General features: G+C 37.7%; 3 protein-coding genes and 1 long non-coding RNA gene across 4 annotated transcripts; all 4 read right to left on the minus strand.

Moving 5' to 3' along the window:
• Window positions 1–19,697: 19,697 nt before the first annotated feature.
• LOC140813078 (uncharacterized) lies at window positions 19,698–21,923 on the minus strand. Its single transcript, XM_073171503.1, has 2 exons — window positions 21,576–21,923; window positions 19,698–20,905 (listed from the first exon to the last, which is right to left on the minus strand). Exons 1-2 carry the CDS (start codon window positions 21,898–21,900, stop codon window positions 19,803–19,805), a joined length of 1,428 nt encoding a protein of 475 aa, XP_073027604.1. The 5' UTR covers window positions 21,901–21,923; the 3' UTR covers window positions 19,698–19,802.
• A 6,276-nt stretch (window positions 21,924–28,199) lies between these two features.
• LOC140812636 (uncharacterized) lies at window positions 28,200–29,681 on the minus strand. The gene is made up of 3 exons (XR_012113707.1): window positions 29,576–29,681; window positions 28,989–29,048; window positions 28,200–28,385 (listed from the first exon to the last, which is right to left on the minus strand). It is a non-coding gene; the product is annotated as an uncharacterized lncRNA (long non-coding RNA).
• A 460-nt stretch (window positions 29,682–30,141) lies between these two features.
• LOC140811198 (uncharacterized) lies at window positions 30,142–40,423 on the minus strand. The gene is made up of 7 exons (XM_073169067.1): window positions 40,262–40,423; window positions 40,006–40,144; window positions 39,795–39,847; window positions 39,554–39,646; window positions 39,296–39,454; window positions 30,547–30,714; window positions 30,142–30,450 (listed from the first exon to the last, which is right to left on the minus strand). The coding sequence occupies exons 1-7, from the start codon at window positions 40,421–40,423 to the stop codon at window positions 30,142–30,144; spliced, it is 1,083 nt and encodes a 360-aa protein (XP_073025168.1).
• Window positions 40,424–41,907: 1,484 nt separating this feature from the next.
• LOC140811199 (uncharacterized) lies at window positions 41,908–42,525 on the minus strand. The gene has a single exon (XM_073169068.1). It carries the CDS (start codon window positions 42,523–42,525, stop codon window positions 41,908–41,910), a length of 618 nt encoding a protein of 205 aa, XP_073025169.1.
• Between the last annotated feature and the right edge of the window lie 29,564 nt (window positions 42,526–72,089).

Genomic DNA, 72,089 nt, shown 5'->3' on the forward strand with positions numbered 1-72,089 from the left:
AGAGTCATTGTCTACTGTAGTATATATTTTCTTCTTCCCCGTTGGGAAGTGGTCTGATATCTGTGACTTCAGTTAGACACTGTATACTACAATTTGAGGGGCATGAGATTGATTTAGACTGTATTGTACTTGGTTTATCTGATTTTGATTGTATTGTCAGGATTGATATGTTGACTAAGTACAAAGCTACCGTAGATTGTTTTCACAAGATTATCAGATTCAGACCTGAAATGACAGAGGAATGGAAATTCTACGGTAAGGGTTCCAGATCTCAGATTCCCTTAGTGTCTGCTCTGACTATGAGTATATTTTTGCAGAAAGGAGCAGAAGGGTTCCTTATCTATTCTGTAGATCTACAGAAATCGAGCCCGGCATTGGCAGATTTGCCAGTAGTACGGGAATTTTCAGACTATTTCCTGACGAGATTCCAGGGTTACCTCCAGCTCGAGAGGTAGATTTTAGTATTAATCTCATTCCAGGTACCGTTCCTATTTCGAGAGTTCCGTATAGAATGGTACCGATAGAGCTGAAAGAATTGAAAGCACAACTAGAAGATCTTCTAGCCAAGGGATATATCAGACCTAGTGTATCTCTTTGGGGCGCTCCAGTGCTATTCGTGCGCAAGAAAGACGGTTCTATGAGATTGTTTATAGATTATAGGCAACTGAACAAGGCGACGGTAAAGAACAAGTACCCCTTGCCTCGCATTGATGATTTATTTGATCAGTTGCAGGGATCTTCTGTTTATTCCAAGATCGATCTGAGATCTGGATATCACCAGCTGAGAGTTCGAGATAGCGTGGTGACTTCGGGCGCAGAAGATGACTAGTTGTTTTTACTAGACTTGTACTACTTGTGTTGTAGTTTGTATTAAACACTAGTTTGTATGAATTTACTAGAACAAGATATGTATGTTATGTTTGTTGTAATTAAATAAAGAAAGATATTATGCTTAGTTTATATACATTCGATTTAATGTTAAAAAGCAAAATTTTAACCCTCATTTTTTAATAAAGATCCGATTAATCTCGAACAGAATTGAGTTAGAGCCCGGGTCCCCACAGAATTCAAATTTGATTTTTTTGTATTTTTCAATGCATGAGGGAATGGTGGTGACACTGTCTATTGAACCTCCTCTTCGCAAGTTATGGGTTCCACTTCCTTACCCTTTGGAGTTGATTTATCATCATCTTCACAAGGTTCAAGAATGGATTTTTCCACAACCTTACCACTTCGAAGGGTAATAACATATTTTACCTGATCCATCAGTTGAGTTCCACAAGTTCCAGTTTGTGAATGATGATCCTTGGGATTAGGCAGAGGTTGTGAAGGAAATTTACCTTTTTCATGAACATTAAGTGCAGATGCAATTTAGCAAGAGTATCTTTCAAATCTGTCATGGTTTGAGCAGTTTGAGTATTGATAGACTCTTGCTTTGCAATGAAAGAATTCAATGTATCTTCCAAATTTCTTTTAGGTGGAGGAACATAAGGTGCATAATTTTGAAAATTTTGTTGATTTTGGAAATGTGGTTGTGAAAATTGTGCAGCATTATCATTCCTCCAACTAAAATTTGGATGATTTCGCCAACCTGGATTGTAACTTTGAGAAAATGGTTCAAAATTTGGCCTTTTGAAATTGTTTAAAACATTGACTTGTTCATGGAGACATTCTTTAAAATAGGGCAGAGTGGGACAATCTTTGATAGAATGATCACTTGTATCACAGATGTGACATGCAATTTCTTGAATAGCTTTTAATTGACCATTTTTTTTCAATTCAAGTGCCTCAACTTTTCTTGCCAAAGAGGTAAATCTAGCTTGAAGATCATGTTCATCTTTGAGAGTGTACATACCTCCACCAGATGTAGGAGATTGTATCTTGTTTGATGGTTCAATTGTACCTATCGTGTCCCAATTTTGAGCATTTTCAGCTAATGAATCGAGATAATCAATTGCCTCGTTTTGATCTTTATCTTCAAATGTTCCATTACACTTAAATTCAACCATTTTCCTATCTTTAGGTGTTAAGCCTTCATAAAATTGAGAAACAACTCTCCAAATTTCAAAACCATGATGTGGACAAAGATTAAGCAATTCTTTGTATATATCCCAACACTCAATAAAAAGTCTCTCCTTGTTTTTGAGTGAAAGTGATGATTTGCCTTTTGAAAGAATTTGTTCAATGAGATGGAAAAAACTTTTTCAAAAATTGTTGCTGCAATTCATCCCAAGTTCGAATGGATCCCGATCTAAGATTTTGTAGCCAAGTTTTAGCTTTATCTTTTAAAGAAAAAGGAAAAAGCTTAAGTCGAATGGTGTTCATGCTACAATTTAGATCATTATATGTGTTGCACACTTCTTCAAACTCTCGTAAATACATGTATGGATTTTCAGAATCTAAGCCATGAAAATTGGGTAAAAGTTGGATAATATCAGGCTTAAAATTGAAATGAGATGCATTAGGGGGGAAAACTAGACATGAAGGTGCAATAGTACGTGTAGGATTCATGTGATCTCTAAGTGTTCTTCGTCTATCATGATCATGTTGAGATTGAATTTCATCTTCATTTTCTTGGATGGGTTCTTCCGCCATGTTTTGTAAAAATAAAGGGTTATTTCGAATGAGCCGACCACTAAGTGTACGCGACCAAATGTTCATGCAAATGCAAATGCAAAAGAATAAAAAACACACAAAAGCAATAAAAATTCAAATAAAGAAAAATAAACTATAAACAAAATTAAATAGACTTGAAATTAAATTATACTTCCCCGACAACGGCGCCAAAACTTGTTGCGACTTTGATTGTTGCACTCCCAAGAGCAGGTTGTCCACAAGTAGTATAATTCGGTGAGTCCGATATCGTATCCACAGGGAAGCTAAGGTAATTACAAGTCCACTACAATGTCTTTTTGTTTTGTTTTGTTTTTGTTTTTGTTTCTTTTTAATTTTAGTTGTTTGAATCTTTAATGGGTAAATTTTAATTGTTCAAATTTTAATTTAAGTAGTTGAGATTAAAGGATCCACTCTTGATATTTTAATAAAGTTAACATTAACGAAAAATATTGAAATCCACTTAATAAAATGGTTGCAATATATTAAATAATCATATTTATATTATGTTATATATTATTATCTTATAAGTATATAATATATACTAAAACTTATAAATGTGGTCAAGTATTTATTGTGCTATATATATTTGTAAACAGTAAATCAAGGTTCCCACTTTAAATGGCTGGTAAAACCAAACTAACATTTAAATGGTACCAAGAAATTAATATTATGATATATTTATGTATAGTAAATCAAGGTTCCCACTTTAAATGGTTGGTAAAACCAAACTAACATTTAAATGGCTCCAAGAATTTATTGTAACATATAGCAATAATAAATCAAAATCCCACTTATAAGTAGGGTATAAAAATACTTAAAGAAATAAATATAACATTAACAATAAATAATAATTAAATAATATAAAACATAGATTCTTACCTTTTAGTAACCTTATTATCATGCCAAGAGTTTCACCTTTTCATCTCAACTTTAGGAAGTTAGCTATTCATTATTCAAAGTGTAAAACTTTGAATATGAAATTATCATGCTAATTATATTTAATTGAAGAAATAAAGGAAAAATATAGAGAGAAATATTATGAACTCAAAGGTTTGTTCATAGAATGAGGGATATCTCAATACATTACAATGCACCCCTATTTATAGCCAAATTTGGGGAGACAACCACAAATAAAATATTATTTTTTTACACATAATTCTTCATTGGTGTTCTAAGATATTATATTATATTACACATCACTTATGAAAATCTTCTTCTCCGAATTTGCTTCTTCACATAAAAAGAAACATGTGGATAATTGCGTTGTCTAGTTGTGGTATTTTTTTCAAACCATTTGACCAAGCAATTTGAGAGATATGGTCAAAATACTAGAGCATGGTAAAACTGTCACTCCTTTGGTAACTTTATTTGTTGCTTAATTTGATCCCAATTGTGAGAGGATTTTTATCTCATGATTGCCATCAATATTGTAGATATTAACATCAACTTTCTACAGGTCCAAGAATCATCTTAATCTCATTTGCAACGCCAAGTTTAATCTTGTTTTATCGAACCTGTAAAAAATAGTAAAAAATTGTAATTACACAACAACTTATATTTTATACAATTTATTATAAAACATATAATATTTAAACATTTAATAAAACAAAAACTATATATTTATATTATAAAACATTTAATTAATGTAAAATTTTTATGTTTATCAACTATCCGTCAATCTATACACCATAGATAAAAATCACGCTATACATTCTGCCAAAAGTACAAAATCAACAAAAAATCATGGTATGACATAATCAACTCTGGCATTCAATACAATCTGACCCCTTTTCTGACATACCTCTCAGTCGTCTAGTCATATCTATACGTCATCCTGTATAATATAACATATGTATATTTGAACAATCGTTCAATCATAACCACATTCTGGTATATACATGGCAAGATTTCGGTAAATCTATCACAGGTCCATAGATTTGCACTCCTATTTCTATTCAGGAATCGATAATCTGTATAACCAATCTCCTGGTTTCTATCTTCTTGTCTTCATCTGTCAGCGATTTAGACATTTCAATACAAATTCTGACATAACTAATTTCGTTTGTTTACATCAAAACTGTCCGTTCAAATTATCACATATCTCATGTTATCAGAATAATACTGAATCTACTACTGTGTGCATCTGCCAATACCTGTCATTTCAAAATCGAAATATCTGGCACAACCAAATCAGCTAATTATATAAAATAAAACATTACCTACCTGGTATTCTGATTGACACACTGTTCTAGCTATCGAAATCAAGTTCTGAACAGTCTGATCAAACTTCTGAACTGCTGTAATTTTCAAAATCAGCTCTGAGTCGGCTTGAACTGTATATAATCCCAACGGTTCATAACAATCGGTATCAAATACGGATTCAGAATAACAGCAATATCGGATCGGACTCAAAATACCAATCATTTATACTGATATAATAAACTCATAAAACGCAATTTCTGACATTTCTGAAGTTCTGTCGTTTTCAATATTGTTTTCAGCCACTGATCATGGTGGTCTTAACTGCGCTACAATCACTCATACACTGCGAATATATCAAAATATCATAGATAAAACGAGCATAAAGTTATCAGAACACCTCTGAATACAGGATTTATCAGCCCATACACAGAACTAAAGTATTTCCCAGAGAAACACATAATCAGATGTAACTCTAACTCTCAGGCATTAAATCTTCTAACTGACATTTCAATTCTTTCAATTCAATCAATATCATTCTGTACAAAATTCTAAAATGAAACCCATACCTGATATCGAATCAAGGCTGAAATCACTTTCCCTGATATAAGACAAACCCGGAATTTCATCTGGAACGACTATAGCAACTCTCCTACTACTGGCAACTCATTCCTTGATAGACTCAACTTCAGTAATCAATTAATTACATAAGGAATTACTCCATTCTTTTCGATAATCATCGAATCATACCTAATACGGATATCAAGGAATTCAAAATCGAGAATCCTTACCGTACATTATTCATTCTTCGACCATTTCAGGTCCGAATCTTACCATATCCTGGCAAGAATCTACTACAACTCTGTACTTATTCAATATACCAACATCAATCATGCAGTCATAATCAGACACACAAGTACTACACAGTCTAACTCAATTACATTCTCATCTTACTGCAGTATACAATATGTCACAGAATTTTACTGATATCAACATTTCCCTCAAAAGATAAGGAAATCAATACCACAGTACATACAGACTCAACAGATACAACATATATCAATGCAACTCAGTCAGGGATAATCGTAGAGAATGCATTAGTATATATATATATATATATATATATATATATATATATATATATATATATATATATATATATATATATACATATACAATATAATCATAAAAGAACAGTACCTGCCACTATCTTGTCAAGTGTATCTTGGGTCTGTTCCTCGATCACTACACCCAGATTATTCTGCTCCCTGAAATCTTCGGGAACCTTTCAGTGGACATACTCTTGCGAAATGTCATGATTGTTTGCAGATACGGCAACTACCAAATACTCCTTTGCATTGCTCAGTGGGATGTCTCCCTCCACAGGTGCTGCAATACACTCCAGTATAACTCTGACTCGAACTACTGGAGCTAGAAAGACTGCTGCCTAATTTCTTAAATTGCTTCTTTCGAGCTTTCAAATAGTCTTTCTTTTCACCACTACTACTACCAGTCTCAGGTCCGAGAGCTGGTTGTTGTGGTCTCGATGCTAGAGGCGCAAACGAAGTTCTTTTCTGTCTTGTCAGACTGGCTTCGGCTCTCTTTGCCCTACTCAGAGCATCAACAAAACTATAGGGTCGGCCTGTATTTACTAATGTCAATATCTCAGGATTCAATCCCTTAACAAACTGATCAGTCACAGCTTCATCATTTCCAGCCACGTGAGGAGCAAAACGTAGCAAGGTAGAAAATTGAGCAACATATTCACAATTCTTAAATGAATCTGTTTCAAATCTTCAAATTCTGCCCTTTTATCATCTCGGTACGAACATGGGAAAAATCTTCGATAGAATTCAATTTTGAAGATCTTCCACGTAATCATTGTACCACGCTGCTCTAAAACTTCTTTGGTTGCAATCCACCAACTCTTTGCGACTTCCTTTAACTGATTCCCAATCAATTTAACTCTCCTTTCATCTGGGTACTCAAGTGAATCAAATAATATCTCTATATCATCCAACCAATTTTCACAATCAACAATCGTCTCGATACCCCTCAAGATCGGCGGTTGTAATGACTGAAACTTCTTCAACTGTGTTTCCATCAAAGTTTCTGACACATCCATCTGATCATTCGAAATACTACCTCGTTCCGGAATTCTTCGAGGAGGTATGTCTGATAATCATAAAAGTTAAAAATCACATGAGACAAATCCGTCTCAGTCCCTTCCTGATCAGCTTACCTCTGATCAAGAATGGGATCCGATTCATTTCCAAATAATACACATTACCAAATCAACTCAGATATTCAAGTAACATGTATTTCCAAAAAAAAAAAACAGTAAGCACATATTGCAACATTCGCATATACAATGTGATTCAACAATATAATAAATTACATGCTAGCAATCACATGCAAGGAAGGAAAATTCATTCTACCTCGTTCACTCGCTTCTATCTCAGTCTCAAAACCTACAGTTCAGGACCTATAGCTCTGATACCACCTGTTGTGGGGACCCGGACGCTAATCATTTCTTTAATCGTTTTTAATATCAAATGAAACAATTAAGTAATGTGGGACATAAATTATTTTTTTCAACATACATAGCGGAAACGTAATGTAAATCCATTTAATTTACATATTACAGTTAAAGTACCAGTCTAGTACTTAGTACATTCCTATTAAACTAGATTTCAATTACTATAGATCAAGTACTGAATCCTAGTCCATTTCTGAAGCCCGGATCTCCACGCTATCTAGTCGAGCCTCGTTCTCTTCTTGACCCTTATCCTGTCCCACCTGTTGTCATGCACACATACAAACAAGACAACAGGCGGATAATTCCGGTGAGAATTATATTCTTAGTATAAACCATGTATACATACAATCATAAAAACAATATAAAAGCATAAAACAGATATTCCTAACATGTATCAAAATCAGAAACATAAATCAAATATTCATTACATGTATTATAATCCTAAACATGAATCAATATCAAGAATAAATCATATTCTAAACATGTACCATAATCAGGAACATAATTCAATATCAAGCAATGAATCATTCTCCGTGATTCTCAGACTCAGACTCGACTCAGTCCTAATCTAGGGATCCCGGTCGGAATAAGAACATACACCCACCTACACTCCCGATCGGGGTGGTGGTATATTCTTATTCACGAACTTTGGCTCTTTCCATATCGAACACCAGTAATAGAAAAGACTCCAATTTTATTCACTCCGATATAGCCAAACGTCCGGTGTCTTGATTTATCTGTCACAGACTTTGGCAGTTTCACTAATACACTATCTTGCGACAAAGTGCAATGGGCCAGTGACGAGTCCTCACTATCCAGCCCTTCTGTCACAAGATCAAATGTCTACGACTAGGCACAACCGCCTATGACTCAAAACATACATTGTCTATAAATCCATAGACCAAAGATATCAATCGTATTCAATTGCAAATAACAATGCAATAAAATAAAGTATGTGATTTAGGGAAACTCGAGTCAAACCTCACTCGAGTTATGCAATCCCAACTCAACATTAATTTATACCTTTATCTTCTCGGTCTGACGAAGACGAAGTCCCGACTTCAACTCTGTCCATACCCAATATGATAATGACAATCGAATAGATACAATATCAGTATATAACTCAGTTCAAAACCTGTTCTGATCAATACTCAAATCAAAACATAATCTGATCAATGTCAATCGACATATGGTACCACAATACAATCTCAACCAATACCGAATCTGATCAATATCAATTTACGGATGTTTCGACGGCATAATAATACAATCTTTATAACTCCGTCAGTCCCAGCATCACAGATATAGTACCAGCACTCATAATCAATATCGATACGAATCATAATCTCAACGATAATAAATCTGATATTGATTCTCAATCAAATCGACTCCGAAAATCATAACAATTACATAAACAGTCTGTTCTTCATTCTGACTTCAAATATACGATGTCTACTGTATCAGAAACACCATACATGATTTCTATTCAATTCTGACAATATCATTTTTTTAAATGATATCTAAACGTAACAAAACTTACGTCCAGTTGAAGCTGTTGTCGCTAGGAACTCGGTGTTGTACTTAGATTTCAAATCAAACGGGCGGATCGTTCGCAATTCAAAATCAGAACTTGAGCCATTTCCTCGTTTCTTTTATCTCTTCTGAATTACAAGCTTGTGTATATGTATATATATACATACACGTTGCATACAAGGGGCAAGTGGCTTCATGCATGTTCTGCACGTCTCGCGCATATGCGCTACCAACAACGTCGCATATGCGCGAGACACAAAGTCTCGGCACGTCTTCGACACAACAGCTCGCGCATATGCGCGCCCCATCGTCGCGCATATGCACGAGACCTACTGTCTCGTGCAATGCAACTCGCGCAGATGCGCGCCTTCACGCAGCGCATGTGCGCCAACTTCTCTGCCCTGCTCGCGCATATGCACCCGTTCACGTCGCACATATGCGCGCCCTCACGCCACGCATATGTGCGGAGTCTTCTGCCAAAACCGCGCATGTGTGCGCACCAACTCGCGCATGTGCGTGTATGGCATCTCCTTCGCACATATTTCGCGTCTGTTCTCGTCTTTCCCGGTCTAGTTCCTTTCGCCCATAATTACATTAATTAATCAAGAAATCATTTCGGATTAACAGGATAAATTTCTCGGGCCTTACACTTATGGTTTTGTGGAATGTGTTGTGGACATTCTTGATAAGTTTACCTACACAAGTAAAGAAGTGAGAGGCCGCTTCTTGTTGATTATATTGGTAAATTCCTAGAGTACTTGTGAAAACCAGGATCCAACACAAGGCCCATATTAAAATCGGTGCTGCTAAGATTAAGGAGCAAGAAGTCATACATAGTGAGAGTATGTTTCCAAAACGTTGCATATTCAACCATAAGTTAAAGGCAAAGTCAACTCATGGCTATTCACATCGTAAAGTTAGTTTGTATTTTGTATTTTTTACTTTATGTAAATAAGTGGGGGATTGTAATTTATATGTATTTACATAATAAGTACTATATTCATTCACCTGCATTTGACCAATATATATATATATATATATATATATATATATATATATATATATATATAAAAGAAAGAAAGAAGTGAAACCAAAAAAAATGAGGGAAAAAGAAGAAATCGGTTCGAATCGGATCGTTGCTTTCAAACATTATAAAGTTTTAATTTTTTGGTGTCTTTTGGCAAGAGACGATTCAACCAATGGGTGGTTTTTTGGGAAAAGGACATCATTTCATTTGAGTTGTATCTCCTGAAGGCAACTTCTGGATTCCATATATTCCTCCACAAAGTTCTTCCAGAAGAAGAAGCGTGAATAATTCCCTCAAGCAAATTTCTTCTTTTCTTCTTGTTAATTTTTTAACTTGTGATTTTTGCTCCAAAAAATTTAAAGGAGCGTAACTTTCAATTTTTCAGATATATAGGTTTTGTATCCTGGAGGTTAATTCCTTGAGACCTGTGGGGACCCGGATGCTAATCACGTTCTAAATCATAATTATGACTAATTAATCAATTAGTATAAACAGGGTCTAAAATTTTTTTTCTAAAATACACAGCGGGAACGTAATGTAATTAAATTCAAATTACATATTAAAATAAAGATACAAATCTGAGGTTATCTACAATAATTCAACTAGGTTCAACTACAAGTCAGTGCTGAATCCTAAGTTGCTTCAAAGCCCGGATCTCCACGCTATCTAGTCCAGCCTCGTTCTCTTCTTGACTCTGAACCTGTCCCACATGTTGTCAAGTACACATACAGACCAGACAACAGCCGGATAACTCCGGTGAGAATAACTCCCAGTATAAATCAATGAAACATGCAATCATATAAACAAATATAAAACATGTAATCAGGTATCAACAATATGTAACACATCTGAAACATAATCAATAGCACACTGTCAACAATACTCGTAGCTACAAAATTCAGACTAGACTCAATCCTAGTCTAGGGATCCCGGTTCCAGACGTCGGTCTGCATATATCGACTAACAGTAATAGAAAAGACTCCAGTTCTATCCACGCCGATATAGTATCGATTAACAGTAATAGAAAAGACTCCAGTTCTATCCACACCGATACAGTATCGATTAACAGTAATAGACGAAGCCCTGATTCTATTCACATTGATATATTATCGATTACCAGTAATAGAGCAAGCCCTGATTCAATGTCCCTGATTCTATTCACATTGATATGATCTCGATTACCAGTAATAGAACAAAGTCCGATTCTATCCACATCGATATAACATCAATCAACAGTAATAAAAGAAGCTATACATCTATCCAAATCGATATAATATCAACCAACAGTAATAGAAGAAGCTATCAGTCTACCCACATCGATAATCAATCATCCAGTGACAGTCTTTGGCACAACCGCCAATACACCATCTTATGACATTGTGCAATGTGCCCGTGGCGATCCCACCACTAACGGCACTTCTGTCATAAGATAACTCTTCTAATACCTGTAATCTATAACTCAAGAAAACAAGTATATCAATCAATCAATGCAATAAAGTAAAGTATGTGATTTAGGGAAACTCAAGTCTAACCGACCCAAGTCGATCTCCCAATACCACATTGACTTATACCTTTGTCTTCATGATCTGATGAAGACGAAGTCTCAAATTTACGTCTGTCCATATCAATCTGAAATCACAATATTAAATAGGCTGTGTCAATCTACAGCTCAATTCAAAGCCTGTTCTGATCAATATCGAATCAAGACACAATCCAATCCATATCGACAATAACATGATATAATCACAATCAACACTGAGTCTGATCAATATCAATTAACTGATGTTTCGACGGTATAATAATACAATCCCAGTAACCCCGTCAATCCAAACATCACAGATATAATACAGAACTCATAATCAATATCAATACTAAATTCTATATCAATTCTGTACAATCCCGCAATCCCGGCAATACAATATCAGTACAAGCAATTCAACAACTCATCTAATCCCAATCTGGTTAATATCAATATATCCAGTGATACAATACAAATCAGATATTAATTCCAGTATCACAAAATCAACAATACCATGATTCTGATATCAATTCAGTATATTACAACCGAATAAACTCTGAAAATTCATAACAATTCCATACACAGTCCGTTCTTCAATCTGACTTCAGATATACGATGTCTACTGTGTCAAGAACATCATATCTAACTCCTATTCAATTTAGACAATATCATAAATTCCAAACATGTCTAAACGTAGCAAAACTTACGTCCAGTTGTAGTCTACGTTGATAGGAACTCGGTACTGAAGTCGGATTTAAAAACAGACGGACGGATTTCTCACGAAAGGCGTAAGGATTTTCTATAACCTTCCTCGGCCCTTTTCTTGATTTCTTCTCCTTTCTTCTGAAGCAAGAATCGTGTACATATATATATATATATATATATATATATATATATATATATACTCACCGTGCATGCAACTGAAACGTGTCACAATTGCACAAACCTTAAGCGGCGCTCGAGCGGTAATAAACTACCGCTCGGGCGCCGAACATACTGTTCGGTGCTTGACTTACAATCCATTGGCGCTCGAGCGGTAACTTTCTACCGCTCGGGCGCCACAAGTTCTGTCCGAATTTCTTCTTGTGATACATTGGTGCTCGGGCGGTGCTTTTCTACCGCTCGGGCGCCACATATTCTGTCCGAACTCTTGGCTCATAATGCAACGACGCCCGGCTTCTTCATTCAAGTCCGTATAACCTCAATCATGTCAATTATCAGCAAATTGTGTCCGATTATAATAACCATTGTCAAATCATTTCGGATTAACATGATAAATTTCTCGGGCCTTACATTTCTCCCCCTCTTAGATCTGAGTTCGTCCCCGAACTCGCAACAATCGATTCAGAAGAAATGTATACAGAGTTCAAAGCAGAACTCATCTCAATGAATCTGTTCTGAAATCTCAATCTCACCATACTGGCTATACAACATCTGTATATACCAAACCACAGCTCATAGCAAATCACTACTATCAGCTGTTATCAAATCTGTTTATCCCGGTCCAGGATATACTCAATCTTTATCTTCAAATACCAATCGTCATCATCCGACGTTGGTTTCTTAAATCTGTCCATTCTGAACTGTCTTAATAGCTATTGTCATACAGTAATTCAAACAGTGACAATAGTCATAATAATTAGTGCTAACATCCAGCACTAAAGCTGTACCAAAATCTTTTAATATCTGAATAACACATTCTGACTGCATGTCAATCTGTGAAACAATCTAAAAGAGAGTTCATGATATACTCTATTACGAATACAACTCAATCAAAATCACAATCTGACATAATTTACTTCTATATTCTAGTCACTCTGACTATGTTCTGACATCAATCTGTGTCATTTGGTTCTATTTGTACATCATTTTGTACAAACTAATAGATATAGATTGAACAATCTGTCAATCATAATCATCAAATATAAAAATCTGGAAAGTATTGGGATAATCTTATTATGAAATTCATCGAAATATACTCCCCCTATCGAATCAAAACTATACAAAATCCGTAATAAATCTTCTGATTTCTATCTTTCTGTCTTTTTTGTTAGCGATTCAGACATATCAGTACAATTTCTGCTAACATTTTTTGTACAAATTCTGTCACGACTGATCTAATCTGTCTATATCAACTCTCAACGGTTCATAAAATCTGTATCAATACTGATTCAGAATAACCATAATCTATACTAATCTAGTAAATATATAGGATTGTAAGTTCTAACAATACTATCGATTCTGACAAATCAATCAGATCTTCATGCCATACTGATCAACTGCTATATATCATCTGCAAATATAATATGCTCCCCAAACAATACAATCTGTATAAAATACTGATCTAGAAGCGAAATTCTCAAGCAGTTTAAAACACAATCATATCAGATAATCTGTCAACTCATATAATATCAATCTCTGACAATTCTGACATTTCCGATTGTCTGATCTTTCTGATATCGGTATCTGATCAGTCACTGATCACAATATCAACTGTCTCAAAATCAATCAGTATACTAGCATCAGATATCATCTATTCTGAATACAATCTGATTCAACAAAATACATATCTGAACAATTTCTGTATACAAGAATCATAATTCTCAGAATATTTAATATGATCTTTCAAATATTCTTTCAATTCATTTTGTATCATTCTGTATAGTTAATACCATTCTGTACTAAATCTACTATACAAACAATACCTGATCTCCATTCAATTCTGAACTTTATCTTTCTGATATAACACCATTCTGAAATCTTATCTAGGCAAACATCAGTCAACTTGTATAATACTGACCAATCTATCAATACTAAACTCGATTTCAGTGGATCTACTGAATATATAAGGATGCAATCTGCTCCTTTCTGTACTAATCGAGTCATATACAATACAGATATCAAAGGAATTCTAAATCTAGAATCCTTATCGTGGTATCTCCACTGATCAGTTATCTTTGGTCTGAATCTTACCATTTCTAGAAAAATTCTACAATATGTCTGTACTTGTTCAGCATATTCATATCAATAATGCAATCAAATCCTAAAACACAAGTACATCAGAATCTAGCTCGATCTCATTCTTATCTTACTGTAGTATATAATATGTCAGTGAAATCTCTGATATCAACATTTTCCTCAAGCTAGGAAATCAATACTACAGTACAACCAACCCAACAGATATAGCATATCTCCATGCAACTCAGTCAAAGATATTCTTAACAAATGCATTAGTATATATCAATACATATGCAATAGAATCATCAATAATAGTACCTGTTACTATATCTGGGTCTGTTCCACAATCAGTGTCATCAGATGATTCTGTTCCCTAAAATCTTCGGGAATCTCTTTGAGGACAAACTCTCGCAAAGTGTCCCGACTGTTTACAGACATTGCATCTACTAAGTATTCCTTGGCAATGTTATGTGGGATGTCTTCCTCCGCAAGTTCTGCAGTATACTCCAGTATAACTCGGACTGGAAACACTGGAGCTAGATGAACTACTCTGTCCACCTCTTAACTTCTTAATCTGTTTCTTTTCGATCTTCAATGGTTCTTTCTTTTTACCACTGTTGCTGCCAATCTCAACTCTGGAAGGCAGTTGTTGTGGATTCGATGCTGGAAGATCATACGATGCTCCCTGTTGTCCTATCAGAACCGTTTCTGCTCTTTTGGCTCTGTTCAATGTATCAGCAAAACTACTCGATTGCTTCACATTCACCAATGTACGTATCTCAGGATTCAATCCCTGAATAAACTGGCTAGATGTCGCATCATCATTCCTAGCCACAAGAGGACCAAAACGTAATTAAGGTGAAGAACTGTGCCAAATACTCATCAATACTCATCTGACCCTGTCTCAAGTTAGTAAACTCTGCACTTCTGTCCTGTCTGTATGATGTAGGGAAGAATCTTTGATAAAATTCAAATTTAAAGATCTTCCACGATATTACTGAACAACTCTGTTCTAAAGCTCCTTTGGTTAGTAACCACCATCTTCTTGCAGTCTCTTGCAATTGGTTCTCAATCAGGTTAACTCTACACTCATCTGTGAGACCAAGAAATTCAAATACCATTTCTGTCTCCTCAAGCCAATTCTCACAATCAGCTGGTGTCACAACACCCCTCAAAATCGGTGGTTGAAATGACTGAAATCTTATCATCTGTGTTTCCATCAGAGTTTCAGACACATCCATCTGATCATACGATGTACTGCCCCGTTCTGGAATTCGTCTAGGAGGAATATCTGATAATCACAGGTATTAGTAATAACAGGAGACAAGTCCGTCTCAATCCCAATCCTGATCAGCTTACCTCTGATCAATAATTGGTTCTGATCCCGTTTCATATAATACATATTACCAAATCATCTCCGATATCCAGGTAACATGTAGTTTAATACAAAGTAACACCATACTGAAATCTTAGCAGATACAATGTTATTTCAACATTATATGCATTTCTATGTCATATAAATCCAGGCAATAAAACATAATATCATGCTAGCATACATATAAATCATCAGTATAAGAAATCACATGCTAGCAATCACATGCAGGGAAAGAAAACTCAATCTACCCCGCTCACTAACTTTTATCTCAATGCTAAGGAACCTACAATTCAAGGACCTACAGCTCTGATACCACCTGTTGTGGGGACCCGGATGCTAATCACGTTCTAAATCATAATTACGACTAATTAATCAATTAGAATAAACAGGGTCTAAATTTTTTTTTTCTAAAATACACAGCGGGAAGGTAATGTAATTAAATTCAAATTTAATATTAAACGTAAACATACAAATCTGAGGTTATCTACAATAATTCAACTAGGTTCAACTACAAATCAGTGCTGAATCCTAAGTTGCTTCAAAGCCCGGATCTCCACGCTATCTAGTCCAGCCTCGTTCTCTTCTTGGCTCTGAACCTGTCCCACCTGTTGTCAAGTACACATACAGACCAGACAACAGCCGGATAACTCCGGTGAGAATAACTCCCAGTATAAATCAATGAAACATGCAATCATATAAACAAATATAAAACATGTAATCAGGTATCAACAATATGTAACACATCTGAAACATAATCAATAGCACACTGTCAACAATACTCGTAGCTACAAAATTCAGACTAGACTCAATCCTAGTCTAGGGATCCCGGTTCCAGACGTCGGTCTGCATATATCGACTAACAGTAATAGAAAAGACTCCAGTTCTATCCACGCCGATATAGTATCGATTAATAGTAATAGAAAAGACTCCAGTTCTATCCACACCGAGACAGTATCGATTAACAGTAATAGACGAAGCCCTGATTCTATTCACATTGATATATTATCGATTACCAGTAATAGAGCAAGCCCTGATTCTATTCACATTGATATGATATCGATTACCAGTAATAGAACAAAGTCCGATTCTATCCACATCGATATAACATCAATCAACAGTAATAGAAGAAGCTATACATCTATCCACATCGATATAATATCAACCAACAGTAATAGAAGAAGCTATCAGTCTACCCACATCGATAATCAATCATCCAGTGACAGTCTTTGGCACAACCGCCAATACACCATCTTATGACATCGTGCAATGTGCCCGTGGCGATCCCACCACTAACGGCACTTCTGTCATAAGATAACTCTTCTAATACCTGTAATCTATAACTCAAGAAAACAAGTATATCAATCAATCAATGCAATAAAGTAAAGTATGTGATTTAGGGAAACTCAAGTCTAACCGACCCAAGTCGATCTCCCAATACCACATTGACTTATACCTTTGTCTTCATGATCTGATGAAGACGAAGTCTCAAATTTACGTCTGTCCATATCAATCTGAAATCACAATATTAAATAGGCTGTGTCAATCTACAGCTCAATTCAAAGCCTGTTCTGATCAATATCGAATCAAGACACAATCCAATCCATCTCGACAATAACACGATATAATCACAATCAACACTGAGTCTGATCAATATCAATTAACTGATGTTTCGACGATATAATAATACAATCCCAGTAACCCCGTCAATCCAAACATCACAGATATAATACAGAACTCATAATCAATATCAATACTAAATTCTATATCAATTCTGTACAATCCCGCAATCCCGGCAGTACAATATCAGTACAAGCAATTCAACAACTCATCTAATCCCAATCTGGTTAATATCAATATATCCAGTGATACAATACAAATCAGATATTAATTCCAGTATCACAAAATCAACAATACCATGATTCTGATATCAATTCAGTATATTACAACCGAATAAACTCTGAAAATTCATAACAATTCCATACACAGTCCGTTCTTCAATCTGACTTCAGATATACGATGTCTACTGTGTCAAGAACATCATATCTAACTCCTATTCAATTTAGACAATATCATAAATTCCAAACATGTCTATATATATATATATATATATATATATATATATATATATATATATATATATATATATATATACTCACCGTGCATGCAACTGAAACGTGTCACAATTGCACAAACCTTCAGCGGCGCTCGAGCGGTAATAAACTACCGCTCGGGCGCCGAACATACTGTTCGGTGCTTGACTTACAATCCATTGGCGCTCGAGCGGTAACTTTCTACCGCTCGGACGCCACAAGTTCTGTCCGAATTTCTTCTTGTGATACATTGGCGCTCGGGCGGTGCTTTTCTACCGCTCGGGCGCCACATATTCTGTCCGAACTCTTGGCTCATAATGCAACGACGCCCGGCTTCTTCATTCAAGTCCGTATAACCTCAATCATGTCAATTATCAGCAAATCGTGTCCGATTATAATAACCATTGTCAAATAATTTCGGATTAACATGATAAATTTCTCGGGCCTTACAAGACCATTTACACCACAGAAGTGGGAGGAATTAATACCTTAAAGAAAACAAATTAAAAATCTTATCTTCGCTTAGCTAGAAACTAATTAATTTAAATACACTAGCACAACTGATCTCAAAAGATTGTCACTCTCACAATTGACTTGATAACTGAGGTTCTTGAGTAGTTGTGTAACTGATATTCTCGTAAAACTCGGCACTCTTCCACAACTGAACTCCTTAATTATGTATATGCTTTGATTCCCACGGTAACATTTAATGCATTTAATAATATCATCCGTTGAATGCTCTTTTTGTCCACATAGACATTTTTTTGAAAATAATACGGGGTATCAGACTACAGTGTGCCGACTAATTTGCTCATGTACAAAATGTCGGTTTGTCTGGTGGAATTCAAATTGCAACTGATGGCGTGACTAATTGATCAAGAGTCAAACTGATCAGTTAAGTTTATTCTATATTTGGTAATCAGTTCTAGCTGACGTCCTTTCAGTTTGAAATCTCTGTTAGCTTCTGTTTGAGTATTTCAGTTTTGATATGTCAGTTCTAAAAATATCATGATCAATTCTGGTATCGATTAATTTGTCACTCTCCCAATATTTTCTTTTCATCAGTATGGAAACTCATTAATGGTTTTGAGAACTTCAGTTTATTAACTTTAATTCTACTTAATTCATTTCAACCTGATAAATATTCTTCAATTGTATGATCAGTTTTATATTTTCACTTTAATTCTACTTAATTCATTTCAACCTGATAAAAATTCTTCAATTGTATGATCAGTTTTATATTTTCAACTGTAAAATTCTGATCTTCAGTTCAATCACTCATTAATTTGTCGAACTCCCAAACTTATAATTTCACGATGACAATATTTTGATTATTTTTAAATTAATAATATGAATACTCAATAGTATTAGCTTCTATATGTATCTTAACTAAAGATGATAATTTTTATTATTAGAATAAAAATAAATGTGTATATATTGTATTAAAAATGATATAATTTTAATCTAAAAATTTAAAATATAATAATTTTCAACAAAATAAAAAACAACTAGATTAACATAAATCAAGTTTGTTTTACAAACAAACGCCAAATGTTTGTTTAAAAAAAAAATTAAGAAACTATCACCAAAATTACATAAAACTATATTTGTTTCACCAAAATTACATAAATATAATTTTAGCTTCACCAAGTTAAATTGAAAGTATAATAATATAAATATATTTTTATCTTCACCACGTTAAATTGAAAGTATGATAACATATACTTCTCAATTAACCTAGTGTAGATAACTGGATAATATATTTCGTCTTTCAAACAAAATTTACACCTTCATTAAAGTTTATTTATCATTTAAATATAGGTAGATTGCGATATCGTATATATTATATGAATTGAAATGTTATTGGGCCATGAAAATGATATACACAAACGGGAAATATGACTCAATTAACACGTCAAAATACTAACTCAACAATCAGAGATGATTCACAGCTCTGCGTCGTGGGCACGGCCACTCTGCTGCAGGTTATCGATAATCTGGCGTGATTTATCTTTGGCGGATTCGTACGTTTCTCCGGCCTTGGCTTTCGCCGCATCGTAGGTTTCCTTCACTTTCTCCTTCGCCCAACTCAGGGTGTCTGCTGCCTCTGATCCTGTCTTTTCGCCTTGCTCCGCCACCTTTTCTTTCGCTTGCCTAGCTTTCTCGTGTGTATCCTTGCCTAGTTCGGCTGTTTTTTCTTTTGCTGCCACGGTCTTCTCGTAAGCTTCCCCGCCCAGTTCACTCGCCTTGTCTTTTGCTGCCACCGTCTTCGCGGAAGCTCCCCTGCCCAATTCACTCACCTTGTCTTTGACTGCCCCGGAAGCTTCTCCGCCCAGTTCACTCGCCTTGTCTTTTGCTGCCACCGTCTTCTCGGAAGCTACCATGCCCAGTTCACTCGCCTTGTCTTTGACTTCCCCGGAAGCTCCTTTTCCCAGTTCACTCGCCTTGTCTTTTGCTTCCGTAGTCTTCTTGGAAACTCCCCTGCCCAGTTCACTCGCCTTGTCTTTGACTGCCCCGGAAGCGCCCTTTCCCAGTTCACCCGCCTTGTCTTTTGCTGCCATCGTCTTCTCGGAAGCTTCTCTGCCCAGTTCACTCGCCTTGTCCTTGACTTCCCCGGAAGCTCCTCTGCCCAGTTCACTCGCCTTGTCTTTTGCGGCCACAGTCTTCTCGGAAACTCCCCTGCCCAGTTCATTCGCCTTGTCTTTGACTGCCCCGGTAGCTCCCTTTCCCAGTTCACTCGCCTTGTCTTTTGCTGCCATCGTCTTCTCGGAAGCTCCCCTGCTCAGTTCACTCGCCTTGTCTTTGACTGTCCCGGAAGCTCCCTTCCCCAGTTCACTCGCCTTGTCTTTTTCCGCCACCGTCTCCTCGTAAGCTTCCCAGCCGAGATCAACGGTCTTATCTTCGGCTGCCCCGGTCTTCTCGCTAGTTTTCTTGCCGAGTTCGCATGCCTTGTCTTTGGCTGCCCCGGTCTTCTCTCTCGTCTCCTTGCCCAGTTCACTTGCCTTGTCTTCTGCTTCCGTTGCTTTGTCAGCAGTATACTTTCCAGCTCCTGCCGCATTACATGAATCTCAAAATTAATTCCAAGCTCGTTAATTCTAGTCGACCTTAAAAATGTGAACATAAATTAAATGGGCTAAATCGCAAGAGGATCTCGTTTAAAGAATCAATGTTCTTTTTTTGTTAACAGTTGAAGTCTCTTAGCAAGATATCACTTCAATATTCAAAGTGTATATTGCACAAAACTAATCAAATTAAGGCTACCAAGAAATACCCCGAGTATCCATCTTTTCCTCCCCCACGTGTTATATTACCTCAAAATTTTCAAGTACTAGGATCAAATTTGGTTAAAAGAAATCCCATTTGAATAGGGTTTTATTATTTGCATTCGATACAAACTCAAATGACCTTAGGCAACTTTGTGAAACCATTATACTGAATAGAATAATAAAAATTATGAAATAGTACTGACGGAGGGATTTGAAGATAACCACAAAATGATCCTCAATTTTAACCATCTCTGGTGAATATTTCAAAAATTTTGAAGGAGATTGCTCATACCACGCATAGGAACTTCAAATGAACAAATTTCTACCACGTAAAAACAATTTGCCAGCCACCAGGGACCAGTTCCAAATACAACTCGCTAAGAACATTGAATTCTCATATTATTCATATATATATCATGACAATAAAAACTAACCCGTGTCAAATTTACTTACCAGTAGTTGTTTGGGTAATTTTATCTTTGGTTTTCTTGGCGGCATCATCGAACTGGTTGGTATCAGTGGGATCAAGATCATCAGCCTTCGCGCCGGCAAGGCCCCCAGACAACTTATCCTTCGCCCATTCGGTCCAAGATTCTTTCTCCGGATTCTCAACGGTGGCCTCGCAAATCACCGCCAGTAACAGTAACAGAAACATTGAAGTAACCTTCAACGTCCCTCTGTCAGCCATGTTTGCAATCTCGGATTTTTTTCTTGTTTTTTCTTGTTTGGAAACAACGTTGGATTTCGAATGCGAGTAATGGTACACAAACACGTACATATTTATATATATGGCTCTCGTGGGGATGGTTCTGAGATCAAAATGTTCAGAGATTATTAAATAATTTGATATGATTTATTTATTTAGTATAATTTATGACAAAGGAATTACAAGACCGTACGTGGTCGTCTTAGGCAAAGGACGAGTCGCGGTGACAGCAACAGTCGTGGCAAGCGATCCTGTTTCTTTCAACCAAACGCTTCCATCTGTCTTTCTCTGGCTCTTACTACAATCTTCTTTACTTTATTTATTATCATGGGATAAAATATAATATGGGTGTGTCAAACCAACAATTATCGTGTACCTGTTGTTTTATTATTATTTTTTTGGGTACATATTAAAATTATATCATCAGACAATATTTTTATTTGTTTGAGTAATTTTTTGCTTCTTTTTTTTTTTTTTCTTGAGTGTTTTTTGTGGTATTTTAGTCAAGCTTAGGGCGTGCGTCCGTTTTTTTCAAAGTTCTGATGATTTTTTGTATTTGCGTGCAGAGTGGGTAATGGAATCGAAAATATTCGTTGCTTTCTACGATGATATTAATCTTTGCTTCCATGTAAATCTAGATGATATATTATGTAAATCGTGTTGCGTGTAGAGTGGTTTATGGAATCCAAAACATACTATGCCTTCTACGATGAGGTTAATCTTTTCCTTCATGTAAATCTAAGAGATGGAATCAGCCCGACAAATGTTGTGGGTTATCAATTTCACAAAAACTCACTTTCAATTTCATGAAAACATTCGATTCAAATTTTAAAAAAATATATTATATTTTATATAAAAAATAATACTTTCTCATGAAAATTATGAATCGTGTCAATCTGGCTCGAGAATATAGATATGTTAAAATGTCTCACACGAGAGTTTCTCAATCCATTTTAGTATATTCTAGATTGATCATTGACTTCTTATTAATTTTTATAATTACGATATTATATTTATTTTAATATAATTAAAAAAATGATACATGTACGACCAACACCTATGTACACGAAGATGGTAGTGGTTAAACTCATATATTATTCATTCATAAAAATGTTATAAATCATAAAGCTTTCAAACTCAGCTCCATCGAGTTGTTCTCAAATTGTGTTGTGTGATGAATCTCGTCAGCCCATTTTAACGGCTCTAGAAAGTGTAGTTAATTTGCGGACAGTCATTTAGTTGTATTATTAAGCATTAATTGTTTTTTTTTGAAAGGAAGTATTAATTGTTTGATACATGGGATAAGGGTGGGATTGATAAATAATCTCCCTTATCCTATGTTTGGTACATTTTTAAAAAGCCCATGATAATATCATGAGCTCTTGATAAATAAATTTTGAGAAGGATAAAATATCCTTGGTAAGAGGTGTGATAATTTTAATGTAATGATAAAATATATTACAAATGACTTAATTACCCTTAATTTAAATGTATTTAAGTTAATGTTAAATGTTTATTAAATACATACATATATACAAATATATAGATACATGCACACACACACAAATATACACACACATGTATATATGTGTGTGTGTGTATATATATATATATATATATATAATTTAAGAATTGAGATATGTAATTACAAGATCTTGATAAGAATGAAATATAAGTTTTTGTGATAGGGTTAATTTTGTCATTACAATTCAATATATAAATTTCATCACTTTTGTTAAAATCATACCAAGCATTCAACATATTATCTTATCATTATATTTATCCTTGATTTATCTTTATACTATATCTCTTACTTATCATATCCTATGTACCAAACTGTACCTTAGTATTTAATCAAAACTTAACCAAATTAGCTTTTGAATTAGTTACACGGCGGACCACTAGTATTTAAAACTCACGTGCAAAGCACTAGAAAAGCAAAACCCAAGACGAAAATGGGAATGAAGAAGCTACTTCAAAAACTTGGGCCAAAAGCCTACTAAACGATTGCCCAGTTTTGCCCAATAAATAAATCTACGCTACATTTTCTTATGCCCGTGCAGACTATATTTTTATGTAGGTTAGCTTTTTATTTTTTGTAGTTTGTCAAGGATTTTCTTAGTGATATTTGGAGGGGTGGGAATTGGATTGTTACAACCTCATAATTTGTCGTTATGGGTTTACCAGCTTTCTTGTTCACCATTGCTATGTTTTTGAGTATAGTATACGGTATTTACTGTTTTTACAAAAAAAACGTTGAGAAATGTTTGAATCAGCTATTATTGTTCGTGAAACTTCTTTTAGAGAGTTAAGTTTTTTTTTTTTCTTTCGACAACATCATTCTTTTGAAGAGTTCGTGCTGCAGAGTACTCGTATTTGATTCCACACTCATAAATAAATTTCAAGAGTTTTGTTAGTAAATTTTGTACCGTGGTAACTTCAAATTTTGTTATTCATACCTAATTTTTCATTTTCAGCACATTTCATAAACTTGATTAGTAGGCATCAATCGGAAGAAAATCAGAAAACTTACAAATTCTCGATGGTCAGAGGTAACACTCGATTCGCTTCCGCATATTATTTATCATGTTTATATATACGTAGAAACATGATTTTTGCGAAAAATTCTGACATTTGGTATCAGAGCCGTGATAACTCTACCTTGAAAATTTTTTTTCATTTTCTAAAAATACGATATCATAAAATTTCTTTCTGAAGTTTTTGCATAAAAACTTGAAGTTGAAGATCAGATAAAATGATATTAAGAATCTCACCTGAGAATTCTTGTTCTCGGTTGAAATCTTGAAAATTGAAGAAGGTTTATGAAATTTGATATACGGAAAGAAATTGGCGAAGATTGAAGACGAATTATGTATCAAATAATGCATATGAATTCAATTCAAATACATGATAATTGATGCATTTAATGGCTTCTGTCAAAGAAATGTGAAGTTGTCGGTCATTTGCCTTTCGGTAATGAATTCATTTGTTTATTATTATTATTATTATTATTATTATTGTTATTGTTATTATTATTATTATAAATAATAATAATAATTAACATGTTATTAAGTTATATGTATAATTCAATGCACATATAATATTTGGTTAAATAATTTGTACACATTAAAATATTTCTAAAGTTTATGTATAATTTAATTTGTGCATAAAATTTTTATTCTGTGATATGTATGTATAATTTTTTTTATGTATATACATACAATATTGAGTGGAATAATATTAATGCACTAAAATTAAAATTATAAATATTGCTTATGGTTTCATGCAAAAGTATGATATTTAAAATCATTATAATTAACAAATTGTTCATATTCATTATTATTATGTTTATATAATTTTATATGAAAAAATTAAGTAAAAATGTGAATATAAAGTTATTAATGAAAAATTTTAGCTTATAAAGATTCACCTAAATGTGGAAATTAAGTTGAATAATAATCATAAGATGACGTAAGAAAACATGATCTGAGGAAGTTCTTCATAGATCAGTTTAATCTGCCTTGACTTGCCACTGCTCTCTTTGAGGAATGTTGCTCTGACTAGGAGTTAGGTATTTAAAGAGCCTTAGCACTACCTATTTTTCCTGGAAGCACTCTTGGAAAATGTTGATTATGTTACTAAATAATTTTTAAATAAAGTATTAAGTAAAGCCAAAATTTTGTCCGATGAACCATATAATTTTAAATAATTGAGAAACCCACAACATCCTTAATTATGAAAAATTATACATTAAGTGGATTTGAATCACATAATAGACATCAATTATAATTAATTATATAAATATAATAATTTTTTTACCCACATGGATTTTTGTTATATTTATATAACTAATTAGGTTAAAATATCAAAAATATTTTTCTTAATTTACTCTCAGGAGTTAAAGGAAAATATGTTTTGATAATTTTATTATAATGTTTCAGAAAAATCTTATTGTATTAAAATTTTAGCACATACAATATGTCACTAGATTTTTTAAAACGTTATTTACGTTGTAAAACATTATATTACCTCAAATTTTTTTTTTTTTAAATAATAAGGATATTATATTTTTATGTAATTATGCAACTTGCGAGTTTTTTAAATATGAAATGTGACATTCCCGAACTGAAGGGCGATAATTATAAAATATGGAAAGAAAGAATTCTTTTTCAATTAGGATGGATAAATATTGATTATGCTATACGGAAAGACGAACCATCTGTTATTACTGAAAAAACATTCTAGATGATGTTTATCTTTATGAAAAATGGGAGCGATCTAATCGACTCTGCGTAATGTTCATAAAGACCAAAATCTATGCTGGCATATGTGGTTCTGTCAACCAGCATAATAATGTCAAAGAATTACTGAATGCTATTGATGAACAGTTTCAGTCTTCAGATAAGACACTTGCAAGCACCCTAATTATGGAATTCTCTTCTTTAAGGCTCACCGGTGTGAGAGGTGTGCGAGTGCACATAATGAAAATGCGGACATAGCGGCTAGAGTAAAGACACTTGAAGTGGAAATGTTTGAAACTTTTCTTGTGTACTACATTTTATGCATTCTTCCACAACAATATGGACCCTTCAAAATTTTCTACAACACATATAAAGATAAATGGTCAATCAATGAATTAATGATCATGTGTGTTCAAGAGGATGGAAGGTTCTTGATGGAAACAAGTGATAATGTATTTATAACTATACAAGGAAAGTATAAGAAGCAAGCCAAAGTCAATGGAAAAAGGAAATGAATAATTCCACCCCAAAATGACATCAAGAAAGAATCCAAATGCTTCTTCTGTAAAAAGACGGGACACATGAAGAATGATTGCATTAAATTTAAGGATTGACTTGAAAAGAAAGATATTCCTATTTCATTTGTCTGGTATGAATCTAATGTGGTTGATATGATTTATAACATATGGTGGATTGATTCTGGTCCTACAATCCATGTTACAAATACCTTGCAAAGTATGAAAAACCTAAGGAAACCTCAAAGAAATGAGCGGAACATCTATTCAGGAAACAAGATATCTTTGCATGTGGAGGCTATTGAGACTTGTTGTCTTAGATTGGATAGTGGTTTTATTTTAAAATTGGAAAAGACATTTTATGTTCCTATTTTTCTAGGAATTTAATTCCTGTTTCAAATCTTGTACCCCTTGGTTATTCATTTCAGTATTTGGATAAATCAATAAATTTATTTTATAAATCAAATATTGTTGGAAATGGTACAATGATTGATGGTCTTTTCTCTATTTCTTTACAAAATAATAATATCACTATGTATGTTCAGAGATATATTAAAAGATGTGTAACAAATCAAGATTCCTCTATATTGTGGCACAAGAGATTGGAACACATCTTTATATTGAGGATTAAAAGATTACTGAATGATGGAGTACTTAGTACTTTAGATTTTACTGATTTTGAAACTTTTGTGACTGCATAAAGGGAAAACAGACTAATAAGTCTAAAAAAGGTGCCACGAGAAGTACATAAATATTAGAATCATACATTCAGATATTTGTTGTCCGGATATGGACATGCAAGTTCCGAAATACTTCATCTCTTTCATTGATGATTACTCACGATATATGTATATCTACATGCTTCATAACAAAAACGAAGCAATAGAAGCCTTTAAGGTTTTTAAGGCTGAAGGGGAAAGGCAATGTAGAAAACATAGTAAGATCGTGAGAACTGATAGATGTGGAGAATATTATGGTAGATACACTGAGAATGGACAGGGGCCTGGTCCGTTTGCGAAGTTTCTCCAGGAACATGAGATTTTTGCCCAATATACTATGCCTGGTTCTCCGGACCAAAATGGCGTGGCTGAAAGGAGAAATCGAACATCATTATTGGACATGGTGCGGAGCATGTTAAGTAGCTTCAAACTTCCTAAATCCTTGTGGACTGAAGCTCTTAAGGCAGCTGTGTATACATAAACCGAGTTCCAACAAAGGATGTCCCATAGACGCCATTTGAGTTATTAAAAGGTTGGAAACCGAGTTTGCAACATATACGTGTTTGGAGTTGTCCTGCTGAAATAAGAGTTTACAACCCACATGAAAAGAAACTGGACCCAAGAACTATAAGTGGATATCTCATTGGGTATGCCGAAAAATCCAAAGGGTACATATTCTATTGTCCATCTCACAACACTAGAATTGTGGAATCAAGAAATGCAGAATTTCTTGAAAATGATTTGATTAGTAGGAGTGATCATGGCATAATATTTTAGAATGTTCACACTAATGCACAACTGTGGCGCCCCAAACTTCGCCACGTAATCATGCAACATGTGACGTCATATGCATAAAAAATTTTTTCTTTTCGACGACGTAATAATATAATGCATATACGACAAAATAGTGCAATCACCACACTATCTACGTCAGTGTAGCAGAAACAGTATAATAAATACACACATACAACTCAAATAAGACAATAAGCTATACTATCTCTATCTACTATCAACTACAGGACTGTTTGACTAGACACACCTAGTCCTTCACCACTATCCTGTCTCACGCATAGTCCTGTAACCTGCCCAACAAAAACAGCACCCAAAGGGTGAGCATATACAACAATCATCATCGTAATACATAACAGTTATATTAACAACAACATAAGATATAACTGAAACGATAACAGAAAGACCCCTTTTGCCGTTTCTGGACAATCAACCATCAACAACCTCAACAACATCACACTGCAACAATAACATCTACGATACGTCGCACCCCAACTCCGGCGACAGCAATATCGTCGAACGAACAACAACATCGACGATACGTCGCACCCCAACACCGGCGACAGCAATATCGTCGAACGAACAACAACATCGACGATACGTCGCACCCCAACACCGGCGATAGCAATATCGTCGAACGAATAACAACATCCACGATACGTCGCACCCCAACACCGGCGACAGCAATATCGTTGAACGAACAACATCAACGTGACAACGTCAACGACAACATCAACGAGACGTCTCCCAACAACGATAGTCAACAATATCAACAATAATAAACAACAACAAATATAATACCAAATCACCCAATTCCGGTGATTTATCATCGTTCAACACAATAGTATTCATCAATACTAAACAATAACAACATATGCTCGTACGTCAACACGTACCTGATAATCGAGTGTATATACAATCTGGCTATTTCTTTGATCCTGAGGCTTGTGAAGTATCTAAATAATTCAACAATAATTATCAGATCATTGTCACCGTATCAACACAGTTATAACAGCCTCAATATATAACATCAAATAGCCCAACAACAATTAATTCAACAAAATATAAAACTCGATTATAAATTCGTATTGTTCAACAATTTAATATTCTGGTGTATTTAATTCACAATACTACCATCAAATACACCCTAATTAATTAACTTCAAATAATATGCTATTTTACAACATCCGTCAAATTACGAAAACTTTATATCAACGTGTAGCCTATACTTCGTAGACTCCGAATATATAATCAGAATTAATAACAACTGACAAACAACTCACCAAATTTTAATTCAACGATTAAAAATCCCTAATTATAATAAATTAGGAATAATTCTAAACAACATCACTATAATCTTCTCTACTTCTTTAAAATCGTACACTATTCAACAATCTTCAATTTCTGTATGATTTAACAATTTATCGGATTTATTCCAGAAATCGACAAATTTCAAACATCACCAAAAATATGAAATTTATACCTCTAATCGAAGACCTCGTGTCAACGATCCCAGAACTGAAGTCGGTTCGTCGATTAGATAAACCGATAAGTCGCACGATCGAAAAGAAAATCAAAATATTATTTCTCTCACCTCTCCGTTCATTCTACTCTGCAAAGTGATTCTACTGTGCAAAGTGAAAGAAACTCACGTGAAGTTTCAAATTTATCTCATTTTTTTTAATATTATATTATATTATAGTAGTAAAATAATATAATATAATATATAATATTTAACATTTTAACATTGGTATATCATTTTGAACCAGTCAAACGCTCAAATTTTCCAAAACTCAAAACATGAAACTTCTATATCTTTGAGTTTTCTACGTTATATCCAAATTTCAAATCATTTGGACTTCATATGACCAAACTATGTCATATTTCTCTCTTTAAAATTAATTAATTATTTAGTAATCTCACATTACTAAATCAACAAATTGTGATATTTACTTCGGGCATTACATTTCTACCCCCCTTAAATGAATTTCGACCCCAAAATTAATCAACAACGGTAATAACGTGCATAAATAAAGATACGTCATACCATCAAAATAAGTAGGGGTAGAGCTCCCTCATATGCCGCTCTGTCTCCCAAGTGGCCTCTTCGACACCCCTATGCTCCCACTGAACCTTCACCATCGGTATAAGCTTACTACGAAGCTTCCGTTCAGATCGATCCAAAATACAAACTGGTCTCTCAACATAAGACACATCAGGATCTAACTGAACCTCAGAAATATCCAACACATGTGAAGGATCAGGCTCATACTTCCGCAACATCGACACATGAAACACATCATGAATACCAGATAAAGATGGAGGTAGAGCCAATCGATAAGCCAAAGTGCCTATCCGCTGCAATATCTCATACGGTCCAACATATCTCGGTGCCAACTTTCATTTCATACCAAATCGTACTGTACCATGAAAAGGAGACACTTTCAAAAATACTCGATCACCCTGCTGAAACTCTAAGGGTCTTCGTCTTTTATTGGCATAGGCGGCCTGTCTATCTTGAGCTGCTTTCAATCGCTGCTGTATCAACTTTACTTTCTGTTCCATCTCATGAATCATATCAGGACCGGTAACCGCAGCTCGATCAACATCATCCCAGTATAACTGTGGGGACCCGGACGCTGATCTGTCTTATTAATCATCTTTGGGATTTAATTATCAATTAAGATAAAACAGGGTCTAAAAATTTTTCTTTTTAAAATGTAACTGCGGAAGATAATGGAATCTAAAAAATATATATACATTTCTGTATAACAACTACAGTTCTGTAGAAAAGTACAATACTGTACAACCTAAGTCTAAGGTTCAATTACTAAATTCAAGTAATAAACCAAATCTGCTACAAGTCCGGAATCACCACGCTAACTCGTCTTCTCTCATCGTCATCTCGACCCTGATCCAGCCCCACCTGTTGTCATGCACACATACAAAACAAGACAACAACCGGATAACTCCGGTGAGAATAAATCCCAGTATAAAACATGGTAAGCATGTATATAAACAAGCTAATTTATAAAACCTGCTATCACGTATAAAACAATCTATTTCATAATCTATGAAATTAATCAAATAAGCATGCAACTCAAATCAGATAAACATGCATATAAACAATCTTAATCATAAAACATGCTAACCCAACTGAAAGCAGTAATGATGGGTCCCATGATCTAGGAGCCACATCCATATAAGTATGCAGTTCTAATCAAATCATGTCTAGACTTGACTCGATCTATAACTCTAGGGATCCCGTTGTGAATAAGACATCACTGTCTGTCACCTACCCTACCAATCGAGGTGCTGTACGTCTTATTCCTAGACTTCGGCCTGATCTGTATCCGCATCTACAATAGGGGCAGTGATCTTCCCCTAAGCTGTGATATCGCCGAACGTCTAGCAGTCTGGCTGATCTCCAAACTGTCCTATCTTAAATGCATGAATACAATCAGTAAACCAAGCATGATCAGATAAAACATAAACAAGAATATAGTATGTGATTTATTGGGCAACTCAAGGATGATCTCGATTGAGTTGTTTCTTCCCGAATATCACATGAATTATACCTTTGTCGTCCCGGTCTGACGAAGACGATGACCTGTATTCAACTCTGTCCATCCCGAATCTGAAATGACAATATCGAATACTCTGTATCAATGAATAACTCAAAATACAATATGTTCTAATCAATACTCAACTCAGTACATATCTGATCAATATCTGAATAAGATACAATTCAATTCCCGTCATCGCTATCACAATACAATCTGAATCATATTGAAATCTGATTAATCTAATTCAACTGATGTTTCGACGGTATAATAATACAATCTGAATAACCCCGTCAGTCTGAACATCACATATATAATACTGGAACTCATAATCTGTGCCAACACAATTTATAATCTGCATACTAACTCAATTATGATATAGAATCTCAGTCCATATCTTTCAAAAATCATAACAATTACAGAAACAAGCTGTTCTTTAATCTGTCTTCAATTCTACAATGTCTACGGTAGTAAAAACGCCATATCTGAATCATATGCAATTCTGACAATATCATAATTTCAAATCTTGTCTAAACGTAACAAAACTTACGTCCAGTTGTAGCCTGCGTTGATACAAACACAGTGCCGAAGTCGGATTCAAAATCGGACGGACGGATTTTTCGTACGATGCAATTTTCCCCTCGAAAGAACTCCCGAGCTTCTTTCTCCAATTCTTTTCCTTAAATTTGAAGAAAGAATCGGTTGATACCTATATATATATATATCCTTTGCATGTAAATCACACGTGGCTTCTCCAGAATTTGCCAAAAACCCACTCGCGCATGTGCGCGCTTCATCTCGCGCATATGCGCCAAATATTCTGGAGGTGTCGCGCATATGCGCGCATTTTCTCGCGCATATGCGCGAGGGCTTCTGGACCCCTCGCGCATATGCGCGTGTTTCTTCGCGCATGTGCGTCGGTCATTAATTTTGAGATGTTCGGCCGAACATCTCGAGATGTTCGGTTGAACATCTGGACTTATATTATAACGATACCCGACTTCTTCATTCAAGTTCTTATAACCTCAATTATGAAATTAATCAACGTATGATTACAGTAATTAAGTCTCGGGCATTACATTTCTCCCCCTCTTAGATCTGAGTTCGTCCTCGAACTCACAATCAATTCAGATATCTATCAGAAGAAATGTATACAAGTTTAAATTTAAACTCAAATCTCTAACATCATTCTGAAGTATCTTTCTTTAATCAATCTCTGATTCTAGTCTGGAATCAGAATTCATCAAGTATAATAGCATAATACTTTACACAATCATTCTGACATACTTAATCGGATAATACTGGCTATACAACATCCGTATATACCAACCTGTAAGTTATAACAAAACCATACTACCTGTAGTTGTTATCATATTTGCTTATCCCAATCCAGGACATATTCAGTCTTTATCTTTAAATACCAATCGTCATCATCCGACGTTGGTGTCTTAAATCTATTCATGTTGAACTATCTGGATAACTAGTGCTAACATCCAGCACTATAGTTCTACCAATATCTGTCAATATCTGATTACTACACCCTGACTATCTGTCAATCTCTCTGACTACCTGCCAATCTGTAATAAATCTGCACAAGAGAGCTTATGATATAGTCTATCACAAGTACTACTCCATCAAAATCACAATCTGATATCATCTAATTCAATATTCTAATCCATCTGATTATTTCTTTGATATCGATCTATGTCATCTAGTTCTGTTTGTACGTAATCTGGTACAAACTGATAGATATAGATTGAGAAATCTGTCAATCATAATCATATCATATCAAAATCTAAAGAAAATGGCTGTAATGTCATTACGAACACCATAGAAATGTACTCCCATTTCTATTCAGAAATATACATATTCTGTAACCAATCTTCTGATTTCTATCTTTCTATCTTCTTCTGTTAGCAACTCAGACTTATCAGTTTAATTTCTGCCAACATTTCAATGCAATTTCTGTCATAACTGATTTCACCTGTCTATATCACAACTATCTGTTCGAATATAATACATTCTCAATCATCCGGCTGAACACTGAATCCCTGACTGTAAGCTTCTGACAATATCCGTTCTTTCTGATTCGAACTATTTGATATACACAAATCAGTTAATAATATAAATTAAAGAAAATATACCTACCTGGTATTCGGCTCAGACTATCGATATCAATTCTGTTTTACAATTCTGGCATATCTGACATCACAAGATAATCAATCTCATATCAAACGCAAAATCATATATTTGTTACTCGACTCTGATTACTGAAATCTAGTTCTGAACATTCTGATCCCATTCCTGAATTACTGTAACTCTCGAATTCAACTCTGATTCGGTTGAAACTGTATATACTCCCTCTAATTCACACTAATCTGTAGCATATACGGATTCAAAACACAGTAATATCAAATCAGAAACGAAATATCAATATCCTATACAGATCTAGTGAGTTCAGTGAACTCATAAAGCAAGGATTTCTGATAAATATCTTCATGTCATTCTGATCAACTGATATATCTTATCTGCAAATAAAATATGCTCCCAAACAATATAAGATGTCTCAAATACTGATTTAGAACAATAACAATTCTCAGCAGATATAAAACAACAGACGACTAACATACTCTGCCAAATCAGACAAAATACCTTTCTGACATTTCTGAACTTTCTAATATCGGTATCTTATCAATCACTGATTGCAATCTCAACTGTAACAAAAATCAATCCGTATACAACTTCAGATAACACATATTCTGAATACAATCTGTTTCAAGCAAGATTCTTATCTGAACAATTTTTGTATACAATCATCACAGTTCTCAGAATATTCAATACAATCTTCAGATATTCTATTCAATCAATCAGATGTTGCAAATATATCAAAATCTCATAGATATAACAAGCATAGAATCATCAGAACATCCCTGAATATACTGAAACATGCCAAAGAGCAACACTAAATCAGATGTAACTCCTGGTCGGTACTCTTCTACTGATCTTTTAAGTAATTCTGTATTATTCTGTACATTCAATATCCTTTTGTACTGAATTCTAAAACAGCACTCAATATCTGATCTAAATTCAATTTTGAAATCTATCTTTCTGATATAAGCAATTCTAAAATCTTATCTGACAACATCAGTCAACTCATACATCATTGACATATCTGTCAATGCTAGGCTCGATTTCAGTAGATCTACTGAATACATAAGGATACTATCTGTTCCTTTCTGTATCAATCGAGTCATAGACAACCCAGATATCAAAGGAATGCTAAATCTAGACTCCTTATCGTGGTATCTCCACTGATCAGTCATCTCTAATCTGGTTCTTACCATTTCTGGCAAAATTTTACAATATGTCTGTACTTGTTCAGCATATACATATCAATAATGCGTTCAAATCAGAAAACACAAGTACATCATAATCTATTTCTATTTCATTCTTATCTTACTGTAGTATACAATATATACAGAAATCTCTGATATCAACATTTCCTCAACAAGCAAGGACATCAATACTACAGTACATACAAACCCAACAGATACAGCATATGTCCATGCAATCCAGTCTAAGATAATCGTAGGGAATGCATTAGTATATATCAATACATATGCCATCTAATCATAAAGAATAGTACCTGTTGTGGATTCTGGGTCTGTTTCTCACTTAAACGCTGTTCCCTAAGATCTTCGGGACCATCTCTGGGGACAAACTCTAGCAAGGTGTCCCAGTTGTTTACAGACATTGCATCTGCCAGTCACCCCCCGGCATTGCTCAGTGGGATGTCTCCCTCCGCAATTCCTGCAGTACACTCCAGGGTAGCTCGCACTGGAACCACTAGAGCTGGATGAACCGCTCAGTCCACTCCCTAACTTCTTGAAAGACTTCTTTCGAGTTTTCAGCAAGTCTTGCTTTCCACTCGTACTGCCACGCTCAAATCTCGAAGGGGATTGTGGTGTCTGGGGTTGCTTCACACACAACCTCGTTAATTGTCGAATCAGACTCGCTTCTGCTCTCTTTGCTTTACTCAAGACATCAGCAAAGTGATAGGGTCGCTGTAGATTCATGAATGCAACTATCTCCGAATTCAATCCTCTAATGAATTGATTCACTACAGCTTCATCATCCCTAGCCATATGAGGAGCAAAACGCAACAGAGTAGAGAATTTAACAGCATAATCATCAATATTCAATTGGCTTTGTCTTAAATTCTTGAATTCTGCTCTTTTGTCCTCCCGGTACAAAACTGAGAAAAATCTTTGATAGAATTCAGCTTTGAAGACTTCCCACGTGATCACAGTACCACGTAGTGCTAATACTCCTTTGATTGTAATCCACCAACTTCTGGCAGCCTCTCGTAATTGGTGAAATACCAATTTAACTCTCTGGTCATCTGTACAATCCAGTAGATCAAACAATATCTCTATGTCATCAACCCAGTTCTGACACTTTTCAGACGTCTCTGTACCACTCAGAATTGGCGGCTGAAATAACTGAAACTCTCTCAACTTTACTTCTATCTGAGTTTCGGATGCATCTATCTGTTCAGACGAAGTGCTACCTCTTTCTGGAATTCTCCGAGGCGGTATATCTGAATATCACAGATTAGTACACAAGCTATACAATCTGTCTCAGCCCTCCTCTGATCATATACCTCTGATTCAGACTCGGTTCTGATCCAGGCTTAGTAATTACATGTTGCAAACAACTCAGATAACAAGCAACATGTAATAGGGAAAGCAATAAATCATGCTAGCACACACATGCAAGGTAAGAAAGACTCAATCTACCCCGCTCATTCTCTTCTATCTCAGTCTAAAAGATCTATCAGCTCTGACTATCTTAATCTAAAGGATCTATCTCTAAAAGATCTATCGCTAAAGGAACTATCAGCTCTGATACCACCTGTTGTGGGGACCCGGACGCTGATCTGTCTTATTAATCATCTTTGGGATTTAATTATCAATTAAGATAAAACAGGGTCTAAAAATTTTTCTTTTTAAAATGTAACTGCGGAAGGTAATGGAATCTAAACAATATATATACATTTCTGTATAACAACTACAGTTCAGTAGAAAAGTACAATACTGTACAACCTAAGTCTAAGGTTCAATTACTAAATTCAAGTAATAAACCAAATCTGCTACAAGTCCGGAATCACCACGCTAACTCGTCTTCTCTCATCGTCATCTCGACCCTGATCCAGCCCCACCTGTTGTCATGCACACATACAAAACAAGACAACAGCCAGATAACTCCGGTGAGAATAAATCCCAGTATAAAACATGGTAAGCATGTATATAAACAAGCTAATTTATAAAACCTGCTATCACGTATAAAACAATCTATTTCATAATCTATGAAATTAATCAAATAAGCATGCAACTCAAATAAGATAAACATGCATATAAACAATCTTAATCATAAAACATGCTAACCCAACTGAAAGCAGTAATGATGGGTCCCATGATCTAGGAGCCACATCCATATAAGTATGCAGTTCTAATCAAATCATATCTAGACTTGACTCGATCTATAACTCTAGGGATCCCTTTGTGAATAAGACGTCACTGTCTGTCACCTACCCTACCAATCGAGGTGCTGTACGTCTTATTCCTAGACTTCGGCCTGATCTGTATCCGCATCTACAATAGGGGCAGTGATCTTCCCCTAAGCTGTGATATCGCCGAACGTCTAGCAGTCTGGCTGATCTCCAAACTGTCCTATCTTAAATGCATGAATACAATCAGTAAACCAAGCATGATCAGATAAAACATAAACAAGAATATAGTATGTGATTTATTGGGCAACTCAAGGATGATCTCGATTGAGTTGTTTCTTCCCGAATATCACATGAATTATACCTTTGTCGTCCCGGTCTGACGAAGACGATGACCTGTATTCAACTCTGTCCATCCCGAATCTGAAATGACAATATCGAATACTCTGTATCAATGAATAACTCAAAATACAATATGTTCTAATCAATACTCAACTCAGTACATATCTGATCAATATCTGAATAAGATACAATTCAATTCCCGTCATCGCTATCACAATACAATCTGAATCATATTGAAATCTGATTAATCTAATTCAACTGATGTTTCGACGGTATAATAATACAATCTGAATAACCCCGTCAGTCTGAACATCACATATATAATACTGGAACTCATAATCTGTGCCAACACAATTTATAATCTGCATACTAACTCAATTATGATATAGAATCTCAGTCCATATCTTTCAAAAATCATAACAATTACAGAAACAAGCTGTTCTTTAATCTGTCTTCAATTCTACAATGTCTACGGTAGTAAAAACGCCATATCTGAATCATATGCAATTCTGACAATATCATAATTTCAAATCTTGTCTAAACGTAACAAAACTTACGTCCAGTTGTAGCCTGCGTTGATACAAACACAGTGCCGAAGTCGGATTCAAAATCGGACGGACGGATTTTTCGTACGATGCAATTTTCCCCTCGAAAGAACTCCCGAGCTTCTTTCTCCAATTCTTTTCCTTAAATTTGAAGAAAGAATCGGTTGATACCTATATATATATATATCCTTTGCATGTAAATCACACGTGGCTTCTCCAGAATTTGCCAAAAACCCACTCGCGCATGTGCGCGCTTCATCTCGCGCATATGCGCCAAATATTCTGGAGGTGTCGCGCATATGCGCGAGGGCTTCTGGACCCCTCGCGCATATGAGCGTGTTTCTTCGCGCATGTGCGCTGGTAATTAATTTTGAGATGTTCGGCCGAACATCTCGAGATGTTCGGTTGAACATCTTGACTTATATTATAACGATACCCGACTTCTTCATTCAAGTTCGTATAACCTCAATCATGAAATTAATCAACGTATGATTACAGTAATTAAGTCTCGGGCATTACAATAACTGAGATCTACAACGTCTCCCATACAATGCCTCAAACGGAGCCATCTGAATACTACTCTGATAACTATTGTTATACGCAAACTCTACCAGTGGAATAGATGACTGCCAAACAGATTTAAAATCCATAACATAAGCACACAACATATCCTCAAGTGTTGGAATAGTACGCTCAGTCTGACCATCTGTCTGAGGATGATAAGCTGTACTGAATCTCAACTCTGTCCCCATCGCAGTCTGCAATCCTTCCCAAAAATGAGAAGTAAATCGAGGATCTCTATCAGATATAATAGACACTGGAATCCCATGCAACCGTACGATCTCTCGTATATACAACTGTGCCATCGTCAAGTACATACTACTCATGCTACAGGGTATCAAATGTGCAACTTTCGTCAATCGATCAACAATCACCCAAATAGCATCAATAGTTCCAGTGCTTCTTGGCAAATGAGTCACAAAATCCATCGATATGTGCTCCCATTTCCAAGTCGGTACTTCTAAACTCCTCAATTCACCTCCCGGTCTTCTCCTCTCAGCTTTGCTTTGTTGACAATTGAGACATCGACGTACAAAATCAATCACATCACGTTTCATTCCTTTCCACCAAAACTGAGAGCGTAGATCCTTATACATCTTCTTGCCACCAGGGTGGATAGAATATCGACTACAATGTGCACGCTGCAACAGGCCCTGGCGCAACTCAGATATATCAGGAACTACCCATCTATCATTCATCCTCAAACTGCCATCATCAGCCACTCTAAAACGAGTATCTTGTTTCTGAGACACTAACTCCCTCCATCGCTGAACTCTCTCATCTGTCATCTGTGCATCACGAATACAACCATATATATCAGGTTCAGCTAATAAGGTAGATACCTGGAGAGGAGTCGTCGAGATATCAAAATCATATCCCAAGGAACAACAAGACATCATCATAGCTGATAAGCGACTGACATCCTCTGCAGTACAACTCACTTTACGGCTCAATGCATCAGCTGTAAGATTGGCTCGACCAGGATGATATTCAATCTCACAATCATAATCCTTCAGCAAATCTAGCCATCGCCTCTGTCTCATATTCAACTATGTCTGAGTAAACAAAAATCTCAAGCTCTTATGATCAGTATAAATCGTAAACGAGGTACCGTATAAATAATGTCGCCATATCTTCAAGGCGAAGATAATGGCTGCCAACTCCAAGTCATGCACGGGGTACCTTGTTTCGTGTGGTTTCAGTTGTCTCGAAGCATATGCCACAACATGTCGATCCTGCATCAAAACACATCCCAAACCATGTAATGATGCATCAGTATAAACAACAAACCTCTCATTTTCGGTAGGGATTGATAACACCGGGGCAGTCGTCAGTCGGTGTTTCAACTCCTGAAAACTCCTCTCACATGCTTCAGACCACTGAAATCGCACACCTTTCTGGGTCAACTGTGTCAAAGGTCTAGCAATCTTTGAAAATCCCTCGATAAATCGACGATAATAACCTTCTAAACCCAAGAAACTACGAATCTCAGGTACAGATGTAGGTGAAGACCACTGTAACACGGCTTCGACCTTCGTTGGATCAACAGAAATCCCATCTCTCGATATAACATGACCCAAGAAGACCACTCGATCCAACCAAAACTCACACTTACTGAGTTTGGCATACAACTGTCTATCTCGCAACACCTGTAACACTGAACGCAAGTGCCCTGCATGCTCAGCCTCACTCCTAGAATATATCAATATATCATCAATAAACACAATAACAAATCGATCGAGATAAGGCTGAAATACCCTATTCATCAAACTCATGAACACAGTTGGAGCATTCGTCAACCCAAACGGCATAACTAAAAACTCGTAATGCCCATATCTGGTCCCGAATGCTGTCTTCTGAATATCCTCCTCTCTAACCCGTATCTGATGATATCCTGACCTCAAATCAATCTTCGAATATACCTAGGTTCCCTGTAACTGATCAAACAAATCATCAATACGAGGGAGGGGATATTTATTCTTAATCGTTACCTTATTCAGCTGTCGATAGTCAGTACAAAGCCGCATCATTCCATCTTTCTTTCTTACGAATAGGACTGGTGTACCCCAAGGCGATACACTAGGGCGAATGTATCCCTTGTCTAGCAAGTCCTGCAACTGGGCTTTCAACTCTCTCAACTCTGCTGGTGCCATTCTGTAAAGAGTACGAGAAATAGGGGAAGTACCTGGCATCAACTCAATCCCAAACTCCACCTCACGGGCTGGTGAGAAGCCTGGAATCTCATCAGGAAATACATCGGCAAACTCAGCAACTATAGGTATGTCCTCTATTCCCACCTCCTTCTTCTTCTCTATCACATCTACAGCATAAATAAGATAACCCTCATGTCCATGCTCCAATAACCGAGACATCCGGATAGCAGATACCAACGGAACACGGGGACGAGAACCCTTCCCATAAAATGTCCAACGCTCTTTCTCATCTGTATAAAAATATACTACACGCTGATAACAATCAACAGTCGCACAATATCTCCTCAACACATTAATTCCCATAATACAATCAAAATCAGTCATATCTAGAATAATCATATCAGATCTCAGCTCATAGCCCTCATAAGAAATAATACCATCTGATATCATCGATACAACTGATATATCAAATCCAGAAGGTGTCGAAACAGAAAGTGGCATAGACAATGGAGACGAGCGCATATGATGCTCAACCACAAACCTCTTCGATATAAATGTATGCGAGGCACCAGTATCAATAAGAATATAAGCAGGATAAGAACATAAATAACACTTACCCGCTATCATCTCCTCTCGTGCCTCCTCTGCCTGCTCTCGTGTCAAAGCATACACCTGTGCCTGAGACGGACCAGCTCCCTGAATACGTGGCTGTCCTCAAGAAGGTCGTGGTGTAAACTGCTGAGGCTGTCGTCCTCCTCTCTCTGAGGATCTACCTCTAGCACTCCTAGGCTCTCGCTGTGCCTCACGACTAGGACACTGTCTCGCCAGATGAACAACACCGCCACACTCAAAACAGGTGATCTCGGTCTGTGTACACTCTCTGATCAGATGAGGTCCTCCAGAACGAAAACATCTCACTGCTCTGGACTCTCCTCTCTGCCCCTGAATAGACTGAGAACTGCTCCCACGACTCTCAACACGCCGTGAATCAAATCGGCGCTTCCCAGATGAGGATGAAGAAGATGAACCCTTCTGATATTTAAAAGACTGTCCCTGTGGTCGCAATGACTCCCTAGTCAGCTCTGATAATCTTCTCTGAGCCCCATACTCCTGCATCACCAACTCAGCCATCTCTGCCCTCGTCACTGCATCCTCAAAGATATCGGGTTATTTGATTGCACACGATCAAATAAATCTAACTTCAACCCTTTCAAGAAGTGCCTCATCTTAGCATGAACATTTGCAGCAATATGTGGCACATATTTCAGTAATACAGAATACTGAGACTCATACTCAGCAACAGACATACTGCCCTGTCTCAAATCCTCGAATTCTTTCTCTTTCTTCTGTCTGGCTGCTATAGAAAAATATTTATCAAGAAAACGAGATCGAAACACATCCCAATCAACAGTACGACCCTGAGCTCTCAATCCGGCCTCAGTCGTCTGCCACCACATCAGTACATTCCTCGAAAGCTGAAATGTAGCCAATCGTAACCAAGCAGACCTAGCACACGGAGCGGTCACAAATATCTGCTCTATCCTCTCAATCCACTCCTCTGCTCGCTCACCAGTCTCAGAACTATCAAATCTCGGCGGAAAATAACTGCTGAACTGTGCCAAAGTCAACTCACCAGTTAATAAAGGCTGATCTGCAGGTGCCTGTCCCATAGGAGGAGGTGGGAATGGATTCATCTGCCCAAACCCACTGTCAACCTCTTCCGTTTCCTCGTGTGGATGTACCTGTTCTCTAGCTGCCATCACTGGAAATCAAATTGTTAATAATAACATTTAACAATTACAATCCAGTAATCATCATCACACCTTTCGCACGAAAGCACACACAACTAAAGAACAATCAATCATATCGAGAAATCATCAATCACAAGTCAAATGCACAGACACATGCAGATAATATCGTCATCCAACTCCCTCATCACAAACCCAACTCCTAACCATCCCAGACATCTAACATATGCTCTGATACCACCAAATGTGGCGCCCCAAACTTCGCCACGTAATCATGCAACATGTGACGTCATATGCATAAAAAAATTTTCTTTTCGACGACGTAATAATATAATGCATATACGACAAAATAGTGCAATCACCACACTATCTACGTCAGTGTAGCAGAAACAGTATAATAAATACACACATACAACTCAAATAAGACAATAAGCTATACTGTCTCTATCTACTATCAACTACAGGACTGTTTGACTAGACACACCTAGTCCTTCACCACTATTGTGGGGACCCGGACGCTAATCATCTTCTTAATCGTCATTGGGACTAATAAATCAATTATAAAACAGAGTCTAAATTTTTTTTAAAATACAAAGCGGAAACGTAATGTAATTCACTCAAATTACATATTAAACATGAACATACAAATCTTGTGTTATCTACAAGAATTCAACTAGGTTCAACTACATATCAGTGCTGAATCCTATGTTGCTTCGAAGCCCGGATCTCCACGCTATCTAATCTTCTCTCATCCTCTTCTTGACCCTGATCCAGCCCCACCTGTTTTCATGTACACATACAAAACAATACAACAGCCGGATAACTCCGGTGAGATATAAATATCCCAGTATAAACAATGTACACATGCAATCATATAAAAACATATATAAAAGCATATAACAAATATTCATAACATGTCTCAAATCTGAAACATAATTAATATCAAGCAAAGAATCATACTCAGACTCAGACTTGACTCAACAACGCGTCGTCTCAGACTCGACTCAACTCTATTCTAGGGATCCCGGTGTCTGGATAATGATAAATATACCGAATCTCAGTCGCTAGGAATGAATCCATCCCTACACGGCATCGATATCATTCATATATCCAGTATCTTGGCGAATCAGCCGCAGAATTGACGAATCAGTCAAGAATTAGGCGAATCAGCCAATAACCAGACGAATCAGCCTGTAATTAAGCGAATCAGCTTAAGTTTAGACGAATCAGTCAATAACCAGACGAATCAGCCAATAACCCGACGAATCAGCCGGTGACTAGGCGAATCAGCCTATGACTCAACGAATCAGTAATCAATACATGCATTCAGTATCTAAGCAAATCAGTCAATGACTAGCGAATCAGCAGTCATTACATGCAGTAGCTATAAATCAATAGGCTACAAATATCAATCTTATCATACAATAGCTATAAATCAATAGACTACAATCATAAGTCTCATCAATTGCAAATATCAATGCAATAAGTAAAAGTATGTGATTTAGGGAAACTCGAGTCAAACCTCACTCGAGTTGTGCAATCCCAACTCAACATTAATTTATACCTTTCTTTCTGATACTCTGATTCTGTCGAAGTCTCGAACCCAAATCTGTCAATACTCATTCTGACAAGAACAATATCGAGGAGTATAATATCAATACACCACTCGAATCAAATCTGTTCTGCTCAATACTTAACCTAATTCAATATCGATGGCATAACGGTATAATATCAATATACCCAACAATACCATATCAATCAGATATTAATTCTAATATCTCATACTCGATAACAACTCAATTCTGATATCAATTCTCAATCAACTCAACTCTAAAAATCATAACAATTTCATATGGTATCTGTTCCTCAGTCCGGTTTCGATTATACGATGTCTAACATGCCAAGAACATCATATATGAATCATATCAGATTCTGACAATACCATAATTTCAAATCATATCAAAACGTAGCAAAACTTACGTCCAGTTGTAGCCTACGTCGATAGGAATACAGTACTGTACTCGGATTTGAAAACAGACGGACGGATCTTGCGTAACAATCAATTTCTCACTCACAAAACTTGAAGCTTTCCTCCTTCGATTCTTTTGCTCAATTCTGAAGGAAGAATCGGTTGTATGCATATATATATATTGCATGTAAATCGTACGTGGCTTCTCCAAAATTTTCCAAAACACCACTCGCGCATATGCGCGCTTCATCTCGCGCATATGCGCCAAAGATTCTGTAAGGCCTGAGAATTACTAATCTTCATTAACGCGATATTTGAAGATATGAGAATGCATGTTATTTCATGAGAAGCACCATGAAATGCCAAGATTTCGACTCTATTAATCCGGAATTATGGAATTTTAATTGATGTGATTATAATCGGACCATATCGAGAACAGAGTGGGCGAAGCTTTTTCATTCCGCAAGTTTCGGGCAGAACTAGTGGCGCCCGAGCGGTAGAAAGTGACCGCTCGAGCGCCAATGTTCAATGGAATCACGTTCGGGCAGAATGTGTGGCGCCCGGGCGGTAATTTATGACCGCCCGAGCGCCAGAGTCTCACACTTCGCGGCAGAACGTTCCGCGCCCGGGCGGTAGAATTTGACCGCCCGAGCGCCGAGCTCGCTCCCGGGCGGTAAGATTTGACCGCCCGAGCGCCAGCGAGATTTAGCAAACGCGAGCCACGTTTCGGATACATGCAAGTGGCGAGATATATAAACAAAATTCCTCAGAAATGATAAGATTAAAAACAAGAAAAGCTCCGAGAGGCTTTTGAAGTTCTTGCGCCGGTATTTTGCAATCCGTCCGTCTGATTTGAAATCCGACTTCGGTACCGTGTTCCTATCGTTGTAGGCTACGCGTGGACGTAAGTTTTACTATGTTTTGGTATGTCTTGAAATTATGATGTTGAAGGAATCAGATATGATTCATATATGTGGTTTCTGACATATTAGACATCGTATAATTGCAAGCGGATTTAAGAACGGACACCGTATAGAATTGTTATGAATTTTAGAGTTGAATTGACTGGGTTTTGGTACCAGACTTGGACCGTTATTGATTTTGAGTTAGAAGTTGATGCAGTATATTGTATATATGTCATTTCAGATTGGTATTGACAGATTCAGCAGCGAGACTTCGACTACGACACAGATTGTGCGACGAAAGGTATAAGTCATGTTTGTTTGGGAAGCCATAACTCAAATAAGATATTATTTGAGTTTTCCAACCAAAACCACATACTAGAATTGTTGTATATACTGTGACATGTTTATAAATTGTTTATAGAATTATATTAAATCTTGTAACATGCTTATGCTTTGATTTCAGAATTGTATTCAAGCATGTATGATCAGTGTGACATTCAGATATGAATATGATTATACTTTGTTTACGGATTGATATTCATTGCATTTAAGATAGGAAAGTCTTTGACAGCCATTGTCAAATCTCTAGATGTTCGGTGTATCTCAGCTTAGGAGCAGCTTCGACTCCTATTGCAGCCGTTGATACAGCTCAGACCGAAGTCTAGGAATAAGACGTACAGTCACCCCGAGTGGAGGGTAGGTGACAGCCATTGACGTCTTATTCACAACGGGATCCCTAGAGTTATAGTCGAGTCGAGTCCAGGCATGATTTGATTCGCATTGCATGCTTATATCGATGTCATTCATAATAGCATGTTTTATGTGTTATGACTGTTTATATGCATGTATACATGTTTATACTGGGATTTGTTCTCACCGGAGTTTCCGGCTGTTGTTGTGTCTGTATGTGTGCATGACAACAGGCGGGGCAGGATCTGGGTCACGCAGAGGATGAGATACGGATATAGCCTGGTGATAACGAGCATAGCAGATGGCTAGTAGTTGTACTTTGTTATGTACTGTAGTTGAACACTGGATTGTTGAGTACGTACCAGACGGGATATGTATATTATGTGTTCATGTTGTAATTAAATAAAAATATGATGCTTGTTATATACATTAGAGTGAATGTTTAAAAGAAAAATTTTGACCCATTTTTTATATTAATGATCCATTTAATCCCATAGATAAGAGTTAGAGCCCGGGTCCCCACAACAGGTGGTATCAGAGCAGTAGGTTCTGTAGATTGAGATAGGATAGAATGAGCGGGGTAGATCGAGTCTTCTTCCTTGCTCTATGATGTGCTAGCATGTTTATTGCTTTCCTTACTACATGTTGTTTGTTATTTGAGTGATTACAGCATGTATTGGTTAAGACTGAATCAGAACCGATTCTAGATCAGAGGTAACTGACTAGAGGAGGGCTGAGACAGTTGTATATCTTGTATTCTAATCAATTGGATTATTAGATACATGCCTCCTAGAAGAGCAGTTGTGCCAGTACGACCACCAGCGCCAGAACAGGGTAGCACATCCGGAGATACGATGGATGTCACTGCTACGCCTATGGAGACTCTATTAAAGCGATTTCAGTCCTTTCGACCGCCAACTCTTAAAGGTACAGAAAATGCTATTGAGTGTGAAAGCTGGTTGGAGGATGTTGAAATGTTATTCGAGTCTCTAGGGTACAGTGATGGGAAGAGAGTGAAGCTCATTGGCCATCAACTGCAAGACATTGCTAAGCATTGGTGGTTGAATATCAAAAGAGCACTAGAACAGCGTGGCACTGAGATTACATGGAAAGTGTTCAAGACAGAGTTTTATCAGCGATTCTTTCCTATATCCTACCGTAAAGACAAAGGCGCTGAATTTGCAAACCTGAGGCAAGGGCCATTGAACATTGAAGAGTATGTTGCTAAATTTTCCTCTTTGCTTCGTTTTGCACCCCATGTTTCAGGGAATGATGAGGCCATGGCAGATCAGTTTATAAATGGCCTGAATCCAGATATCTTTACGTTGGTCAATACGGGGAGACCCGATAATTTCTCGGATGCATTGAATCGTGCCAAAGGAGCTGAAGCAGGATTGCTTAGGCAACTGAGTGTTCCGTATGTTGCACCGAGTCCGAGACCGCCACTACTTCCATCCCAAGTTCCTCCTCCTCGATTTGAGAGTGGTGGCAGCAGTAGTGGGCGAAAGGATCAGCTGAAAGCGAAAGGGAAGCAGTTTAAGAGGGCAGGGAGCAGTTCTTCTAGCTCCAGCGGGTCAAGACAGAGAGGTCCTGGCCAGGGCACAGATGTGACAGGTGTGTTTTGCAACACTTGTGGAGGTCGCCATGCCACAGAACAGTGTAGTGACCCGTTCCAGAATCACCTACTAAACAAGAATTAAGCATGCAATTAACTTAATTAACAACAATCAGAGATAAAGGCGGAAAAGATCAACAAAAGATAGATATACAACCCAATCGAAAAATCCAGAACAACTCAAACTAAAATGAAAGTATGCGGTACAACCATATCGAAACAAAGCAGTACTGAAGAAATAACTCAACCGGCTACTCCACGTCCTCCTGATCCTCCTCCTGAGCCATCCAACCTGAGGCCTGCCCCGCGGAAATGGGGTGTCCAAGATAAACAAAACCGAGGACGTGAGCGATAAGAACGCTCAGTACAAAAGCATGAGTATACAAGCCTATATGAATTGCACATGCTATGATATGATACCAGGGTAGTCAAGAAACAGGAGTCACAAAAGATCTCAATATGCTCAGTCTAAAGGCGCCAAGTGGATAGTGCCGCGCGGTACTCCTCTGGGTCACTGCATCCACTACAAGATCAGACGTGGACCTAAAATGTCCCGGACCACCGAAACCCTCCGGACCCGTCGGCCACTGTGTACTCTCGGTGTCCATGCGTCCACAAGACAGGGCTGAGCGGCCCCACAAGATATAGCTTATCTCGAAAGAGATACAGCTCAACAATAAAAGCTATCTCGAAAGAGATACGGCTCAAGATGAAATGTAATATGCAGTAATAAACGTGACATAATAGCATGCATCATATGACATATATCAATGCAGCAAATAATCATGCAACACATATAAGCATGTATACTCAACCAGGATATCTCGGATAGTACTTTCGTACCTCAAACCAGTAGATCCTAGCAATCAGCCCTAGACTCAAGCCTGCGTCCGTAGTCAGCCCATTGATGCCGCTAGCTCCCAACTAGAGCACAGTTCCGTTACAAAACCAGTAGCTCCCCGCTAGTGCCTGAACCTCGGGAAAAGACTAGAAACCCATCAGAAACGACTAAAACGCTCTGGAACACTCGGAATTGGCGAGTAAAAAGTGAAGCCTCGCGCCTCTATTTATAGTCAACGATCGGAAGATCCGATCCACTTCGGAAGATCCGATCCGGTACACTTCGGACCTTCCGAACCCTGATCGGACGATCCGAACCCTGCATGTCTTCCACGGGTCCAGCCACCTGTCTCGGACGATCCGAACCCTGATCGGACGATCCGAACCCTGCATGTCTTCCACGGGTCCAGCCACCTGGCTCGGACGATCCGAACCCTGATCGGACGATCCGAACCCTCCGAAATATAATTAATCCAATAATTAACTCAAATTAGGCATCGGGATACTACATTCTCACCCCCTAAAAAGGATTTCGTCCGCGAAATCGTGTCTGAAGAATGACAATTCTGAATAACAATACATTTAACTTAAGAATGAATTACAACCGCAAGTACAACTGAAATTACAATCATAACTGAAAATACTACAACCTAGAACAACTCTGGATGCTCTGACCGCATACGACTCTCTAGTTCCCAAGTAGCTTCTTCAGTGCCTCTGCGCTGCCACTGAATTAAGACAAGAGGAATGATCTTATTCCGCAACACCTTGTCTTTGCGATCTAGAATCCGAACTGGTCGTTCCACGTAAGACAAATCCGAATCAAGTTGAACTTCAGAGGGATGTAAGATGTGAGACTCATCTGCTACATATCATCTCAACAAAGATACGTGGAACACATCATGAATACTTGATAGGTACGGCGGCAATGCAAGTCTGTAAGCCAAATCTCCCACGCTTTCCAATATTTCAAATGGACCAATAAATCTCGGAGACAGCTTACCCTTGAGACCAAATCTCAAAATCCTGCGAAAAGGCGAAACTCGGAGAAACACTTTCTCACCTGGCTGAAATTGAAGAGGTCGACGCTTGGTGTTCGCATAACTCGCTTGTCGATCCTGAGCAGTCTTAATCCGCTTCTTGATTACTGCAACCTTATCAATAGCCTGCTGGACTAACTCCGGTCCCTCAACATGTCGTTCCCCAATTTCGTCCCAGAATAATGGAGTACGACAACGTCGCCCATACAACGCCTCAAATGGTGCCATACCAATACTACGATGATAGCTGTTGTTGTACGCGAACTCAATCAAAGGCAAATGATCCTGCCAAGCGGTTCTGAAATCCATAACACAAGCTCGTAACATATCCTCAAGTGTACGGATAGTCCTCTCTGTCTGACCGTCGGTCTCTGGATGATAAGCCGTACTCAAACTTAGTGAAGTACCCAATGCTGACTGGAAACTACCCCAAAATCGTGAGGTAAAACGAGGATATCTGTCACTAACAATACTGACTGGCACTCCATGCAAGCGTAAAATCTCTTGAATATACAATCGAGCCATACGATTGAAAGTGAAATCACGGTTATATGGCAGAAAATGAGCAGACTTGGTGAGTCGATCCACCACTACCCAAATAGCATCACTGTTCCTCGAAGACAAAGGCAAGTGAGTAATGAAGTCCATCGCGATATGCTCCCACTTCCATTCAGGAATAGGTAAGTTCAACAATAATCCTCCCGGTCGACGGTGCTCTGCCTTAACCTGCTGACAAACTAGACACTTGGAGACAAACTGATAAATGCTGCGCTTCATCCCTTTCCACCAAAATCGTGTCCTCAAATCTTTATACATCTTGTTGCTTCCCGGATGAACACTCAACTTGCTTCGATGAGCCTGAGACAAGATCTCTTCCCTCAAAGTATCATCCTCTGGTACTACAACCCGATTAGACAAACACAGAAGACCATTAGACTGATAATGGAAATCACTATCTCCACCAACCAACCGAGCTAATCTCTGAGTCTTGAGATCAGACATCTGAGCATCTCGAATCCGAGTGAACAAAGTTGGCTCAGATAAAATGGTAGCAACACGAATGCTCTCCATACCTTTCCGATGTTTGAACTTAAACCCCAACGAACAACAATCCTGGACAGTACTAGACATAGCACTGGTCTGAAGTGCAGAGGCTCTCACCTTGCGACTAAGAGCATCGGCTGTGAGATTCGCAGAACCTGGATGGTACTTGATCACACAATCATAATCTTTAAGTAGATCCATCCAACGACGTTGTCTCATGTTCAACTCAGCCTGAGTGAACAGATACTTCAGACTCTTATGATCAGTAAAGATTTCAAACTGAACACCGTACAAATAATGACGCCAGATCTTTAGCGCAAACACAATAGCAGCTAATTCTAGATCATGAATAGGGTACTTCTCCTCGTGAGATTTTAACTGTCTGGAAGCATAAGCGATCACATGACCATTCTGCGTCAGCACACACCCTAAGCCTTGAAAAGAGGCATCGGTGTAAACACTGAAACCATCAGATCCTGACGGTAATGCCAAAACAGGTGCAGAAGTCAGAAGTCGACGAAGCTCTCTGAAACTATCTTCGCACTCAGATGACCACTCAAATGGAACATCTTTCCGAGTAAGTTGCGTCAATGGTCTAGCTACCTGAGAGAAATTCACGATGAAGCGACGATAATACCCTGCCAGACCTAGAAAACTACGGATCTCGGCCACTGTCGTCGGACGTGACCAATTCAGCACTGCTTCAATCTTGCTAGGATCCACAGAAACTCCTTCCTTGGAAATCACATGTCCAAGGAATACTACACGATTAATCCAGAACTCGCACTTACTCAGCTTAGCAAACAATTGCTTCTCGCGAAGAATCTGCAACACCATCCTCAAGTGATGGATATGCTCTTCCACACTGTGAGAATAAATCAAGATATCGTCGATGAAAACCACAACAAACTGATCTAGAAAATCCCGAAAGACTCGGTTCATCAGATCCATAACACCGCTGGCGCATTTGTCAATCCGAATGGCATAACTAGAAACTCGTAATGCCCATATCGAGTGACGAAATGCAGTCTTGGAAATATCATCATCTCTGACTCTCATCTGATGATAACCCGATCGCAAGTCAATCTTGGAGTAAACAGAGGTACCCTGAAGCTGATCGAACAAGTCATCAATACGAGGTAATGGATACTTGTTTTTGATCGTCACACGATTCAGCTGGCGATAATCAATACACAATCGCATCGATCCATCCTTTTTCTTGACAAACAAGACTGGAGCTCCCCAAGGTGAAACACTCGGGCGAATATAACCTTTATCAAGAAGATCCTGCAATTGCTGCTTCAATTCTCTCATCTCTGACGGAGCAAGACGATAGGGGGCACGATAAATCGGTGTAGTCCCTGGCATTAACTCGATGCCGAATTCCACCTCTCTAATCGGAGGAAAACCAGGAATCTCATCTGGGAAAACATCAGGAAACTCACAAACCACTGGAATATCATCTATACCAACACTACCTGTGGACGAATCAATCGCATAGATGAGGTAGCCTTCCCCGCCCGACTCTAAAGCACGACAGGCTTTCAGAGCAGATATCACTGGCATCGGAGGTCGCGCTCCCTCACCATAGAAAAACCAACTAGAGCTCTCAGTCGTACGAAACTGAACAAGCTTCTGGTAGCAATCCACAGTAGCTCGGTAGGTAGTCAATAGGTCTATACCCAAAATACAATCAAAATCTTCCATCTCTAGGATTATAAGATTCGCATTCAATTCGTTACCCTCAAAATCTAAGGGACAACCCATCACTAGACGCTTTGCTAACACCGAATGACCCATCGGAGTAAAAACGGAAAGAATGACGTCTAGAGAAACATACGGTAACTTATGACGCTTAACAAATCGTGCAGAAATGAATGAATGTGATGCTCCGGTATCAATAAGAACAAAGGCAGGAATACCGCATAAACAAAAAGTACCTGCTATGACTCTCCCTGACTCATCTGCAGCCTGATCCTGGTTCAGCGCAAACACCTGACCTTGGGCACGAGGTCGAAGGTTTGAACTACCCATTGCCTGACCCTTGCATCCTCTGCTGAACAGTCGTCTGAGATCCGGAACCAGATCCTGCTCCACCTCGCAACTGAGGACAATTCTTCTTAAGATGACCCATCTCTCCGCACTGAAAACAAGCTCCCGCGGCTGATCGGCACTGCTCCGATGGATGGTTCTTCCCACAATGCACACAAGAAACCTTCTTCTTACCAAAGCGAAAAACACCGCTATACCGAGATCCAGATCCAGAAGAAGAAGAACCTGACTTCTTGAAAGACTGAGATCGAGGGCTCAAAGTATTCGGAGGTCTAGAAGAAAGAATAGACCTACCACGCTGGAGACTGATCTCTGCCTGGCGACACCGGTTCACTAATCCATCATAAGAAGTAGGATTATCGCAAACAGTGACTCGATCAAAGATCTCCTGGTTAAGACCCTGAAGAAAATGGTCATACTTGGCCTCAGAACTGCCACTAATATGAGGAGCAAAGGGTAACAACTCGAAGAACTTCTGCTGATATGCATCAACAGACATACTACCCTGCTTAAGATTCAGAAGTTCAATCGTCTTTGCCTGGCGAAGGGCTGGAGGAAAATATAGCTGCATGAAAGCTGCACGGAAATCGGCCCAAGTCACCCTACCCTGAGACTGGACTATCGGCGCAGAAGTCGATCGCCACCACTTGCGCGCACGGCCCTCGAGAAGAAAACTAAGGGTCTCCATCTGCTGCTCTTCGGTGCACTGGAATGCACGGAAACAACTCTCCATGCGCTCTAACCAATCCTCAGCAACATCGGGAGTCTCACCACCGACTAAAGGCTTAGGCCCCATCTGAATGAAACGGTGCATCTCAAAACGCCTAGGGCCATCACGACGATGGCGATGTTCACGATGACGCCTACGATCGTCCTGGTCACCCCAACGACCTACACTCCCCTGACTACTCTCATCACCAAAGTGGTCAGCCATCGCTACAAGATAGAATGGGGAAAATGGTAAAATGGTCAACGAAAATCCCAAAACAGAATCTATATCCCAAAATCATAACCTGGCTCTGATACCATAAATGTAGTGACCCGTTCCAGAATCACCTACTAAACAAGAATTAAGCATGCAATTAACTTAATTAACAACAATCAGAGATAAAGGCGGAAAAGGTCAACAAAAGATAGATATACAACCCAATCGAAATATCCAGAACAACTCAAACTAAAATGAAAGTATGCGGTACAACCATATCGAAACAAAGCAGTACTGAAGAAATAACTCAACCGGCTACTCCACGTCCTCCTGATCCTCCTCCTGAGCCATCCAACCTGAGGCCTGCCCCGCGGAAATGGGGTGTCCAAGATAAACAAAACCGAGGACGTGAGCGATAAGAACGCTCAGTACAAAAGCATGAGTATACAAGCCTATATGAATTGCACATGCTATGATATGATACCAGGGTAGTCAAGAAACAGGAGTCACAAAAGATCTCAATATGCTCAGTCTAAAGGCGCCAAGTGGATAGTGCCGCGCGGTACTCCTCTGGGTCACTGCATCCACTACAAGATCAGACTTGGACCTAAAATGTCCCGGACCACCGAAACCCTCCGGACCCGTCGGCCACTGTGTACTCTCGGTGTCCATGCGTCCACAAGACAGGGCTGAGCGGCCCCACAAGATATAGCTTATCTCGAAAGAGATACAGCTCAACAATAAAAGCTATCTCGAAAGAGATACGGCTCAAGATGAAATGTAATATGCAGTAATAAACGTGACATAATAGCATGCATCATATGACATATATCAATGCAGCAAATAATCATGCAACACATATAAGCATGTATACTCAACCAGGATATCTCGGATAGTACTTTCGTACCTCAAACCAGTAGATCCTAGCAATCAGCCCTAGACTCAAGCCTGCGTCCGTAGTCAGCCCATTGATGCCGCTAGCTCCCAACTAGAGCACAGTTCCGTTACAAAACCAGTAGCTCCCCGCTAGTGCCTGAACCTCGGGAAAAGACTAGAAACCCATCAGAAACGACTAAAACGCTCTGGAACACTCGGAATTGGCGAGTAAAAAGTGAAGCCTCGCGCCTCTATTTATAGTCAACGATCGGAAGATCCGATCCACTTCGGAAGATCCGATCCGGTACACTTCGGACCTTCCGAACCCTGATCGGACGATCCGAACCCTGCATGTCTTCCACGGGTCCAGCCACCTGTCTCGGACGATCCGAACCCTGATCGGACGATCCGAACCCTGCATGTCTTCCACGGGTCCAGCCACCTGGCTCGGACGATCCGAACCCTGATCGGACGATCCGAACCCTCCGAAATATAATTAATCCAATAATTAACTCAAATTAGGCATCGGGATACTACAACAGTGTCAAGGCGTAGTGGGAAAATGTAACATATGCAAGTAACAGGGACATTATGCCAAGGTCTGTCCCCAGAGAGGTGGTACATCTAGGTTTCAGGGAGCAGGGTCCTCAGCATCGGTAGCTCAGCCTGAAAGGCAAGCTTCCTCTGTCCATTTCTTTCAACCTCCACAGACACAGACTCAGCCTCGAGCTAGAGGTGGTCAGACCGGGAGCCAGCCGACCCGACAACAGGCTCAAGTGTTTGCGTTGACTGAAGAGCAAGCACAGGATGCCCCAGATGATGTCATCGCAGGTAACTGTTTCCTTTGCGGTTATCCTGCTTATATATTGATAGATACGGGTGCATCGCATACGTTCATATCAGAACGATTTGCATTATTGCATTCTTTGCCTGTTGAGTCCTTGTTAGATGTCGTGTCTATTACTTCTCCGTTAGGAAGTGGTTTGATATCAGTGACTAGAGTTAGACATTGCATCTTACAGTTTGAGGGTCATGAACTTGATCTAGATTGCATAGTACTTGGGCTAGCTGACTTTGATTGCATTGTTGGGATCGATATGTTAACAAAGTACAGAGCTACCGTGGATTGTTTCCACAAGATTGTCAGATTCAGACCTGAAATGACAGCAGAGTGGAAATTCTACGGTAAGGATTCCAGATCTCGGATTCCCTTGATTTCGGCTTTGACTATGAATAAGTTGTTGCAGAAAGGAGCAGATGGGTTCCTTGTATATGCTGTAGATGTACAGAAGTCGATCCCGACATTGGCAGAGTTGCCAGTAGTACGGGAATTTGCAGATGTTTTTCCAGAGGAAATTCCAGGGTTACCTCCAGTGCGAGAGGTAGATTTTAGTATTGATTTGATTCCAGGTACCACTCTTATTTCGAGAGCTCCGTATAGGATGGCACCGATAGAGTTGAAAGAAATAAAGGCACAGTTGGAAGATCTTCTAGCCAAGGGATATATCAGACCTAGTGTATCTCCTTGGGGCGCTCCGGTGCTATTCGTGCGAAAGAAAGATGGATCGATGCGGTTGTGTATCGATTACAGGCAATTGAATAAGGCCACGATAAAGAATAAATATCCATTGCCTAGGATCGATGATTTATTTGATCAACTACAGGGATCATCTGTTTATTCTAAGATTGATTTGCGATCTGGATATCATCAGCTCAGAGTTCGAGATGTAGACATACCGAAGACAGCATTTCGAACCAGGTATGGGCATTACGAATTTATTGTTATGCCTTTTGGTTTAACAAATGCTCCGGCGGTATTTATGGGCTTGATGAATCAAATCTTTCAGAGGTATTTGGATGATTTTGTTATTGTCTTTATCGATGATATTCTGGTCTATTCTAAGAACAGAAATGAGCATGCAGAGCATCTCAGAATTGTGTTGCAGACACTGAGAAATGAGAGATTGTATGCTAAATTGTCAAAGTGTGAATTTTGGTTGAATCGAGTTGTCTTTTTGGGACATATTATATCTGGAGACGGTATTTCTGTAGATCCAAGTAAAGTGGAAGCTGTGATCAGTTGGTCAAGACCGACTTCTGTTCCCGAAATACGCAGTTTCATGGGTCTAGCAGGATACTATAGACGATTCATCCAAGATTTCTCCAGCATTGCAAAGCCTATTACACAATTGACGCAGAAGAATGCACCATTTGTATGGTCTGAGGAGTGTGAGTCTAGCTTTCTGGAATTAAATAAGAGGCTGACCAGTGCTCCAGTACTGGCGATACCTTCAGGTACGGGTGACTTTGTTGTATATTGTGACGCATCTCACAGAGGGTTGGGTTGTGTTCTTATGCAGCGAGGTCATGTGGTCGCATACGCCTCGAGACAATTGAAGCCACATGAAGTTCGATACCCCATTCATGATCTCGAATTAGCGGCTATCGTTTTTGCATTAAAGATTTGGCGTCATTATCTCTACGGCGAGAAATTTGAGATTTTCTCTGACCACAAAAGCTTGAAGTATCTATTTTCTCAATAAGAACTGAATATGAGACAACGTAGATGGCTTGATCTACTGAAGGAATTTGATTGCGAGATCAAATATTATCCCGGAAAGTCAAATGCAGCAGCAGATGCCTTGAGTCGAAAGGTTTGCTCTTTATCCTTATCGACGATAGGTGTTACAAAGCTAATTGAAAATTACTGTTTCTCTGGATTAGAATTTGATACAGATAGGAAGCCACTACGACTTGCGGCTATTCAAGTTGAGCCAGACCTGATCATGAGGATTAAAGAAGCACAAAGAAAAGATCAGAATGTGCAGAGATCAATTCAAATGATCAGATCAGGACATTTGTCAGAATATCAGGTGCGTGATCATGTGCTGTATGTGAATAACCGCCTTGTAGTGCCAGATGTTTCAGACTTGAGACATCAGATTATGTCTGAAGCACACTGCAGTCGGTTCAGCATCCATCCTGGTGGTAGAAAAATGTATAATGATTTAAAGACACAGTTCTGGTGGAAGCAGATGAAGTCAGACATCGCAGAATATGTGTCTAAATGCTTGAACTGCCAACAGGTGAAGGCCGAGAGGAAGAAGCCCGGAGGGTTACTTCAGAGTTTGTCTATTCCAGAATGGAAATGGGATCACATTTCCATGGATTTCGTAACGAAGTTACCCCGATCTTCCCGTGGCTATGATTCGATTTGGGTCATTATTGACAGATTGACCAAATCAGCTTGTTTCATTCCGTATAGAATGACGTATCGGCATGATCAGATGGCGGAGATATATGTTCGAGAGGTAGTCAGATTACATGGTGTGCCGAAGTCTATCGTCTCAGATCGTGATCCACGATTCACTTCACACTTCTGGCACAGTCTACAGCAGGCCTTAGGTACGACATTACACCTGAGTACTGCTTACCATCCTCAGACAGATGGACAGTCAGAGCGGACTATCCAGACATTAGAGGATATGTTGAGAGCCGTAGTGATAGATTTTGGCACTAGTTGGCAAGATTCCCTACCTCTTTGCGAATTTTCTTACAATAATAGCTATCAGACGAGTATTGAGATGGCACCGTTTGAAGCTTTATATGGTAAGAAGTGCAGATCTCCGCTATATTGGGATGACATCTCAGAGGTACCAGAACTTGGGCCAGATATGATCCGTGATATGACTGAGAAAGTGAAGATCATTCAGAAAAGAATGAAGACGGCACAGGATAGGCAAGCCAAGTACGCCAATGTCAGACGTAAACCGTTGGTATTTGAGCAAGGAGACAGAGTATTCTTGAAAATTTCTCCGTTAAGAGGCATTGTCAGATTTGGCAAGCGCGGGAAGTTCTCTCCTAGATACGTCGGTCCTTACGAGATATTAGAAAAGATTGGCGACCGAGCATATCGACTTGCTCTTCCTCATTCTTTATCTGGTATACATGACGTTTTTCATGTATCAATGTTGCGTAAATACATGCCAGATATTTCTCATGTCATTCAGCCTGATGAAGCTGAACTTGATCAGACCTTGAGCTATGTTGAGCAACCGATACAGATTCTTGATCGGAAAGAAAAGAAGCTCAGAACGAAGATTATTCCACTTGTGAAAGTTCAGTGGAGTCGACACGGCGTGGAAGAAGCAACTTGGGAGACAGAAGCAGATATGCGACAGAAACATCCCGAGTTATTTTGTATGATGTAAGTATTTAGTCAGTGTTGATTTTATTACATCTTGTATATAGAGTGCTTTTGATTTCGAGGGCGAAATCATTTCTTAGAGGGGGAGAAATGTAAGGCCTGAGAATTACTAATCTTCATTAACGCGATATTTGAAGATATGAGAATGCATGTTATTTCATGAGAAGCACCATGAAATGCCAAGATTTCGACTCTATTAATCCGGAATTATGGAATTTTAATTGATGTGATTATAATCGGACCATATCGAGAACAGAGTGGGCGAAGCTTTTTCATTCCGCAAGTTTCGGGCAGAACTAGTGGCGCCCGAGCGGTAGAAAGTGACCGCTCGAGCGCCAATGTTCAATGGAATCACGTTCGGGCAGAATGTGTGGCGCCCGGGCGGTAATTTATGACCGCCCGAGCGCCAGAGTCTCACACTTCGCGGCAGAACGTTCCGCGCCCGGGCGGTAGAATTTGACCGCCCGAGCGCCGAGCTCGCTCCCGGGCGGTAAGATTTGACCGCCCGAGCGCCAGCGAGATTTAGCAAACGCGAGCCACGTTTCGGATACATGCAAGTGGCGAGATATATAAACAAAATTCCTCAGAAATGATAAGATTAAAAACAAGAAAAGCTCCGAGAGGCTTTTGAAGTTCTTGCGCCGGTATTTTGCAATCCGTCCGTCTGATTTGAAATCCGACTTCGGTACCGTGTTCCTATCGTTGTAGGCTACGCGTGGACGTAAGTTTTACTATGTTTTGGTATGTCTTGAAATTATGATGTTGAAGGAATCAGATATGATTCATATATGTGGTTTCTGACATATTAGACATCGTATAATTGCAAGAGGATTTAAGAACGGACACCGTATAGAATTGTTATGAATTTTAGAGTTGAATTGACTGGGTTTTGGTACCAGACTTGGACCGTTATTGATTTTGAGTTAGAATTTGATGCAGTATATTGTATATATGTCATTTCAGATTGGTATTGACAGATTCAGCAGCGAGACTTCGACTACGACACAGATTGTGCGACGAAAGGTATAAGTCATGTTTGTTTGGGAAGCCATAACTCAAATAAGATATTATTTGAGTTTTCCAACCAAAACCACATACTAGAATTGTTGTATATACTGTGACATGTTTATAAATTGTTTATAGAATTATATTAAATCTTGTAACATGCTTATGCTTTGATTTCAGAATTGTATTCAAGCATGTATGATCAGTGTGACATTCAGATATGAATATGATTATACTTTGTTTACGGATTGATATTCATTGCATTTAAGATAGGAGAGTCTTTGACAGCCATTGTCAAATCTCTAGATGTTCGGTGTATCTCAGCTTAGGAGCAGCTTCGACTCCTATTGCAGCCGTTGATACAGCTCAGACCGAAGTCTAGGAATAAGACGTACAGTCACCCCGAGTGGAGGGTAGGTGACAGCCATTGACGTCTTATTCACAACGGGATCCCTAGAGTTATAGTCGAGTCGAGTCCAGGCATGATTTGATTCGCATTGCATGCTTATATCGATGTCATTCATAATAGCATGTTTTATGTGTTATGACTGTTTATATGCATGTATACATGTTTATACTGGGATTTGTTCTCACCGGAGTTTCCGGCTGTTGTTGTGTCTGTATGTGTGCATGACAACAGGCGGGGCAGGATCTGGGTCACGCAGAGGATGAGATACGGATATAGCCTGGTGATAACGGGCATAGCAGATGGCTAGTAGTTGTACTTTGTTATGTACTGTAGTTGAACACTGGATTGTTGAGTACGTACCAGACGGGATATGTATATTATGTGTTCATGTTGTAATTAAATAAAAATATGATGCTTGTTATATACATTAGAGTGAATGTTTAAAAGAAAAATTTTGACCCATTTTTTATATTAATGATCCATTTAATCCCATAGATAAGAGTTAGAGCCCGGGTCCCCACAGATTCTGGAGCTGTCGCGCATATGTGCACATTTTCTCGCGCATATGCGCGAGGGCTTCTGGACCCCTCGCGCAGATGCGCGTGTTTCTTCGCGCATGTGCGCCGGTCATTTCTTTTGAGATGTTCGGCCGAACATCTCGAGATGTTCGGTTGAACATCTTGGCTTATATGATAACGATGTCCGAATTCTTCATTCAAGTTCGTATAACCTCAATCATGAAATTAATCAACGTATGATTACAGTAATTAAGTCTCGGGCATTACAACTATCCTGTCTCACACATAGTCCTGTAACCTGCCCAACAAAAAAAGCACCCAAAGGTTGAGCATATACAACAATCATCATCGTAATACATAACAGTTATATTAACAACAACATAAGATATAACTGAAACGATAACAGAAATACCCCCTTTGCCGTTTCTGGACAATCAGCCATCAACAACCTCAACAACATCACACTGCAACAATAACATCGACGATACGTCGCACCCCAACTCCGGCGACAGCAATATCGTCGAACGAACAACAACATCGACGATACGTCGCACCCCAACACCGGCGACAGCAATATCGTCGAACGAACAACAACATCGACGATACGTCGCACCCCAACACCGGCGACAGCAATATCGTCGAACGAATAACAACATCCACGATACGTCGCACCCCAACACCGGCGACAGCAATATCGTTGAACGAACAACATCAACGTGACAACGTCAACGACAACATCAACGAGACGTCTCTCAACAACGATAGTCAACAATATCAACAATAATAGACAACAAATATAATACCAAATCACCCAATTCCGGTGTTTTATCATTGTTCAACACAATAGTATTCATCAAAACTAAACAATAACAACATATGCTCGTACGTCAACACGTACCTGATAATCGAGTGTATATACAATCTGGCTATTTCTTTGATCCCGAGGCTTGTGAAGTATCTAAATAATTCAACAATAATTATGAGATCATTGTCACCGTATCAACACAGTTATAACAGCCTCAATATATAACATCAAATAGCCCAACAACAATTAATTCAACAAAATATAAAACTCGATTATAAATTCGTATTGTTCAACAATTTAATATTCTGGTGTATTTAATTCACAATACTACCATCAAATACACCCTAATTAATTAACTTCAAATAATAGGCTATTTTACAACATCCGTCAAATTACGAAAACTTTATATCAACGTGTAGCCTATACTTCGTAGACTCCGAATATATAATCAGAATTAATAACAACTGACAAACAACTCACCAAATTTTAATTCAACGATTAAAAATCCCTAATTATAATAAATTAGGAATAATTCTAAACAACATCACTATAATCTTCTCTACTTCTTTAAAATCGTACACTATTCAACAATCTTCAATTTCAGTATGATTTAACAATTTATCGGATTTATTCCAGAAATCGACGAATTTCAAACATCACCAAAAATATGAAATTTATACCTCTAATCGAAGACCTCGTGTCAACGATCCCAGAACTGAAGTCGGTTCGTCGATTAGATAAACCGATAAGTCGCACGATCGAAAAGAAAATCAAAATATTATTTCTCTCACCTCTCCGTTCATTCTACTGTGCAAAGTGATTCTACTGTGCAAAGTGAAAGAAACTCACGTGAAGTTTCAAATTTATCTCATTTTTTATTTATTTATTTATTTTAATATTATATTATATTATATTAATAAAATAATATAATATAATATATAATATTTAACATTTTAACACCGGTATATCATTTTGAACCAGTCAAACGATCAAATTTTTCAAAACTCAAAACATGAAACTTCTATATCTTTGAGTTTTCTACGTTATATCCAAATTTCAAATCATTTGGACTTAATATGACCAAACTATGTCATATTTCTCTCTTTAAAATTAATTAATTATTTAGTAATCTCACATTACTAAATCAACAAATTGTGATATTTATTTCAGGCATTACAACAACCCTCTTATTCAAATGACAAATTGGTCGCTATTCACACCCCTCAAAACCAAATGAATGTTAGAGAACATGTTACTGAAGTTTCATAAATCGCTGATGAAAATCCAGTAGATCAAGTTGTTAATGAAGAACAATAAGAAATTGTTGATCAACCAAACAAATTTAGGAGATCTAATAGAATAATAAGATCAGCAATATCTACTGATTATGTTGTTTATTTACAAGAATCAGACTTTAACATTGGAGTCGAAAATGATCCTGAAACGTTTTCACAAGCCATGAGTTGTAATGAGTCAAACTATGGTTTAATGCTATGAAAGAATAGATGAATTATATGGCAGTTAATGGAGTCTGGGATCTTGTTTAGTTGCCTGATGGTGTAAAAGCCATTGGATGTAAATGGGTCTTCAAAACAAAGAAAGACTCATTAGGCAACATTGAAAGGTATAAAGCAAGATTCGTTGCTAAAGGATTCACTCAGCGGGAAGGAATTGATTATAAAGAAACGTTTCCTCATGTATCTAAAAAAGATTCTCTTCGTATCATTCTAGCATTGATTTCACATTTTGACTTATATTTGGAACAAATGAATGTAGAAAAAACTGTTCTCAATGGAGAACTAGAGAAAGAGGTTACATGAAACGACCTAAAAGATTCTTCTCTAGTAATGGTGAGCAATTGGTTTGTAAGCTTAAGAAATCTATATATGGATTGAAAAAAGCTTCCCGTCAATGGTATTTAAAATTTCACGGTGTTATCTCTTCATTCGGATTCGTTGAGAACCCCATGGATCAATGTATATGCCAGAAGATCAGTGGGAGCAAGATTTGTTTCCTTATTTTATATGTGGATGATATATTACTTGCAACCAATGATAAGGGTTTGTTATATGAGGTGAAACAATTTCTCTCTAAAAACTTTGACATGAAGGATATGGACGATACATTTTATGTCAATGGCATTAAGATACATAGAGACCGAATTAGAGGTATTCTAGGTCAGTCTCAAGAAATCTATATCAACAAAGTTTTAGAGAGATATCGGAAGAAAGATTGTTCACCAAATATAGCTCCCATTGTGAAAGGAGATAAGTTCAATTTAAGCCAATGCCCAAAGAATGATCTAGAGCTGGAACAAATGAAAAACATTCCTTATGCTTCTGCTGTCGGAAGCTTGATGTATGCTCAGGTTTGCACTAGACCTGACATTGCATTTTTTGTTAGGATGTTGGGAAGATATCATAGTAATCCAGGTTTAGACCATTGGAAAACTGCGAAGAAATTGACGAGGTACCTTGAAGGGACCAAAGATTACATGCTTATGTTCAGACGAACTGAGAATTTTGAAGTAATTGGCTAATCTGATTTAGACTACGCTGGCTGCATTGATTCACGAAAATCCACTACAGGATATATTTTCATGCTAGCTGGTGGAGTTGTATATTGGAGAAATGCAAAGAAAACATTAACAGCTGAGTTCGTAGCTTATTTTGAGCCAAACTCACATGGTGTATGGTTTAAGAGTTTCATTTCGAGGCTTAGAATTATAGATTCTAAGGAAAATCTAAGGAAAATTACACAGTAAATCTGAAAAATCATATACGATTACTCGATTATACTTCATTCTTCTTAAAAATATACAAAAATAGAACCAAACAAATCCATATGTAATATTTCTAAGTGTAAGGTCCAAAAGTACGATAATATAATCCAACTATACAAATCTAGGGAAAACGGAAAATGACTAATAAAATGATTTTAATGGCATGAATTTATTATGATACGCATGATCACATGTTTATAATAAAGTTTTCTGTTAGTATGCATAAAATTGTGTTTTAAAGATTATTCGAGACGCGATGAAGGAACGGAGATTGGGGACCATATAAGGGAAAATATTTTTATTAGATAATTATTTTTAATTGTTTAATATGTGGTGTATTTTAAATGAAAATTTCGAAAATGAGGTGTTTTTATACGTCGAATCTTATTTTTAAACGGTGTTTGATTTTCGACGAAAATATGAACTTTTCGAGAACTCGGCTAATATTTTCACAACATTTACAAAAAAAATATTTTAAATATTAATTAATGGGCCTATTATAATAGGTTAATGGGCCTAAGCTTATACCATGTACTTTAATTAAAATAAAAGGCCCTAAAACATTTCTCAAACCCTCAAAACTCACGTCCCCACCCCTCTAAGCAACAAGGACTCTTCATCAGATTTCAAAACACACACACACATCACATGAAATTTTGAAGGGAAAATCACGTGAAGTTGAAGGAAATTCAGCAAGGTCCTCCCTACGTCAATTTTGGCTTATAAAAATTCACCTAAATAAGGAAATTAAGTTGAATAATAATCTAAAGATGACGTAAGAAAACATGATCTGAGGGAGTTCTTCATAGATCAGTTTAAATTGTCTTGACTTGCCAATTGTCTCTTTGAGGAATGTTGCTCTGGCTAGGAGTTAGGTATTTAAAGAGCCTTAGCACTACCTATTTTTCCTGGGAGCACTCTTGGAAAATGTTGATTATGTTACTAAATAATTATTATATAAAGTATTAAGTAAATCCAAAATTTTGTCCGATGAACCATATAATTTTAAATAATTGAGGAATAGCCACAACATCCTTAATTATGAAAAATTATACATTAAGTGGATTTGGATCACATAATGGACATCAACTGTAATTAATTATACAAACATAATAAATTTTTCACCCACAAGAATTTTTGTTATATTTATATAACTAATTAGGTTAAAATATCAAAAATATTTTTCTTAATTTACCCACAGGAGTTAAAGGAAAATATGTTTTGATAGTTTTATCATAATGTTTCAGAAAAATCTTATTGTATTAAAATTTTAGCCCACAGACAATATGTCACTAGACTTTTAAAAACATGATTTACATTGGTAAAACATGATATTACCTCAAAATTTTAAAAAATAATAAGCATAGTATATTTTTATGCAGTTATGCAACCTGTGAGTTTTTCTAATATGAAATGTGACATTCCCGAACTTAAGAGCGATAATTATAAAATATGGAAAGAAAGAATTCTACTTCAATTAGCGTGGATGGATATTGATTATGCTATACGGAAAGACGAACCATATGCTATTAGTAGAGATGTAAACGAACCAAACCATTTGTGAGCTATTCGAAGCTCGATTCGATAAAAGCTCGTTTGAGCTCGTTTAATGAGGCTCGTTAAGATAAACAAACCAAAATCAAGCTTTACAGTATTCGGCTCGTTAGCTCGTGAACATATTTGTTGGTAAGTTCATGAATAATCTTTTAGATGAAAAAATAATAGTTTTGATATTTGATTTATTGATTTTGCATATTATTTATGAAATATATAGAAAAATCTATTAAATTTATTTATTATAATAAATTTAAAATTTTAATAAGAATATTATATTTTTCTTTAAATATATAATTTATTTTTTAATTAATTTATGAAAATTTAAATTTATAATTTATATTTATTAAGCTTGTTTAGGCTCGACAAATGCTTGAATAAGCTCGTGACCCATGCATATATTCGTTAAATAAAGATCGAGCTCGGCTCTATTATAAACGAACCAAGCTCAAACATTCAAGAGTTCGGCTCGACTCGATTACATCCCTAGCTATTACTGAAAAAAACATTCCAGATGATGTTTATCTTTATGAAAAATAGGAGCGATCTAATCGAATCTGCGTAATGTTCATAAAGACCAAAATCTCTACTGGCATACGTGTTTCTGTCAACCAGCATAAAATGTAATGCCCGAGATTTATGGTGTTGTTAATCTAAAATGATTCATTGATTTATTGATGTGATTATAGACAGAACAGATCAGACTGGGGATGTAATGCCCAAGATTTCGATTACTGTAATGCGATATGATTTGTTGATGATTGACAGAACGGATCAGACCGGGATAGCCGAAAAGAAGATCGAAATATGTGCGAGGACAGAACACTTCGCGCATATGCGCGACCGGACAGGGCGCATATGCGCGAGGCTGGCAGAGAACCTCGCGCAGATGCGCGACGAGAATCCTCACATGTGTGCGAGGGTACCCGAGAGTTGTGAAGAACGGTGAAGTACCTCACGCATATGCGCGGAAGAGGTGCGCGCATATGCGCGAGCTGCCGAGAAGGAAACTGCCGAGACCAGTAGGTCTCGCGCATATGCGCCGATTGGGTCGCGCATATGCGCGAGACGTACTGCAGATAGAAGCAGCCACCTAGCCTTCACATGCATGATATATATATCAAAATCGAAATTTAGCATTCAAAATTGAGAATATGAAAAAGGCCGAGGAAAGTTTGCCAGAAATCCTTGCGCCTTTATATTTCGATCCATCTGTTAGATTTTCAATCCGAATTCAGTACTGTGTTCCTATCGACGCAGGCTACAACTGGACGTAAGTTTTATTACGTTTTGATTTGTCTTGAAATTATAATATTGTCAAAATCGGATATGATTCATATATGTTGTTATTACGATATCAGACATCGTATAATCGAAATCGGGTTGAAGAACGGATACCGTATATAATTGTTATGATTTTCTGAATTGAATTGATTGAGATGTGATATCAGATTGTATCGTTATTGATTATGAGTTGGGGGAAATGATATCTGTTGATTTGTATTGCTGGGTATATTGAGACTGTGAAGTTATGCCGTTGAAATAGAATTTGATTCAGTTCTGATTATATCCAGTATTGATCTGAATTGTATATTGATACGATAACTTCGATATTGTCATTGCCAGATTGAGTATTGACAAGCATTGAATCCGAGACTTCGACAGAGTCAGATTGATATAAAGAAATGTATAAATCAATGTTGATTTGGGATTGCACAACTCGAGTTCGATTTGACTTGAGTTTCCCTAAATCACATACTTTATTTTATTGCATTGATATCTGCAATTTTGAAATTGATATGTGTGGTCTATTGATTCATAGACAGAGTATGTATTGAGTTATAGGCTGATTCGCCTAATCATTGGCTGATGCGCCAAGTCTTCGGCTGACTCGCCAAGACATTGGATGTTTGGTTTATATCGACGTCGCTTAGGAGTTGATTCATTCCTATCGCTAACATTCGATATATGTGAAAGATTTACTGAAAGCCACAGAAACCACCTCCCAGATTCGAGAGTGGCATCAGCAGTGGTGGAAAGAAAGATTTTCTGAAAGCTAGAGGGAAATAGTTTAAGAAGTCTGGCAGTAGTTCTTCTAGCTCCAGTGGTTCCAAACAGATTTATACCAGAGCTTACTGTAGAACTTGCGGAGGGAGACATCCCACAGAACAATGCCAAGGAGTGCTAGGCAGTTGCCACATCTGCCGACAACAGGGACATTTTGCCAGAGTATGTCCAGAGAGAGATTCCCAAAGATCCCAGGGAGCCGAGTCATTCGGATCAGCAGCACAGACTGAGAGACGATCAGCTGCTGTTCATTCATTTCAGCCAGAACCATCCCAGTCACAGCAGAGGCCAGGAGGAAGCCAGACAGTTAGCCAGCCTCCTAGACAGCAGGCCAGAGTATTTACTTTGACAGAGGAGAAGGCTCAAGAAGCACCAGATGACGTTGTGGCAGGTAACTGTTCTTTATGTGGTTACCCTGCATATTTATTGATTGATACCGGTGCTTCGCATACTTTTATTCTGAACGATTTGCATTGATTCATGCATTGCCTGTTGAGTCATTATCTGCTGTAGTGTCTGTCTCTTCTCCATTGGGGACAACTTTGATATCAGTGAAGTCTGTTAACCATTGTATGCAGTATGACGAGCATGAGATTGAGTTAGATTGTATCATACTTGGGTTGTCTGATTTTGACTGTATTATTGGTATCGATATGCTGACCAAGTACATGGTAAGGGTTCTCGAGCCAGAATTCTTTTGATATCCGTATTATCTATGACGCCATTGTTCCAGAAAGGAGCGGATGGATTCCTTGTTTACTCAGTTGATGTACTGAAATCGAGTCCATCATTGGCCGATTTGGCAGTGCTATGTGAGTTTGCTGATGTCTTTCCAGATGAGATTCCTGGTTTGCCTCCGATTCGAGAGATAGACTTCAGCATTAAGTTGATGCCAGGTACAGTTCCGATTTCGAGGGCTCTGTACAGAATGACACCGATTGAGTTGAAAGAGTTGAAAGAACAGACGGAGGATTTACTGGCCAAGGGGTATATCAGACCGAGTGTATCTCCTTGGGGTGCTCCAGTACTGCTTGTGAGAAAGAAAGACAGTTCGATGAGACTCTGTATCGATTACCGGCAACTGAACAAGGCAACGGTAAAGAACAAATATCCCTTGCCTTGTATTGATGATTTATTTGATCAGTTGCAGGGTTCTTCTGTATATTCCAAAATCGATCTGAGATATGGATATCATCAACTGAGAGTCAGAGATTCTGATATCTTGAAGACAGCGTTCAGAACCAGGTACAGACATTATGAGTTTATTGTCATACCGTTTGGTTTAACGGATGCTCCAGCTGTATTTATGGGTCTGATGAACTGTACCTTTCAGAAATATCTCGATGATTTTGTGATTATATTCATTGATGATATTTTGATTTATTCAAAGAATATGATTGAGCATGCCGAACACTTGAGAACTGTGTTGAGAATCTTGAGGGCTGAGAAACTGTATGCTAAACTATCAAAATGTGAGTTATGGTTGAGACATGTGGTATTTCTAGGTCATATTATATCCGAAGACAGTATTTCAGTTGATCCCAGTAAGGTTGAAGCCGTGATCAGTTGGCCGAGACCGACATCAGTACCCGAGATTCGCAGTTTTATGGGTTTGGCAGGATATTACTGACGATTTATTAAAGATTTCTCGAGTATTGCTAAACCGATTACGCAATTGATCAGAAGAAAGCGCCATTTGTTTGGTCAGAAGACGGTGAGTCCAGTTTTCAGGAGTTGAAGAAGAGACTGACCAGTGCTCAGATACTGACTATCCCCTCAGGTACTGGTGACTTTGTTGTTTATTGTGACGCTTCTCACAGGGGATTAGGCTGTGTTTTGATGCAGTGAGGCCATGTCATTGCTTATGCTACGAGACAGTTGAAGCCACACGAAACTCGATATCCAATTCATGATCTTGAATTGGCAGCCATCGTCTTTGCATGAAGATATGGCGACACTACCTGCACGGTGAGAAGTTTGAGATTTATTCTGATCATAAAAGCCTGAAATATCTATTTTCACAATCAGAATTGAATATGAGACAACGAAATCGCTTGATTTGCTTAAATATTTCGATTGTGAGATTAAGTACCATCCAGGAAATTCGAATGCAGCAGCTGATGCACTGAGTCGAAAGGTATGTTCTTTATCCTTATCGACGATTGTTGTTTCAAATTTGATCGAAGAATGCTGTTTGTCTGGATTGGTATTTGAGACAGATTTTAGGCCATTACGAATGTATGCCGTTCAAGTTGAACCAGAGCTGATTTTGAGAATTAAAACAGCTTAGGAAGTTGATCAGAATGTACAGAATTCGGTATCGATGGTCAGAGCAGGGCATCGATCAGAGTATCAGGTACGTGACATTGTACTGTATGTGAATAATCGTCTTGTTGTGCCGAATGTTTCCGATTTGAAACGACATATAATATCAGAAGCGCACAACAGTTGATTCAGTATTCATCCTTGTGGCAGGAAAATGTATAATGATTTGAAAAGACAGTTTTGGTGGAAACAGATGAAAACTGATATCCCAGAATATGTTTCTAGATGTCTAAATTGCCAACAGGTGAAAGCGGAAAGAAAGAAACCAGGAGGATTGTTACAGAGCTTATCTATTCCTGAATGGAAATGGGATCACATTTCCATGGACTTCGTGACGAAGCTACCGAGATCCTCCCGAGGTTGTGATGCGATTTGGGTCGTAATTGACAGATTGACCAAATTAGCATGTTTTATTCCGTACAAGATGACGTACCAACATGACCAGGTGGCAGAGATTTATGTCAGAGAGGTGGTCAGACTGCACGGAGTGCCGAAGTCGATTGTTTCAAACCGTGATCCTCGGTTTACTTCGCACTTCTGGCAGAGTTTACAGCAGGCTCTCGGTACGAAGTTACATCTGAGTACAACATATCACCCACAGACTGACGGACAGTTAGAGCGAACGATTCAGACATTGGAAGATATGCTGAGAGCTGTAGTGCTTGACTTTAGCACTTGGCAAGATGCATTGCCACTTTGTGAGTTTTCGTACCACAACAGCTATCAGACGAGTATTGAGATGTCTCCTTTTGAGGCGTTGTACGGGAAGAAATGCAGATCACCTCTGTATTGGGATGATATCTCCGAGGTTCCTGAGATTGGACCTGATATGATCAGAGATATGACTGAGAAAGTGAAGCTGATACAGAAGAGAATGAAGGCAACTCAAGATAGACAGGCCAAATATGCAAATGTTCGACGTATAGCATTGGTATTTGAGACAGGAGACCGAGTATTTTTGAAGATTTCACCTTTCCGAGGAGTTGTCAGATTTGACAAAAAAAGGAAGCTGTCTCCACGTTACATTGGGCCATATGAGATTCTCGAGAAGATAGGAGACCCTGCCTATCGACTCTCCTTGCCGCCTTCATTATCTGGGATACATGATATCTTTCATGTATCATTATTAAGGAAATATCTCTCCGATTCTTCACACATTATTCAGCCAGACAAGGCTGAACTAGACGAGACATTGAGTTATTTTGAGAAACTGATCCAGATTCTTGATCGAAAAGAAAAGTGTTGCGTGTTTTCTTGATTGCTCGCAAGTGCACGACGTCAAGTTATAGTAAAATGTAATTTTGAGTACAAGATTCGATCCCACAAGGAATGTATTTCTAAACTTATATTAATGCTTGTAATTGAAATAGTCTCGACTTTATTTAGATTAATCAATTGACAGATTTGTTTGCACCAATAACTAGATTGAAAATAAATTTAATTATAGTACCAAATAGTAGTAAACAACAATGGAATAAAAGATCTAGAGGTCCGATTTCACGCAACTATCCACCATGTGTTATTTTGTGTAGCTATATTATAAATGTCCTTCTTATTCATTAGCCAAGAATTCTAAATTATCTACTCCCTCTCCTGAGTGTTAAATAGAAATTAATTATCTAATAAAAGATTGTAACGTTCCCGTCAACAATCTATAATAAAATAACACAATAAGAAATAACTTCTTTTAATGGCTTCAATAGCAATATATGTCCTCCCGAACTATATAAATACCATCGATGTATTTTTCCTTTTCTTGTTTATAAATTCCCTTTTCCAAGTGATAAATTATAAACATAAGAATCATTCAAGATATGGCCAGTAAAATGAAAGCATTAAGATTGGAAAAATACAAATGAACAATAAAGAAAACTTACATAGCATAATTCATAAATCCCAACACATGGTTTCTAGTCTTGTTCCATCTTTTCTCTAGAAATAAGAATTA

This window comes from Primulina eburnea, chromosome 14 (genome assembly GCF_022965805.1).
Source record: "Primulina eburnea isolate SZY01 chromosome 14, ASM2296580v1, whole genome shotgun sequence".
Taxonomy (NCBI): Eukaryota; Viridiplantae; Streptophyta; class Magnoliopsida; order Lamiales; family Gesneriaceae; genus Primulina; species Primulina eburnea.

Coding starts and splice junctions, on each gene's coding strand:
- LOC140813078 (XM_073171503.1), bottom strand. CDS start 21,900: ATGTACGTGTTTGTGTACCATTACTCGCATTCGAAATCCAACGTTGTT. Junction 20,906..21,575: donor AATTACCCAAACAACTACTG/GTAAGTAAATTT, acceptor GTAATGCGGCAG/GAGCTGGAAAGTATACTGCT.
- LOC140811199 (XM_073169068.1), bottom strand. CDS start 42,525: ATGGCAGCTAGAGAACAGGTACATCCACACGAGGAAACGGAAGAGGTT.
- LOC140811198 (XM_073169067.1), bottom strand. CDS start 40,423: ATGCCGTTTGGGTTGACGAATGCTCCAACTGTGTTCATGAGTTTGATG. Junction 40,145..40,261: donor ACTTGCGTTCAGTGTTACAG/GTGTTGCGAGAT, acceptor GATCCAACGAAG/GTCGAAGCCGTGTTACAGTG. Junction 30,451..30,546: donor AGTTTCAGCAGGGTGATCGA/GTATTTTTGAAA, acceptor GAGATATTGCAG/CGGATAGGCACTTTGGCTTA.